We start from the raw sequence: 72,089 nt of genomic DNA on the forward strand, positions 1-72,089 counted from the left end.
AAAAATTTAAAAAAACCTACATGGATAACACGATGCGCAAGAAGTGCATTTGTGCGTAGTAGTAAAACCGAAATGAAAGAAACTCACCGTAAAGCGCTCCGTATGAGTAACTGAGGTTTTGTAAATCAGTAGGGCAGCGCAATCACCCCACCTAAATATCTCCATTAAAGTGCATTGCTGCGTAGTAGGGAAGCCGAATTTTTCTGGCTTGTTGCGTTGAAAAACCGGTTGAGGCAATTCCTACTCACTAGCAAACAATCATCAAAACTTCCGCACAATATTTACGTGAACAGCGGAGCGGAACTTGCCTGATTTTATATTGACGTCATTACGTGCTTGCCATTTCCTAAAGTGCCACTTTTAGATTACTATGGGAGATGTAGGTAAAGAGACCATACTATCCGCCGCACTCCTTAAACATATAAAACATGCAGTACTGCAAAAGTAAAAAAACTTTTGCGATACTGTCAATGTAGCGGTTCAGTTTTTGATACGGGTATATTCATTTCCTGCAGACAAGTTTTACGTGGTGGTACCGGTTTAAAGCGGAGACAGCAGTTACGCCAGAAATTGCGTGTATACTTTATTCCCCCGGTGTACAAATGTTCCTGTAGATGCTGGTGAATGACAACGATGAACTATGCCTAGTAGCCCTACTTAAAGAACACTGGTTGATGAAATTGAAACTTTCCGAGAGAATATGACTACTTAATTTGCTGGCTACGTCAACCAACTTGCTGACAACTCACCTAGTCGCTCAGGGTGTCGGCCATTGAGAATGGCGAGAGTTATATGGTGCTCCATGATTTTTTAACAAACAATGTCGGCAGCTAAGACAACAGCCACACGCACATACAAGAACCAGTTCCTATTAGAAGTGATGAAAACAAACGGATGTGCTTTCACAACTCAGGCGGCCTTATTCATTTCACGCTCTCACATCATAAAAGAAAGCTTTGGTGCAGGTAACTTTCTTTCAGAAACTTACTATGGGTGAGAGGTCAGTATCACTCGCGAACTTTGGTTTTGCAGTAAAGCGTAATTCGTTTATGTATCACAAAATATTCCGGCAACACAGCAGTGAGCAGCTTCGATGTAAAACAAGAAGTGGTGAATCCACGCTCTAAGGATTTATGCCAATAGAGACACAACAGTAAAAACATCTTGGTTATTACGTGAGAATGCCGTCGAAAGCTCAATCATATATATTTCGTTGAAAAAGTTCAATACCTGGGAAGTCTGTTTGCATCTTTATAACAAAACAAACGATGACATGTAACCCTCTTATCACCCAAGGCCATAAATTCTAATTTCTTTCTTGATAATTTCTTAAGGCAGTCAGAATCACAGTTTACAGAACAGCGAAAAATGGTATTGTAATTTACAAAATCCACCAATATGCGAACACAAATATATGTATTATGCAAACTCTTGCAAGTTCAGACTAGTGATACAAAGCAGAATGCCACTTACTTAAAGATATTCATCAATGAGCAACAAACAATAGTGCGCCGCGCACAAGCGGGGTCACTGGCGCACCCAGCTTTATTGAACAAGATGTTCCCGGCAGAACACGACCCCATCTGCCCGTTCTGCAAAAAGACGGAAGGCACCCTGCCGCACATACTGGCGGAGTGTACAGAGCTCAAGAATCCTCTACCTTCCTTCCCCCTTCCTCTTCCCCCCCTACCCGAGCGATGGGAGATCTTGATGTCCAGCCCCGACCTGTCGACGCAGCAAGAGCTCGCGTCCAGGGGCCAGGAGCTGTTGGACTCATATGGGACTCGTGAATAGGGTTCCACCCCGTCTGACGCCTGCGAGCGCCACCTGAAATGGGCTCAGCGAAAGTTGTTTCTCTCTCTCTCTCATCGATGAGGATTGAGAGTTTTCTCTGGGGGTGTCACTGCCCACATCATAAAACGTAGCTTTGTGTGATGCCCTGGCAATACGAGCTACATTTGGCCAGAATAAATCAATTTGGTACGATTAAGAAGTCTAGCGTGCAGAAGAGCTGACGATTGCCAGGAGGACACAGGCGCAACTACGGCATCAAAATATTGCTAATTCTAGCTTATCGGTATGTATATATATATATATATATATATATATATATATATATATATTGTAGAACAGAGACGTACGGGACGAGGGATTCCGTAAGGACACATATCAAAGTTGCAGTCCTTATTGCCAGTGCTGTTTGGCGTTTTAACAGTGTTTTATAGTGCCAAATGAGATATGATTGCTTTTTTTTTATGCAGGAATAAATAATTGAAAATTCAAGTCGAGAAAAAATGCGCCGTTTTTTCCGGAAGCGGGAATCGAACCCACAACCTCCGCATAACGCGTGCGGTGCTCTACCATTGAGCTAGTTCCGCGGCGACTCCCCTCTCGACTATACCGCGGGGTTTTGTATTTACGACTGCTCAGAGCCCGGTCAACTAGCGCCGCCCCTCGACCAACGCGGGAAGACGTAGAACGTCTTTTCCCAGCGGCCGCACGTAAGACGTGGTCGGACGTCGGGGATAGACAAAGGCATTTCAGACTGCTGAAGCCAGAACCCACGTAATGCATTTTGTAGAACAGAGACGTACGGGACGAGGGATTCCGTAAGGACACATATCAAAGTTGCAGTCCTTATTGCCAGTGCTGTTTGGCGTTTTAACAGTGTTTTATAGTGCCAAATGAGATATGATTGCTTTTTTTTTATGCAGGAATAAATAATTGAAAATTCAAGTCGAGAAAAAATGCGCCGTTTTTTCCGGAAGCGGGAATCGAACCCACAACCTCCGCATAACGCGTGCGGTGCTCTACCATTGAGCTAGTTCCGCGGCGACTCCCCTCTCGACTATACCGCGGGGTTTTGTATTTACGACTGCTCAGAGCCCGGTCAACTAGCGCCGCCCCTCGACCAACGCGGGAAGACGTAGAACGTCTTTTCCCAGCGGCCGCACGTAAGACGTGGTCGGACGTCGGGGATACACAAAGGCATTTCAGACTGCTGAAGCCAGAACCCACGTAATGCATTTTGTAGAACAGAGACGTACGGGACGAGGGATTCCGTAAGGACACATATCAAAGTTGCAGTCCTTATTGCCAGTGCTGTTTGGCGTTTTAACAGTGTTTTATAGTGCCAAATGAGATATGATTGCTTTTTTTTATGCAGGAATAAATAATTGAAAATTCAAGTCGAGAAAAAATGCGCCGTTTTTTCCGGAAGCGGGAATCAAACCCACAACCTCCGCATAACGCGTGCGGTGCTCTACCGTTGAGCTAGTTCAAGTCGAGAATTCAATTCGAGAAAATTTAAGTCGACTTGAATTTTGAATTATTTATTCCTGCATAAAAAAAAAGCAATGATATCTCATTTGGCACTATAAAACACTGTTAAAACGCCAAACAGCACTGGCAATAAGGACTGCAACTTTGATATGTGTCCTTACGGAATCCCTCGTCCCGTACGTCTCTGTTCTACAAAATGCATTACGAGGGTTCTGGCTTCAGTAGTCTGAAATGCCTTTGGCTATCCCCGACTTCCGACCACGTCTTACGTGCGGCCGCTGGGAAAAGACGTTCTACGTCTTCCCGCGTTGGTCGAGGGGCGGCGCTAGTTGACCGGGCTCTGAGCAGTCGTAAATACAAAACCCCGCGGTATAGTCGAGAGGGGAGTCGCCGTGGAACTAGCTCAATGGTAGAGTGCCGCACGCGTTATGCGGAGGTTGTGGGTTCGATTCCCGCTTCCGGAAAAAACGGCGCATTTTTTCTCGACTTGAATTTTCAATTATTTTTCCTGCATAAAAAAAGCAATCATATCTCATTTGGCACTATAAAACACTGTTAAAACGCCAAACAGCACTGGCAATAACGACTGCAACTTTGATATATATATATATATATATATATATATATATATATATATATATATAGACTGAAAAGATAAAAACTCACACAGAGCTCGAAAAAAATAAGGTTAGTAGAGACAGAGACAAACGAGAAAGACGTAGAAAATAAAAAAGAGTTTACTGACGTTTCAGGGAGAGGACTCCCTTTCTATATATATATATATATATGTACTTGCTTTGTGTGTGTGTGTCTGTGCATGCACATGAATGCGCGGTGCTAGCGGCGTCGATGCGAGAGAATCATTTGTGATAGGGCACGCATCACAAAACCCGATCTTTTACGCTCACCACCCGTATTTCAGCCAGGTACTTGCCTGGAACCGTCTTCAGCTTTCTCGGTGCTGGCACGAACGCGATCGGCCGAAGCATGGCTTGGCACCTGCTAAACTGCGCTGACAAACCCATCACCGTGCAAGCCAGAATTCAAAAAGAGGTGGACGAAGTCGTAGGACCAAACCGGCTGCCATCATGGCGCGATCACTACTCCATGCCGTTCACGATGGCCACAATCTTCGAGATGCATCGCTGGAGGCCCGTATTGCCGATGGGCCTGCCCAGGGGGTAAGTGCATATGTCTTATTTAACTATGTATAGAAACAACTAAAAATGTTATTGCCATCAAACTTCTAGATTGACGGCATCTATGTAAAAACAGTCTATTAAAGATTTTTGCAGACTTGAACCAGCGGACAAAAGCGGGAATACTAAAAGGCGAATCTTCTTCGTCAAATATGATAAGGTTTCCAAAAAGAAACTGACGCGAAAAGAGTAATGCTCGCAGCGCCAGAGAAGATACCTGCAGGCTTAGTCTCTGCTTTATTACCTTAGCCCCCTTTTTTGCATGAACGCGAGGTGCCACACTGAGTGCCCACTTCGTCCTCTTCCCTCATTCTTTGTCCCGGACGATGGCGTTTCCCGGGATGTGGGTTTCGAGTAGTAGACTCACTATTATCCCCGAGCCGCAATGTAGGCGCACCTTTTGGAAAGGCACACGCACTGAGCGTCTTCGTCGCTTGAGTGTGATCGGGAAGGCGTATTTTAAGAATACGTCGTTGCCCTTCTTGCCTCACAACACCTCAAGTACTCTACCCGGTTGCACTCAAGCGCCGATGAATTGTTGTCCCTCACAATTACCTTCCTCACCTTGCTTGTACCAAGCCATCATGTTGCTGTGTTACCACTTTTCCTTTTAGCGCGGAAATGCCTCGAACACGCTACGGGCCAGGTCGGCTAAATCAGAAACAAAACCAGACACGCTTTCCGGCATTACGCATCACCACATCGTCGTTTTTACGCCAGTGCTCAGAAGCAAATAAATGTACAAACGGTGCAACCTGCTGGTGATGGCATACGCAGCGGAAACTTGGCGCCTTGCAAAACCATTAGAAAGAAAACCTAGGCCGGCTCCCCGAACCATAGAAAGAATAATGTTCGAAATACCACTTAGGGACAAGAAACGAGCTTCCTGGATAAGAGAGCAAACTGGAGTAGCCTATACCATTGTTAAATAAAACAAAAGTAAAGAAAAAGTGGACTTGGGCTAGCCACGTAGTAAGAAACAGATACACTTCGGCTTGCCACGTACTTAGAAGAATCGACAGCCGTTGGACTACACGGATAACAGAGTGGATACCGAAACACGGGCCTAGAAGAAGGGGAAGGCAAATTACCCGATGGGGGGCGGAAGGAAATTTGGGGGCAAAGAATCGACTCGAGTGGCGCAAGACATTAGTGGTTGGAGGTTAATGAACAGGCGTTCGTCCTGCAGTTGACGGAATAGGCTGGTGTTGTTGATAATAATAATGTTGATTATATCCCGAACAAGAAAAGTATGATGCTGCGGCTTATGATGATGATGATTTCCGAATATTGTTGAATCTATTATCATGCCTTTTGACTTTTTCATTATTGCCGAATAGTGTTGTATCTATTATTTTGTTTTTTGACTTTGTCGATTTTGCTTTGAAATATAAAACTTCGCATATTTTTGTTTAAAGGTTTCTTTTGCAGAGTAGATTGATTGATTGATTGATTGATTGATTGATTGATTGATTGATTGATTGATTGATTGATTGATTGATTGATTGATTGATTGATTGATTGATTGATTGATTGATTGATTGATTGATTGATTGAAGGGTTTAACGCGCCGACGCCACACAGGCGATGAGGCGCGCCGTAGTGGAGTGCTCCGGATTAATTTTGACCACCTGGGGATCTTTAACGTGCACCGAAATCTCGTACACAGGGGCGTTTTTGCTTTTCAACTCCATCAGAAAAGCGGCCGCCACAGCCAGGAATCAAACCAGCGACCTCGTGCAGCGACCGCAACCCCGTAGCCACTGAGCCACCGCAGCGGGTTTGCCAGAGTTCGACTAATAGCTTCAGGTATATAAAGAAGTAAATGAAAGAAAGTTATAAAGAAATACTTTACTTTCCCACGTAACAGCCTTAAAAGTTAGGCGTACTTCCAAAGGGGAAGATGAACTCATTTTCTACCTTTTTTACGTATCGTTTCTCAGTATTGCATTGTTCCGCCGCTCATACCTGCAAACAGATCCTTCGTTCGCGTAATTTTACATCTTGACTGGATGCGGGATAGAATTTCAGTCTTGTGTTTAGATTAGCCACCATTTATTATTGAAACTCATGTCATCGCTTTTTTGAGAAGAGGCTGCTTTAACCAGTCAACCAGATTGTACGGTTTCAAAAAGTATATCAATGGGACGGAGTTTGTGCTAATAGCGATTCGTATGAGTACCGAACGGTTGGCTCTCGTTATTTCATAAAAGTTCGTTTTACCTCTGTTACTATTCGGTGTGCAAAACATACGCTTTCTGTGTTAGTGTACGTAGCGGAGGCTTGTTATCCAGTCCAGCGGAAAATATAACTTTTGCGTGTAGGTTTCTTGTGTCTGCTTTGTATGTTCTGTTTAGAGAATTTTTTTGCGGGACGTATACTATTTGCTATGCCTTGCATAATGTCATCGGCTGTAGAACAACTAACACTAAGCCTAAAATTTTAATTAAAGCGCAGGGACGAATGTCTGAGTTTACCAGTTTACGAAATATCTATGTTGCGTCCGTCTGACTCTTTATGTAGGTGCATTTCTGAGGCGTTTGAGAAACGACGTGTGCACGAACTGCCACCTCACCTTGCTTGTGCTACGTCATGCCTAAAATCAGCTTTCAGCCAATCAGGGCTGGCTCGAAACGGACACTGAAACGGACACAAAATGAACAAAACTGAGAATTCAGGCCCTTATGAAAGCGGACCTCGTTGAACGAGCTAGCTCAAATCTTACCGTTTTTGAGCCCGACAATATTTCAGTGCTTTTTACCCTTTCGGTTTAGCCATGGCGGCGATGGCATTATGATTGCTTATACGTTGTTTTTCAGACACAACACTCCTCACGTAGGAGAGCAATGGTGAGGACCATCTCTGTTGCCAAGGGTGACTGTGCAGCGCTAATGAGCCCAGAATATTGATTTTCATTTCTTTCGTCATTGCGGAAATGACGGCTTTCTCTACGTCCACGAAGATAGTTATGAAAGTCGAACGTAACAGCGGCAATAAAAATAGCTGTTTTCTAATCGTTCGTTAACCGTATCGCATGTTAGCACAGTGCACTACGATTTGGGCCATTACACCATTTGCTATAAAACCTGCCGGAGCTTCCACTTTCCCCATAATGCCTTAACATTATGAAATGCATACCGATAAAAATATTCACAAGCTGCAAGGTCCTTCGCAGCTGTCTCTGCCTACTCTTGTTCTTTTCTGTCGAAGGTTAAACATGGAAAGTCTTTTTTTATTCGCACCCGCGATGATGATTCAATTGATCAGAAGCTAACGTGCTTTTTTAAATAACTTTTTAGCGCTGAGGATGACATCAAAGTTAACGGCTACGTGATACCAAAGGGAGCAATTGTGATGCCCAACTTATGGGCCCTCAGTATGGATAAAGGTCTGTGGGATAACCCGGAACTGTTTTATCCCAACCGTTTTATGGACCCCGGCACCGGCAAGCTGAAACAGAAGCCAAAGTATTACATCCCGTTCTCCGTAGGTAAGAAAGCATCACTCCTGCTTCCTAATATTTAGTTTCTAAGCGATTTCGAACACCATTGTTTTGGTCGTTGCTCTGGTTTCTGGGCAACCGGAAGTGAAGACTGATTGATCTTTTGGTTTATTAGCTGATTGATTGATTAACTGCATTTAGTCCCACAGACGCGGGCATTCTTGAGGGTCCATGGCCCGTGTGAAGTGACTCCTTGGCACAACCGTATTCCTGAGGCTGACTCATTGTCTGGTTCTGTTCTCACCACAATATGTGCATTAGACTACGATACAACATATCTAAACTGTGAGAGCGCCTCCATTGCCGCAGAAATGAATCCGTGTCGGAGAAATGCAATCGGAATGCCGAAGTTTCTGGACTGTTTCCCTCAGAAGTTTAGTTCTGACTTTTGAGATATACTATCAATCGTACCCGGTAGAATCCTTGGTGTGCCAATAAACCAATGGGTATAATCTATATTGAAATATTTGTTATTTGTCATAACCAGTTTTTCACCGCGTAGGTGCTAAAAGTTTAGAGATTTCCGCCTACTCTGAATGCACGTACTAATACCGCAGGCGTGAGGGTATAGGAAAGGAGCTGAAGGGGTTCTTCCTAGAAAACAATCCTGAAACAAATTTCACCACGTTTATGGGCTCGATCTAATTATATAAATATCGCATTTGGGGGCGCAGATAACTACCTTTCAAATTCTTATAACATCCAATACGCTCCTAAAGCAGGCGTGCGGTTCCAGGAAACGCCACTCGCAGCGCTCTCGGGAAGATTGAATGGAATTGAAGAAACCTCAACAGTGTTCAGCATGCTACAACGGATGGGGAAGACTGCGAGGGGTGGGAGGGGTAGAGTATAGAAAGTAATTATAACAAATACCATAGACACCAAGGAAAGGCATGTGGTTCAGAATACGTCATGCGCTGCCTTAAAATATCTAATTAAACTTCGAGTGTATTTATCATGGGCTCTAACAAATAACATGGGCTCCAACGGGACCCCGATGGTTACGCAAAATCAGCGGCGCTCTTTCCCAATAGACGGCATGCAAACTGTGTGAAAGCGGAAAAATTGAATTCAATTCAACAAATCAGAAAAAGAGGACGACTCGAGCTAGTTTTTACTGCATGTTCTTGTATTGCGCCGGATGACAGGACAAGAAAAGGGCGAAAAGTGGGCGCGCCTTGGCGCAAACTACGTACTGTTTATTGTGTACCTAATTGGGGAGAATTATAAAAAGCGGTGCTCATTTTCGCGTACGAAGGAGGAAGGAAACGAATAAACAGAAATCGCAATAGACAAAAGACGTAACATGATATAAACACCATGTGTAAACTCGTTATGGCATTGGGGGGGTGGCTGAGTGCGAGTTTGTGTCCTTTCTCATTGCAGATTCTCTTGTTGTATGAATGTTTGTTCCTGTTTTCATAGGATAATTGGCGGCGTACTAATGCACCCGTCCGCTTTCTTAGGTATTTGGAAGGCCTCAATTATCTAGTGCGCAATCGTAAGTGAATCGGGCGTAAGAGTTTGTTTCTTCAGAAACATACCCTTGAAAGTTTTGTCACCGCCGTGAAAGACCCGCGAGGCACGCTGTAGTAGAGCTGTGCACGGGCCGAAAATTTGGGCCCCAGCCCAGCCCGGACCCGGTGCTTATCGCGTAGGCCCGGCCCGACCCGACGAAGAAGGCCGACGGGCCGGCCCGGCCCGGCCCGATACCTTAACCTTATGGCCCGGGCCCGGCCCGGCCCGGCCCGGCCCGGCTGCGTGTTTCCAGCCCAAATACCGTAGGGGCCCACGCCTGATTGGGGCACGTTTGGAAGCGGAAACTACCCAAAGGCGTTAAAACGCATCGTAAGGGAAATGATAACAGGCAAAACCAACATGAAACGGGCAAAACAACCCCAATTAAACATAACAATCATGCACATATCTCTACCGCAGGTGTCCTTCGCTCAGCTACATAGGAAAGACTTGAAACCGACATAAAGGTGACCGAACCGCCCAACCTAAAAAAAGATGAACCAAAAACCCGCCAACCACGGACAAATTTATGGTAATATTGAAAAATATTCAAGAAAAGTAGCCGAAATCGAAATGGCCCGAACCACTGAAAAGTAAAAACAAAGAGCTGGAGCTCACCTAAAGGGAACAAAACCACCCGGCATTTTGTGTAGAATTTCATAATGTGCCATAGATGAATTAAAACAAGCAATTAAAAATAGAATGTCACCTTGGGAATTTGAACCTGATTCTTGCGATTGCTATCCAGAAATGGAACCTGTATGCCAGGGGACCAGCCGGTTCATGTTTGTTTAAACAGGGTGTGTACTTGTTTTGTTGCTTCGTCCGTATACGTTTCCTTTTCTCAAGAGTATATAGGGCTGTCGGACTCACTCCCATCTATTTATCGAGACGCAAAGTACACGCGTGCATTGATGCACATTTTATCGTTGCTGCTTCACTACGTTCTATACCGACTCATATCGCTTATCTGTAAAGTATAAATCATATGAAGTGTTACTGTTTAGGCGGCTGTAGGCGCATTTAAACCACCCTACTCCCCTGTTGCGCTTTTCCTTTCGTCTTCGTCTGCCGGCACGACGCCCGAGGGCACAGGCTACCTCCTACCACCAGCTACTCTCGCCACGATTTTTTCCCGCCGAAACAAAGAGCAAAACTAAAGTTGAATTGTCCCCTCAGTCTTTGACAGCTTCACTTTTGTTGGGTCAAAGAAGAAAACGCAACTCTGAATAGGGCATTGCTACAGAAAACAGATGGAGACGCAGTTTTCTCTAGCAGAGTTTGCAGTTCAAAGTGTTCCATCTTCACATTTTTTTTCGCCCGAACTTAGAGGTGGAAACTAGTCACGCTAAACTGTCATTCGTTACACTTCCCTAGGCGGTGTGTCGCTGAGCCGCATGTGTTGCTCAGTTCTTCCCAAGACATGCAGTTGCAGATCTCTCACACTATCCGGCTTGCCATACGCCCACGTGTGCCTCAGGGCCTAACGATAAGTCCCGTGGAATGTAAAAAAAAACCTGACCCGTGCTTTTACCGCGTCAGCAACATGTAGTTTCTGTGATATCATAAAAAAAACGTAAGTATTGCTTTACTGTGCCGGGCCAGCCCGGGCCGTCAGGATGGCCCGGCCCGTCCGGAGCATTTACATTTCGGCCCGAGTCCGGCCCGGGCCCGGGTGAAAGGTAAGTCGGGTGACCCGAACCCGGCCCGTGGGCCGGGCCGGGCCGGGCCGGGCTCGGGCTTTTGGGTAAGCCCGAGCCCATGCACACCTTACCTGTAGTTCCTGAACAAACATTTTCTTCACCCATTTTGCTACGTGCCTTAACGAAACCCTGCAACACTTTTTAAACTTTTTTTTTGAATCCTCGATCCTTGCAGAAAGTAGCCAACCAACACATCAAGTACTGAGAATAAGGGGTCGCAAAGTACCTCAACCAAAAATTACTGCTTTATGTCCATCAGATAGTACGAAGCTTGCAGAACAGGTGTTTCTCTCTTTCCCAGTCTTGGCGCTCATCGAGCTGTTGAATTATGTCATAATAGAGGTTTATGGTTATCGGCCGGCTTTTTTTCAGTTGCAGCAATGAGGGTATTCTATAGCCACTTAAAATGAAAGCCACAGAAGCAAAGCAGAAACGAAAGGCGTATCTGCTGCGACGAGGGAGTTACGCAGTGCCGCTCCGTGCTGGCGATAGCTATAGTTTTCGCAGTCCTTCCAGACGCAACGGAAAGAGTGAAAGCGTTTATCCGAAGTATTGCAGTGGCCCTTTAAACAGATCTCGGAACTTAGTTCAGTGCCCTGCTCACCCTAAAATGTCTATATATTTTTCGGCTGAATTTAGTCTTTGACATTGTGTGGCCCTTGTCTTGCAAAGGGCAACACATCGAAGTTATTTGTTGTTACTATTGCGTCGCATTTTTTTCCGTACCTTCGCCTCTCCCCTCCCCCATCCCCCAGGAACGTGTAACGTCATGAATTAGCGTAAAAATAAATACTTTGCCAAATTAACACATTTCATTGGCGTAATTGCGTAGATATATTTTGTCGAACGGAGTCTATGAAAACCGAAGGTATACAGAATAGGAGCACAAAACATTGTGTAAATGGAAGTCACTGAACCTTTAATATGCATGCTATACATCTCCCACATAAACAAAAAGAACAAAAACGCCAGAAACACGAATGAAATCGCGAAAACGAACTAACCTTTTAACGCCCTGCGTTTGCGCTACGGAAGTAACACATTTACCCGCATTAAAATGCACAAGGAAATATTTCGTGACGTGGAGCTTTGCCACCCAAAATATACAAATATTGAGGGGACACGGTTCACTGGGAACATCGATGTTCAGGGCGACTGTATATTCCGAAACTTGAGCGGGGAATCCCGCGCGCCCACACCAAGATTATGACTATCTTTAGAGATGAGCACGAAGTGCTGGTGGGGCAGCTAGAGATGATAATAATGTACCGATGTAGAGGGAGCATCGCAAGCAGTCCTGAGTCCTCGAACCAAGGGTGGCTCCACCAACCTTCACCGCTGGGATGGCCCAGGGCGTTCACATTATTTAAAAAGTTCATAAAAGTGAACCAGTTAAATACAAAATATTTCATTTTTCTGACCTCACAATTCAAAAAAGAACGAACTACGCGCCGGCGAACTATGCCGGTGGGCAGAACTATGCCTGCCCAACGCGAAGAACTGTTGTCGTGTCGCATCGGGCCGTGGGACGTCCAGGTCTAGATGCGTCACCGGGACAACGCTCATGCCACCGGTGAGCGCCTGAAGAATGTCCGTGCGGGCTACCTCCCAACCCTTTACCACCCCTTCTCCCCCGACAATTGGCATACGGCGTTGCGCGCGTGCTAAGACGTGAGACCCACTGGCCGATTTTTCCCTTTGGAAGCATTTCATGCCGGACTGTCGAAAGTCCAGCAACACCAGGGGCCTTTTGAGGAGGAAACACGAAACATTAGCTCCTGTGTGTGAAATGTTTCCGGTCTACACCCATTTGTCCACGCAAGCTTTATGTAGAAACCACGGTAAATACAGCTTCGCTGTAAAACGCCGTAAAAAACGGCAAAACAGATACAGATTGTTAAAACAGACTAACGGTGTACCGCCTTGCATATACACAAAAATACATAACTAACGTAAGTACCAAACTCATTTTTGTTCACATCGTGAACGGACGAATTACTGGACGAACGTAATTTGGAAATAATAAAAATTCAAATGCAAAAAAATAAACATTTTATGCAAGCAAGGTAACAAAATAGACAATACAAAACTTTACGCCTCACAAAAAAACGAAGAAAATGCTTCAACAAACCCGGAAAAAAATACGGAAACAAAAAAAAATCGGAAAAACCGACAATTGGTTTACCGCCCTGCATTTGCTCGTATATAACTAACTTGCGCAAGTGACGCACTTAATCGTTATAATAACGTATAGGGAGGTGAGAGTTTGAACTAAATTACGAAAAAAACGGAACAAATCTGGAAATGAATATTTTGTAAAGTGAACCGACGGAATAAAAAATTTGAAATCTATACATTGCCCCCAAAAATAGGAAAGTTGTAAACGCAAATAAAAAAGAGCAAGAACACGCCAACCCGGCAACGCCCTGCTTTCCAACAAATGCGTTTGATGACGAAGTTACCAAATTTTAGTATTAGCACTGCGAAATGGGAATTAATTCACAGAACGTATTCTCAAAATTTAACAGCCGAAAAAAAATATAAAGTAGGCTTGACAAGTTTATGGTATTCTTCTAAATATGGTACCAAAAACGACGGAGGAAAATCACGAAGGCACGACAAAAATGTAAAAACATGCCAAGTGTTCGCTATGCATTGCATTTGCACAGAAGGACACTATTGCTGAGCTTAAGGTATTCAATAGCTGTTACACCAGATATGTAAATAGTGCACCAAAAGAAAAAAAATAGGAGTGGCTTAGCTCGGCTGTGCCAGGATATACATAGCGTGAGCTAAGGTTCTGCTGGTTATTCTTAGCTTTCCTGGTCGTCTATGATTAGCTTCATTATCATTATTACTGCTGCTTCAATGACACACACACATGGTATGCGCATTATGTGACACATGTATATTTATGAAGCGGCTCCGGCGCAGCGTCACCGATCGCCCCAGACCTAAGCTGGTTCCACAGGTGCACGCCGGTGTTGCTGCGACGCGCGAGCCATCGGTTCCACACCCGGTCACCCTTCGCATGATCAAGTAGACCGGGCCCCCACGTGCGGAACGGAGGTCGGCGATGACGCTGGGCGCGTGAGGTGTGTGAGAGACGACGGAAGCGAGCAATGTTCTGCGCGGCGTGTGACGTCACTGCTCCTCGCGTATGCGTAGCACGGCTCTCCAGGAGCCACGCGAAGCTGCTCAACCTCGGCCAGTGTAGCTCACGCTACAAAAAGGAAATCCGGTAGGCTCGTGAACCCGTGCACTCGGGGGGAGGAGGAGCCAGCGACGCTCTCCTCCTTAGTAGGAAGAGGGTTATCCTGCGCGCTTCCCCTCTCTCCCTACGGTAGCACCTCGTGACGTGCGCCAGACACTACTCGGAGGCCTCCTTCAGACACGCGGCCCACTCTTGTGATGCATGTCAGCCACTTTTAGACTTTGTCTCCAAAAGTCGGTCTTCCCCACAAGTGTGGGTAACGGGACCTGCCGTGGTCATTTTCTCATGCCTTGATTGCGTCAGTTCGTTATCTGGGATGCCACGTGAGTCTACAGCTATTCTCCACGCCTTTTGCTGGTGGGCCCGCGTCCGCGTTTTAACGGGCTGCGCCGTCTAAGGTCAGCGGACGAGCGTCGATGCCGACCGGTCCAGCCCAGAGGCTTGAAATACATAGCGGCCACAGTGAGCCTCCTTCCCCTATATTAGCGAGCTTCGTATCGGCACATATGCAGGCAGAAACTAACTGCCACCCGATTTGGGGCTGGGCAGACGCTGTCGGGTGTTTGCCCCAGGGGCTAGGTTCGTAGTGCAGTGTAGTGTTTTGTATCGTGGTTGTCGACGTAATAAACCCGCGTAATACAAGGGTTATCGCTTCCCTTTGGATTAACAGACGTACGCGCGGCGAGAGCCGTGGCTCGCTCGAACCAATGGTGGGTAGTTTCTCCGCAGTTTCGTGCCGCGCGAGAGTAGCGAGAATGACAACGGAAAGTTATTGTATTCCTAATGCTGAGGGGGGTACGCGAAGATGACCCTCGTTTTACAAAGGAGGAGAGCGTCGCTGGACGTGTTTGCCACCCCAAAACCTTTAAAAGCAAAGCAACCACACGTATTTGGCTACTCCTAACTAAATCTGGCTAGAACATCACAATGCTGACTGGCGGCGTTAGAGTGATGTAAGCTATGGTGCTGGCTGGGAAGTTGTCTGATTTTTTGCCCATTTACTTTTCAGGCAAGCGGATGTGCCCAGCGGAAGGGGTGGCACAAATGGAGATATTCCTGCTTCTGACAGCCATTCTCCAGCATTTCTCCGTTTGTCCGGCAGGTGATGCTGCAATCGACTTGAGCATGAATTGCCGCACCTTCAACTACCCTAAACCGCAGGAAATTATGTTTTGTCCTCGATACGGTTGTGAATCCCGTATCTAAAAATAGAGCAACGTCCCGCTAAGAAATGGTGGTAGCCCCAGCAACCACGGCTGTAATTGCGTCTTCACCTTGAATACAAGAGTTTTGCAGTAGTTCAAAGAGCTTTAAAACCCAACCTTCAAGTTGTCATCTTGGAGCAAATTATATTCGTTTACTTGAGGGTGCAAATATTACTCTTTACTAAGGTCATAACTCAAGCCCACGTCACAAGTCACGTTTTTACAAAGTACTAATTTTGTCTGAAACAAGCCTGACTACTCCAAGCAGAACGTTTACATTTTAAAGACAGTTTGAGGGGTTGAAATTTGGCGACCTGTTTCCACCCGCTTGCACTCTGCCCTGCGGTAGCATCAGCGTATTTTGAACACGACGAACTTGGAAAAGGAGGTATATGCAATGTTCCGGAAATTCAGCCTGCTGCCTTTGGGCAGAGAATATTATCAGGTATCTCGACGCACATACCGGCGACCGTAAAAGCTGGGAAGTATAAAATTTGGCATGGTCGTAAACGTATTCCTGAGTATCCCGACTTTTATAGTTCACTGTTTGTTTTTTTTTCTTAGTGAACCCGCCAGTTTATCTAACCTTTAATCGCCGCAGGGTTTACTTCGGCAACCAAAAAGGGTGCTTCCAGAGCACATCTCTCCCGTGAGAACCTTAGATGCCTCATAACACCAGAGAAGTGGCTGCAGTCGTAATTGTTGGAGTGAGAACTAATGAAACCTAAATAAGTAGCTTTTTTTTCAAAATAGGTGAAATCCACCTGAAGAGAATTGCAGTGACAAGCAAAAGTTCATGACAGGACCTAAGTGCAACGTTCTCAAAGCTATTACGTCAGATGTTGTACACGTAAGATTGGCGAAGTTAGCTTAAACAGCGTTGAATTTAGTCAGGTAATTTTCGTTTGTTTCTAAAATATCGATCAGGTCGATCAGACAGATTTCGAATAAAAGCTCGACAAGAAACCGTCGCTATGAAAGCAAAACAAACAAAGCACTCTGATAATTTGGGATGTAGACCAGGCTCTTCTGAGAAGCTGCCCATTGAGGTAGCCACTGCTCCAATTCGGCCCTCTACGGAAGTGAAGCAAGTATGAGCCTGCTGCGTGGTCAGTGTTCGGGGAACGGGGTGGCATGGACACACAGGAGGGGGGCGTTGCGGAGAGCTCTGACTGTCGAAAGACTGTGGCGCGAATTGCCGCCAGTCTGCGTGTCGGAGTTATTCGCTTCAGAGGATCGAGATCAAAGCAAAGAATAATACACACACAGACACACACAACCGTCAGAGCGCAGCCTTGAAATATCTCATAGTCATTGGCTTTCGCATTGAAATCACGTAAGTAATCTTCAGGTTCTTGAGACATCTTTGTTCTCAGTCTTGAAGCACCAGTCAACGCTTGTAACTCAAGGTTTACAACACATGTTTTATTGGTTATACACTGCCGGCTGCTGCCATGCTTATCAGCGACTTCAAGTAAGAGGAAAGAAAAACAGTTTACGTATAGCCCAACATGGCTCCCCGCTGCTTTTGGAGGCCTCGACACAACATAAAATCGTTATTTTTAATCGTGCACAAGTTTACGATATGTTCTCTAAAATAAATTACACCAAGATATTAGAGTAAAGAGAAACATTGGATGTGCGATATCCAATCCTAAACAATCCTCCCATAGGGTTAGCGATTATGAAATGAAATTATGCAATAGAGTACGATAGGGCAGGCGTGGCCTCGAAGGTTTCGCTATTCTTTTGGGACAGCTTAATATCTATTAGTGCGTAATGTTCTAAATGATAAAAGCACGAAGGGTCGCGGTAACATCTATGTTGGTTTGTGGTGGTAAAAGCAACTTTTTTATCTGAAGCGCAGATGACTGAGCCTTAATTAAGCAATTCTTGCCTTGCGGAAGGCATTCTCTGTCCAGGAGGCCCATTTCACGTCCGGTTAGTTACGCAGGGGATTTCAGCTCGAGCTGTTCAGCCAGGTCGCTGGTCAGTGAGGTCGCTCCTGCGCTCGTTTAATCTCGTTTTGGCGCATTTAAATGACAGTTCCCTGACTAAAATAGCCCTTAAAGTAGTTGCAGAGGGTAAACAAAATAGTATCCGCTATAACCAGCGAATTTATCGGTTTTGTGTGAGCGAGCTGCCGCGATCGTCGCCACGTGCGTCAACATCGCAAAGTCGGGTGGTCTAACTTGCTGACGATAATTATCGTTCTTTCCTCTTGCGCGCGCTCGAAAATGAAACAGTTCGCAAGTAGCATAGAACACAAAACTTTCCTCTCCTATAGCGAGAGGTGACTGCAAAAGGTTCAAAAGTTCAGCATTTCAAAACAGTGTAGCACAACCCAGCCTCTTCATCCGCAACGTCTGAATGTTTTGGAAAGGGCGGTGGGCTTCAGTCTCCATGTTTGTTAGTTTTCTCGATAACTGGTGAGTCCATCTTCTGGCCACATGCCCTTAAGTTTCCTGGAAGACAAGGCCAATAATAAGTTTCTTTCGACACACAGGTTTGCATCCCCACCATCGGAAGCGCAGATTCAGCAACTGCTATCATGCAGACTGAATTATTCTCAGCATTCTGTACAGCAAAATTTAAATCAAAAAGATGACAGAAACACGTTGTTTTTTCCAGAAAGCTATTGGTGGACATGTCAACTGTTTTTTTTTTGCTTGAAATAAAGCTACATGCATACCAGCAGCAACAACTCGACTTGATCACCAAGCGTGATTGATTCCAACTTTAAAAAAAAAACACAAATTATTGATTGACTGGTTATGGTGTTTAACGCGCCAACGCTACTCAGGCGATGAGGCACGTTGTAGTGGGAGGCTCCGGAATAATTTTGACCACCTGGGGATCGTTAACGTGCGCAGAAATGTCGAACACACCGGCGTTTTTGCTTTTCGCCTCCATCAGAAATGCTGCCGCCGCGCCCGGGAATCGAACCCGCGTCCTTGGGCTCCCCTGTTTGTATTGGCAGAGAACACGAAGCACAGGGCCCAATACGGAGAGCCTATTTTCAGGCGTCAATGGCACCTATGGCAACGGAGGGCACTGTAAAACCTGTTCTCGTTAGTGATGGGTAGAAGATCCGGACAGCCAACTTTGCAAGGCGAATAAAGTGCCAGGGAGTCCTGCATGACTCTGGGGTGGTTGAGGCGTGCTTATTTCCTTCAGCGCCAGTAAACTTGCCCTCCCAAAGGCGTGTGGAACAACATTATTTGCAAGTATTTTGTAAAAATTGCAATAAATTCTCACAGAAACAGGGCGCCTATCGCCCTACCTGCTGGGCCGTGCACCAACAGAACTCTGAGGGTTGGATTCAAGGCTGTGTGTTCTCCCGAGATTTCTTTTTTTTCTACATACAAAGTTGTGTTCTCTGCAGTTTGAACAGCAGAGTGAGCGAGTGGAATATACGGAGCTGTAAAATGACAGCAGGCTGACTAATTTTGCCAGCACGAGTTCTACAAGCGAAAATACTGCGGAGTGAATCCTAATAGTTCCTGTCTCTGCATCTCTTTGCGGCATTTATAACATATAAATAAATTTGATACAGACACTTCAGGCGTTGAAGTGGCGAAATGTTTTGTAAGATATCCAACAGCATAAAACTATTTCTTCTTGGACAGAAAAAACAAAAGATTATTGTCTCACACACTGAAAAGCTATGGATAATAGAGATACCATTTGCGTAAATAAAAGTTTGAAATTTACGAGCTGTAATTGAATTTTTTTCCCAAATAGTTTTACGGCTAATTGGGTGGATGGAACTAAATGCACCACTTGCTTACAAACACCCCAAGTCACAGCTTCAGGTGTTAAAAAAAAATTAACGAATACAAATATCTTATGGCTCCCATATGTTCGTTGAATGTTGGGCTAGCCCGACCTCCAAGTTAATTTTCGTCCAGATCATTTCTCATTGAGTGTTCCCTTTACTACGCGGTTTTCTAGTACTCCTTGCTGGAATGCACTTGAAAACCTTTAAAATAAATGACGAAAGGGCCGCCATAGGCCCAAAGTTGGCCATTTGGCCCTATCCAGAGGCTTTAAAGGGGGAATTTTATCTATCTCGTTGGAGCCCTGCATGAGTGAAATATCAGATGCGAAGAGAAAATAACACAATGCCCCTTGTAATATTGTACTGATCTTATAACACTAGTCATGAATTCAAAATATGTATTCAGTGTACATACCACCAGAGTATGTACTCATTCAATTTACTGACGTGAGTGCTTTCGCTATACACAAACATAAAATTAGTTGCTACTATTACTATTTATGGAGAATCACATTGTGATTAAAGCGCATGGCAAAGTTAGTTATTCTGGAGTAGACTTGTTTTTACAAGTTTAATCACATCAATTAAACTATCGTGCATTCTGACGTCGTATTCGCAAACAAAGCAGCCTCTTTTGGGGACTCAAAAAGCATCACCAGCTTTCAAACCAAACCAAGTACCTCCCGAGTAAGTTGTTCGAGTAAGTAATAAGAAGCACAAGAGAAGCTCTACCTGAATTTATGCTGGGCATCATTCAAATTTGCCTTGACCTGCCTTCTTGTACGTGAGTTGAACCAATTAAATCTCTCTTCGTTTACCAACACAAGGTGGAAAAATTACTGTAGAATGTTATAATTCCTTTTAATAAAATAACAGTGGCAACAAATATGCTTCACACAGTGGTACGGTAAAGAAGCGAACTCAATACCTGAGCGCGCTGGCATAGCCATCATGCCAGGGTTGTTAATATCTGCCGCAATTTGCGTGGGTGCCGCAGCTTCGTGTCGTGTCACTGTCCGGTGCTAACAGGTACCAGCTGCACAAATTTCCGAACAAGAGGGAGTGATCACGGCCACATTCTCATATCCTCTCCCAGGGCACCTCCGCTTAGAGCTGAATTGAGGGTAAAATGCACGGACTCGGAAGGCTACAGGGCGTCTGCAGACCTCAGAATCACAGCAGCAACTACAGACGAAGAATTCAAACTAGCTTTAACCAAACGCCTGCAAGAATCCTCCCTAACCCCGAAAAAACGTCACGACGGGACGTCCCACCACGACAACGAAATATTACAAGTCGTTCGAACCCGGACAGAACGAAAGGCCGGACGCACTAAGGCATTAGAAGGCGTTCGAGAGGCTCGAAGAGCGCTGCGGCAGGTGAGACACCACTTACACAAGTTGAGGAGGCAGCGGTGGCGGGATTTATGCATAAATCTAGAGATCCGCAAACCACCACCGCGCATTTCGCGCGTTGCTAAGGGAATGCGCAACAATGTTCAGCTGCTATACCCATTCAGAGGCCAGTCGTTTCACGAAGGCATGTCCCCGAAAGGGCGGCTGAATAATGCTGTACACTGCTATCCACAAGATCAGTACCTCCGATATACCGTAGACGTAGCCCCTCTGATACCCCCAGCTGCTTGCCCCGCCATTTACCTCCCCTTTTCCGTGCTAGAACTCAACGAAGCCATTTTCCGTGCCAGCTAACGTTTTTCGCCTGGTTAAGACGAAATCACCTATGAGGCCATTTCGCACCTGTCGAAGTATCTAAGCGCAGCGCAGGACGAGTGACAGAAACACAGAAGACGACACACAGAGCGCTATTTGTGTCGTCTTTTGTGTTCCTGTCCATCGTCGTGTGCTGCGCTTAGATACTTCACTATATACCAACTCGCCCGAACCAGTACTCTTATCATATGTCCCATCCCTCACGATTACATGTCCTAGAACACAACAATTCAATTTCGCTCGCTGGCAACGTACCTTGTGAATGGAAACTAGCGAAGCTGGTGTCCATCCTGGTGCCTGAAAAATCATAGATGAGGTATGATTCTTTCTGACTAAGAGCTTTACTAAGTTGGGTCGGTAAAATCATGGAAAAATTGATATTCAGGAGAATGGCCTCGTACCTTTACAGCAAAAACTTTATAATCCTCAGATGTACGGTTTTCGCGAGAATAGAGCAGCCATCGACGACCTAATTTCACTGGTTTCGTCTCTTGAAGACGAATTTCATAACGGATATATTCCCATTGCATTACTCTTGGATATCAAGTCGGCATTCGATTCAGTTTTTTATGATGCTATCCCAGCATCTTTTGCTGCTCTTGGCATCGGCTGAAAACGTCACGCGTAGATATAAAACTTCCTGCAGGGGTGAACCTCTTCATGTGCACTCCAGAATGCCCAACTTCCCACTACGCTATACAAACCAAAGTGTCTCAAGGTGCCGTCTTCAGCTCTCTCCTGTTCAAACTGCCACTCAACCACCTAAATCGAGTCCTCCCGCCTGGTGTACATGTCGCACTTGGAGTGCGGCGCGATCACGTCGCACCACACAACAAAGACTGCAGAAAGCTTTAGCGAAAAAATCTGCATACCTTCCACCCTTAAACCTGCATCTACCCTCCGAGAAAAGTGTTTCGATGGTTTTTATTCGCAAGCGCATGAAGCAGTATCCATTAGTCCTCGAAAGCCGTACCCTGAAAAAGGTACTTACTCAAAGATTCCTCGGAATTTTAGTAGGCAGTAATGCTTCCAGCACTCCGCAGGTGAAAAGGCTGTGTACGAGAATATCTGCAGTGTCAAAAATCCTCGGCTATCTTGCCGGTAGTCAATGTGGCAGTGACTGTCGCTCCATGGTACTCCACTGTAAAGCCTATGCGGACTGCGTACTGCGCTGCAGTCTCCCTGTCCTCCAAAAACTGCCACCCACAAGCAGAAAACAGCTGGATGCGGCTAAAACCAATTGCCTTCATATCTAGCGGCCTGGGATTTCCCAGGGAGTCGTCGTACATGGGTACTGTAGCTGAAGGTGGCTGTTTGCCCTTGGACGTCATGAGGCTCCAAGAAACCGTGCGGATACATCTGCAACACCGGATACACGCCAAAACCCATATATTAACGTGCATGATAGAAAATGGCAACGGAAGTTTCAGTCGAACATTCAAGACATCGCCTCTTTCCATTCCCTCACTCGCACAAAATTCAATGCCCTCTTATTTCCCGCCCTGGGCCATCTCGCCATTGCATATTAGACGCAACATATCCGGAATGTACTCTAAACACAATATGCCTCAATGCGGCTTGTTACAGTTCACACTAGGCCACATTACCCGGCTATACTCTGACACAAACAAATTTTTGCAGACGGCTCATATACGCTTGAGCGCAGGTTTTCTCGGATCTTTATTTCATACACTGGCCAGATGTTCTCTCATCACGTCGAGCGGGAAACGTCATCCATGACCGCCGAACCTCACGCCATCAAAGAAGCCATCCGGTACATTCTCCGCACAACCGCCGGGGCAATGAACCATCTTCACAGATTCCAAGGCAGCCCTCCGAAGCCTACAGCGCAGCGACTGCTTCAGCATTCACGACACTCCTCTTTTGAAATAACATACACGCACCATGTAGCCAAAGACACCGGGCACCAAGTGACATTTCGGTGGCTTTGAGGCCACCGTGGTGTTCCAGGGAACGTGAAGAAAGATGAAGCAGCTCGCCGTGGCCTTCAAATCCATAATACGAGGAAGGTATTCTTCTCTAAGCATGATGCCTCAGCTATGACGAAGGCACTTGTTTCAATGGAGCAGAACCGTCTCTGGTCTCTTCCAGAGCACCATTATGCCTTTTTGCACTAAATAGAGCCCGAGCAGAGGATTAAGTGCCAGAGCGGGATCCGCGCCCTCTGGAAGCTTCATATACCACCGATTACGCCTCAACGCAGCGCTTACGAAACCATACCTGTTTCGACTTACTGCATCGTCGAACCCGTCCTGTGATATCCGTGGATCGCCGGAAACCGTTGAACACATACTGATAGAGTGCCCGCATATATGCTCACAATGTGCGTTTGTGCAATGGATCCAGCACTTACGCCCGGTCCAATCAGTTCAAAGTACTCCTCGGTCCATGGCTTTCCCCTTCAGCTCAACAAAAAACACTAGTGGCCTTATTTGAATACCTGGGTGAGGTCGTCGTCCCTGAAATGATTTAAATTACTACTGTGATCGTGATGTTTTTCTAACTGCTCCCATGAAATGCACGCTGTCTGTATTTTTACTTTCCTTCTCTTGCTTGTGCCACAAAGCCTTTCCTATCCTCCCTACCATTCGCCGCCCCCGCCCCCCCCCCAGTCGGGTGGAATGTCGATGTTAATACAGTCGATTCCACTTATAACGATACCGTTTATAACAATATATTGGATATAGCGATGAACAGCTATTGCACCGTCAGCTTTTGAATGCTTTCCGTGGGAAAATAAACCGCTTATTACGATGCTCCAGTGCCGCGATATAGAATATAACGATTCAATGAGGTTACCGCCAGCACCGAAAATGCTAGGTGCTGTCGGCTCTCCACGCCAATCACGCCGACACCATGCGCCGCGATGCGCATCGAATCCCGTCCACCCCTCAGAAAACGAGTCAACTGCGCAGCTTATGGGGAAGCGAGAGGAGAAGGGGAACAGTTCTCCTTCCAAACACCCTTCCCATGCCGCCACTTTGGCCCCGTACCCGTACTTGCTGCTTTGAATTTGACTGGGTGCCTCTTCAACTACCTCCGTTTTTCCGCGGATCAGACGTCAGGGCCGGTGTGTTGGAAGCGTCTCAGTGCCTCACTGAAGAAGCGATGGTTGCGCCGATACGTGCTGCGAACAGCGGTGGCAGTGACAACTCTGACGACGCGGTTGCACAGCCCACTCGGGTGGTGTCTTCGCAGGAGGCCCAACGCATGATAGTCCCTCAGGGACTTCGTTTCCACCAAGGACCCTTCGCGCAGCTTGGTGAAGCACCTATAGATGCTCTTGAAAAACATGTGCTCCAGCTACATGGGCAGCAAACAAAGCTGACCGGGTATGGCTTCTTTTCCACCAATAGGTAGCAGTACAACCTTGCTTGCCTGCAAATAAAATGTTTTGAGCTGTGCTACGTCTTTTTATTTAGCAACCCGCATATAACAATCATAGGTTATAAATGGGATTTCCTTGGCACTTGAATATTGTTATAAGTGGACTAGGCTGTATTGAATTTAATCTTTCGCCGTTATTTTAAAAGCTTTCTCTCTCTCCCTCATACGTTTTTATTCAGATGGAAAAACGTTTTTCCACATTTTGGTTTTTAAAATGGCAGGCTTTTTGAAGTTTCTACCGTGCTTCACTCCAAAGGTGCACGTCATGAAGCTTCTGGATGCCCGCCGAGGCACCGAAAGAGTGCTGATTTCTCCCACCAGCGTTTTGGACAGCAGGTTCATTGATTTGCGCAAAGTCATGTTGGATGACGTTACCTTGGAAACTTAGACCGCAGTGGAGCGAAATGATTAACGCCAGCGCTACCATTAATCCTTGGAAACATGCTTCTGCTTAATACATCTGGGAATAGTTAAATCGCTGTGCAAAAGTTGAGTGAACGGGCCTGGCAAGATTTATATGTGCAAACGGTAAAAATTTGAAATTTTACTACACTGTCAAAAAAATAACATAATGGACCAAGTTCTCAGCGTTCTCCACGCCAATGTCTCTATGGGAATTGTTATGCCAAATTTATGGGAGAATGCCGCTCGGCACCATAAAGTGCATAATATTACGGTCCCCGTTGTAGTCCTCCAAGATCTTTTCAATTGGTTTCACTTCAATGGATACGATGTACAAACGGGAGTTTTTTGCGTGCATAAGAAACCTCGCTGGGGCATCCGCTACCAGCAAATTCGCTTTGGGCATCTTTTCTTTTCTTGTCAATGGCGACCTGTGTCAGAGTTCTTACTCTCCCCGAAACGGGAGCCAGTAGAGAAACTTCTCGAAACGGCATTCAAGCTAAGGCTATGGTCTTACCTCCAGTATCCTTCTGGTCTCGTCCAAAGTGACCACAGAACGACCTGCCACCCCCTGTGTGCGTGCATCTTGGTTTCTGGCGTCCTTCTCGCTTCCCGTGTACTTAAAGAATATACTGAGCATAACCCTCACATCTAGGTTTCGTTGCGAAGCAGACAACACGCTTGAAAAACTTTACGTAGAGCTCGATACTGAAAATATCGTTCCTTGCTGCATACCGGGCCTCATTTTCGACGCAATATTCCAAGAAACTACCTTGCGGGATTTGTACTTCAGCGTCACTAACGTGTTGGCCTCTCGCAGCTCAAAGATATGGAAAAAGGTAAGTGAATTTCGAAACAAAGGATAGCCTTTCCGGTTGCATAGAAAATGCTGCCAAAGGCAAGCATGTTCTTGTGCACTTCCAAGTGATGCATTGCTGGTACTTGGAAAGCTTCTACCATCAAAGAAATATTCTAGAAGGCCAGTTTTACCTCGCTTGCTGAGGCTGAAGCCGGTTATGCATGGTGCTTTTTTCGCCTGCGAAATCGGTGGAACGAACATTCGCACTTGCGAAGTTCGAAATGGTGGAGGTGGCGTCTACATGACCTGCGAACGTCGAGATTTCCGCATTTCAGAGGAACATTGTTTGCCGACCAAATTAACGTTCCTTCAAGCAAAGCTTTTTGTGATTTAGAAAAAGACGGTTTATTTTAATGTCTGGGGACGTTGTTTCAGATTGTTTTGCAGATAAATTTACTTGCGGTTTCGCATGACGATTTCCAGTTATATATGAATATACGCACACATAGGAGAGAAGACGCACACAGCAAGCAAGTATGGGTTCGCTTTTTGAGCGTGCCTAGCACACCTAGGTATACCTCGGACGTTTCATCGGATCGGGTTCATCCGTATTCTATACATGGGGCATTTTTTTCTGTTTCACCGACTGAGCATTCGTTGAAAACGGCGCGCGGCATCGTGTGGAGAACGCACGTGCGTTTGTTTTGGTACGGCCGCGCTTATGCCGCTCTTATAAAAGCAACGCCATCGGCTTTCCAAGCGTGGAGATGGTGATGCCGTGACGTTCACCTATAGCGGTGCTCCTATTGGCCGCAGGTCCGGCCCCTATACCCCGCACGAACAGCCTTCACGAGGACTGCTCGACCTTCCCAAACATTTGGCACTTCGCCGCAGCAATAAAAAAGGTCGTTTTGCCGCACGAGCGGCGCCGCATCTGCTAATTTGCAGGGAAATTCCCGCCATTTAGAACGGCCTTGAGGTGCGAGTGTGAAGCTCGAAGGGGTGCGTGGCAATATTACGTTCCCCTTTAAAATTGACCTCCTTTCTCCTTTTAGTTATTTTCTTCTGTCCGCTACAATTACTGGGAGCTTTGATCATGAGCCACTGTTCACCCTACATGTCGGCTTAACGATACGTAGACGTAATTTTGAGCCTTCCAATGATCTTAAGCAGCGCTACACGCATTGCACGTCAATATATCAGCGTTGATTCGCTGGATTACAGCAAAAGCATGACGTTAAATCTAATTACGGACGGGAACATACCAGAGTTTGCATCATTCAGCAAAGAAGACATTTCGCCGAAGCGTACTTTGGTACTGCAGTAATCGCTACGGCAATAATTAGCACGCTACAGTTACCCACGTGGGCCTCAGTATATGTCCCTAACAACGTTTCTTAGTTCGATGCCACAAGGCGTTCTCTAGATCCACCATGAGTTAATTAGGGCCGTCGAGCCGGCGTGGAGCGGCTATGAGTGCTTTTCTCGCATTCCGCAGGTCCTGCGTTCAATACCGATCTAGACGCCAGTGTACTCAATTTTCTTTTCACCATTACTACATTACTTGGGCCATGTTGCGGTATTGAACACATTGTCTGTGAAAACGAAGTTCAGGATATGTTGCGCCTCGGCGTCATCGAAAGATCAACTGCCGCATACAACGCACCCCTTCTGGCTATCCGGAAACCGGACAACACAATCCGAGTGTGCGTCGACTTTCGGGAGCTAAACAAGATACTCCGGGAGGACAGAGAGCCTATCCCACGAATTGACGTGTTGCTAGCACAAATCGGACCAAAGAAGGTTTTCTCAAAGTTTGACTTCACAAAAGGATATTGGCAAGTTCCGATGGCCGCAAACTCCCGTGAAAAGACTGCGTTTTCCTGTAGGTCGGGGTTATACCAGTTTAAATACATGCCATTTGGGTTGAAGACAGCACCAGCAGTTTACGCTCGCCTTATGAGGAAAGTCTTTGCGGGAGTTCCAAACACGTTTCACTATTTTGATGATGTTCTCGTCGCAACGGAAACATGGGAGGAGCACATCACCACTCTACGTGTTATATTTGAACGCATAAGAGAGGCAAAGCTCACCATCAAGCCGAAGAAGTCAGAAATAGGACATCAGACGGTGTCCTTTCTGGGGCACAAAATCGGTAACGGCAGGGTTGAACCAATGACCAAAACCCTGGATAAGATTCTTGCATCCAGACGGCCCCAGAACAAGAAGCAAATCAGATCATTCCTTGGACTCACCGGCTACTATCGCCAATTCATTCCCAATTACGCGGAGACGGCGAAACCGTTGACGGATCTCACACGCAAAACTGCCCAAAATGTAATTGTGTGGACAGAGCAGCACGAACGCGCCTTCTCCGTTTTAAAACAGAAGCTGTCGTCCGCTCCTATATTACAAGCACCAGATCTGCGCAAAGACTCTGTGCTGCGAACAGATGCGTCCGACAAGAGTATTGGGGCAGTTCTGTTACAAGAGGACAACGGAAACCTCCACCCCGTCTCCTATGCAAGTCGAACGCTTTCCCCGCGCGAGACCAAGTACTCCACCGTCGAACGTGAATGTTTAGCTCTGATTTGGGCTGTGAGGAAATACCACCTTTTCCTGTGTGGCCGAAAGTTTGTCCTCCAGACAGACCACCAGCCTCTACAATACATCCAGACAGCGACCTGAACAGTCGCGTCTTGAGGTGGAGTCTATTTCTCCAAGAGTACTCCTTCACGGTGCAATACATCAAAGGCTCGGATAACGTCGGAGCTGACTTCTTGAGCCGGGTGTAATCAAGTAGCGTTAGCAGCCGCTTGCTCACTCGATATCGTATCCCCTTGTTGCAAGCGTTAAGTACTGTGTACATAGTATTTTCATTCTTTTTCTCGTTTTTCTTACTTTTTCTTTTTTCCCTTTTCCTCCTCACCGCTTCCCGCCCACCGAAGACTCTGAAAGTGTGTGCGGCTCCGCCCCAGCAACTTTCTGAAGCCGGGGGTAGTGTGACGAGATGCCAAGTCAATCCCCCGTGCGCGGGTATGTGCCACGGTGTCATGCGCGCTGATGATGAGAAGGCAGGGAGAGTGCGAGAAGGGGGACGAAAACGGCGACATCGGCTCGAGCTCGGGGTCGCGCTTGGAATCGCGAAGAAACCCATTAACCGCGCCCGTGCTACCGCGCCGGGACGTCGACAGCTCTTGCCGGGGCTACGGGGCCATCGCCACAGCGCCGGATACCCGTGCCTGTCGCTGCACCGGGCATCCGCGCCTTGCGCCGGGTCGCCTGGTCGTCGGGCCAACCAGGAGGGGGCCGCAACCTCTTCGGGCAGACCACCCGTTGGATCCACCCCCACTACCTGTGCCTGCTGCCGCTTCTACCGTGCCTGGCGCTACTGGACCTCATCGGACGCTGCGCAGCAACGTGAGCACGTTCGGTTGGCATTAGGCGCTGACGCCGCACCCGACTAAGGTTACTGGACTAGCGCGACTAGGACTGACAAGGACTGCTGTCCTCTTTCCTTTCTCCCAGTCTTATTATTTGGTTTTTTTTTCTTTCGTTCCGCACACCACGTGTCTCACGTTCTGACAATACAACCACCGCATTCTTCATCCATGCCATGTCTCCGACCCTTATGACTTCTGGCACGTGTCTCGGCTAACCCGAACTTCATCACAGTCTGCCATCTCCCGGTTGCGGTGCCCCATTTCTGACCTGTGGAGTGGCCTGATGCCCTCGCACACAGAACGAGGTCGTTGCTGTTGACTGGTATGCATCAAGAGGAAGCTTAATGCAGCGGGTGTTGCGCTCCGTCGTCTTCGATCGATGAGGTTTTGTGCTCCTTTTATTCGTAGTGCGCATCTAACAGGACAAGCGAAACAGCTCTGCGTCTAGTTCCCGATAAGACAAGTTTTCTTTCGTGACGAGTCATGTATAGTTCAGAGTATATGCGCTGGTGCACGACACTGACGCGTTTTATACCTCGCAGGTGCTCCCGATGTGTCTGATAGCCAACGCAAACATTTTTGTCGTCACACAGGAGCAAGTATGAAAGAGAAAATGCCTCTGTGGTGAAGATAGAAGTACCACATACGTGTTACACTCAGCGAGATGTGGGGTACACAGAAATTGGGCCCAAGACGACGGAAGATTTTCAGAATAAAACGAAAATTACTCAGTATCGACTCGAGGCCTAAGCGATAACGGAACACTTTGCCGGAGTCTGATAGATTCGCGACTCGCGTTTCTTCTGCTGCAAAAAGCTGGTCACCACAAAACACGGACACTCTGCCCAAGAAAAAGCCTCCCTTACGGTCGCTACCGCCGGCAGCAACAACCGCGCTCAAAATTTAGGTATTTATACTTTCTTTATGTCAGGTGTTATAAGGGATGGTGTTGATATTAATGGATGATGGGTGTAAAGCGTGTATGTTGTAGCAGCGACCCAGTAATTACTTTTAGTACAGCAGCCATGCATGGAGTGCTGTGTTGTTATTAATTACGCGAAAGCAATAAATTCTCAGTTAAGTAAACATCTTGCCGCCGGCGTCGGCGTGTCTAAGAAATGACTCCGGCAGTGGCCAACGCAGCAGGCAGAATAAAAGTAAATTGGGTAGGTTTGGGTGTGGGATTGGAAACCGGAGCCTACGTAACGCAGGTGCAACAGGAGCCTCCTGCATTATGTCCGACCTTTTTTCTATGCAGCATAGGAGAAGACGCACAAATAAAACGGCAGTGCAAGGACGTAATTACAGGGTCAAGCAGACAAACGTACCGTCTAAGTAACGAGGCGAACTACCCTAAGGTTTGTTTCCTTTAATTGCCTGTTTTTGTAGCGCGAGCTACTCTACGCTACCTCGGACAGTCTTCGCAGCGTGAACAGTTTTGCCCTTGAGCGCTAGAAGCAAACACCTCGCCTTCCACTAGCGCCTGGCACACAGCAGAGGCCCTTTATCTTTCGCCTGTGCAATTGCACACCTATATTTTTGGAGAGCCGAATAGTAAACATCCCGCCTAACCAGACGCTCCGCGGGATCGCGGGAGCGCTGAAAGCTGCGCCGCAGCGACCGCACCTGCGATCGCTGCCGCGCTATGTCATCTGACCACCAAGGCTTGGCCTGCGGGTAGAGACGGGCGGTTTGTACGTTTTCCCTGCACAGCGTGCCATATAAGTCGTAAAAATGATCGACTATCACGTCTAACGACACCGGATCAGCAATTTCAGAGCGGGCTACCTGCGCAAACCAGCGGTTACGCGCAAGTGAAGCCATCACGCGGGAGCGCCCAGCCCGAGTCAACCACTTGCACGTCGGGAGGCGGTGAGAGCCAACCGAAAAAACAACATATCTATGGTCAGAGAGAGAGGGAGTCTCGCTTACCCTCCAACGGACAGAAAAATCCCTCCAGGCGCTGTAAAATAACGTTAAATCTATCCACGCCTCCGCGTAATCCGTTACAAACGTGGGCAACGAAGCCGGATCATTTGCCACGTCAAAATCATTAGCCACAAGAAACTGAGTTACAGCAGCCCCACGAGAATCCGTTACCTGCCCTCCCCACCTGGGACTCTTCGCATTAAAATCCCCAGCAATAATAACGTGCGAACAGTGATTCGCCATAATTAACTGCGAGCAGGGATCCAAGATGTCCGTTACAGGGAGCGAAGGGGCGGCGTATACGGCCACAAGCAAAAACGAGAACACCCGGGAAGAGAAGCGCACCGCCACAACATACTCCGATATGTGAATAGGAAAGGGGTCAAACGGAACAGATTGCACGAGAAGGAGAACCTTAGGATTATGGGGGTAAGCAAACGTCATCACCGAGTGGGGTAGTCCTGGAACATTACCAGCGCGCACGTACGGGTCACCAATTATAGCAAAATGAATGCTCTGGTTTTGGATAAAATCGATTAAATGGGAAGACGCCATTCGGGTGTGGTCCAGATTCGCTTGAATAAATTTTAATCCCTCAAGAGACATCAGTGACGTTTAAAAGTTCCTAAGAGGTGCTAGGCAGACGACTGCGGGTCACCGTAATCCGTCCGACGGCGCAGGCGTGCCACCCAAGCGGAAACCGACGTGCAGGTGGAAGCGCCGAAAAAGTGATTGTGAGGCCGCTTCCACATGCGACACTCATGACATACATAATTGGCATGTTCCGCCAGGGTGCACGCCGACGTAGCGTGATCACCCGCGCAGTTATTACAGATGTCGCGAGGAGCCTCGCAATGGTTCGTTGAATGCCCCAAAGAAGAGCACCTAAAACAAGTGGGCACGTAGAGGTTCTCCTCTAACGTGCAGGAGGTCCAGCCGATGTGAAGCCTTCCCTTACTCTTCAGCAAAGCAAACACCTCGGGGGACACCTCTACAACGTGAACCCTTGCGCCAAAGCGCTGGGTATACACCGTCCGGTGCTTAAATTCATCAGGGGGAATGGCCAAGTCATTCTGTGAATTAATTTGAGACAGCAGCATGGCTGGTACAATTGAGGGATCCACTCCCAAAATTTTCAGTTGAGGGTTACGTCGGGAAGGCTTCTGCACCACTAAGGCAGACCGCGTGACCGAATTAGACTTAATCGCCGTCTCCAGGTTATCAAGATATGCACTAACCTTAGAAACCACAGTTAAACCCGCACGTGAAGGCTTAAAAGTGACCGGCCCGACACCAATGGCACTAGGATTAAAAGAAGATTTAAGCAAAGCGACGATATCTTTGCCTGGAGAAGGCGAAGGGTTGGCTAGCCTGAGATGAAGAGCGTGATCAGGCCGACTATCCCCTACCCCCGACGGACGGCGAGCCGCAGCCGTCGGCGAAACCTGGCGGCCCGCCACGTCCGCAAAAGAGGGGGACCGCTCCACCGTAGGAGGTGGAGCGGCCCCGTTCCCCCCCGACAAACCAGCCCCTCTTAAATCGTCCACCTGTTGGCGAAGCTGAATTACTTGCCCCTCAGCCAAACTCTTCCCGGCGCTCAACGACATTACCAAACGTTGCATTTTAAAATAAACATCCATGACCTCGGACCGAACAGAGCAGGGCACCTTGTTGCGAGGATCGTTGATAATATTCGACAGCGACTGGCCTAAGGCCGAGCAGACAGCAGCGGGGGAATCTCCGTCCATGGGGGGATTGACGGGAGCATGCCCGTCCACGGGATTGACCGGGGGCGCTGAAGCGCCCCCTGAACCAGAGCACGAGGGATTGCCCCGAGCAGCCGCCTCCGCCTCATCCATTGCCGCAATAACTAAATTAGCATCTTCCGTTCCAAGAGAGCTACACGTAGGCGAATTAGAACGCACAGAAGAGCGCCCGGATGCCATATCGAGGTCTATACACAGTGCTAAGTTAAACTACGCAAGTCACAGTGCTGAGCTTCACTGACTTAGCCGCTCCACATACCCCCGCCGCTGGCAGAGGCACGAATGGTAGCAGCTAAGCCTAACTGACAGAAGGGCCCCCAAGGGCCAGAAATACGCGCTCTGCGCAACGGCCCCTGCTAGAACCCGAGCCTAGGGATGGTAAAAGGCTATCAGAAACCCAAAAAGCTGGCTAAACTGGAACGCGCTCACCAAATTCATGAAAATCAGGTAGAGCCGACGAAAAGGACCTCTTCTTCGCGTGAACGCTGATGATGATCGCTGGAACATTGAACATTATATGTCTGATTGTAGCGAAACTGCCCAATTTCACCAACGATTGCAAGATTTGCTTCACACTGACCTTACGCCCCTACTTTATCCCGCGCTATTGCGTAACCAGCGCGCACTAGATATAATTAAGGAGATGGTTGAATTCATTAATCTCTACATGCCCTCAACAGACTGACGTGATTGGACCGCCGTGTGCGGCCTGAGAGAGTTGCCCTTTTTGTCTGTCTGTTGGTATTCTGTGCTTTTGCTCTCGCTGTGCAGGTCCCGAGGCGCCCTGGTGTTCTGTTCTGGGCTCCAGCGCGGGACCCGGGAGTTTGAGTCGGCTGCAACAGTGAAAGGGCAACGGAAAATTAAATATGATAACAGGCTATAAAAGGCTATGCACAGACTATATACATACACATTTAGGTTACATACAGACTATTTACATACACACGCACTCACATGTACACACCCACGAACACAAGAGGGTTAACAGGGGGTGGATAGCCGGTGGGGTCTGGCTTCTACAGTTCATGGGCGGGTGTTGAGGCCTGACTCGTCAAGGTACGAGAGGTGCAGCCTGAAGGCCTCTCGGTGCAGCATGGAGGGTCCCCGAGGACGCAGGATGTCCTCTGTAGTGCTTGACGGTAACCCCAGCCGCCGGTACCCAGACACCAGTTTGTTCCGGGCACCAGCGTACGCAGGGCAGGAGCAGAGGACGTGATCTAATGTCTCGGGGTCGGGGCGGTGGGCACAGGTGGGTGTGGCCTTGCGACCCTGCCTGTGGAGGCGTGCTGCTGTGTTGTAGCAGCCGGTGCGGAGCCGGAGGAGGAGGGACCGCTCGGTTTGGCATATGCCTCTGGTGGGAAAAAGCAGCGGGGCCTCACCTGTGGCCACTCGTTTACAAGGGTGGCGGGCGGCCACCTCTCACCTGATGACGTCCCTCGCAACATTATAGCGCACCAGGGACGCGGAATCTGGGGCCATTGGGGAGTGGTGAGCTGCCTTGGCTAAATCGTCTACAGCCTCGTTCCCCGGTATACCAACGTGGGCAGGAAGCCTCTGCAGTCGGGGGTTGCAGCCTGCAGACGCGCAGCTTGGCAACTAGGGACATCTCGAGGTGGCCACCTCGTCACCGTGGTGCAGATGCCTCCCTCAGGCGAAGTAGCGCCGGCCGGGAGTCACAGAAGATGGTGGCCGCTGGTGGTGGATCTTGCCACAGCATGTCCGCGGCCAAGTGTAGGCCTGCAAGCTCGGCCGCTGTGGAGCTGGTGGGGAACGGCAGCCGGCATTGCCGATGGGCTCCTCTGGCCGGTGCAGTGCAGACAGCAGCACCTCGGCCCTCACTTGGAAGGACCAAGCCATCTGTGTAGACCAGTAGTTGTCCCGGCGGTTCTAAGTCTTAGGGCAGCAGCTTCTTGGCGAATCCCGACTTCTGGCAGTCTCGCTCGGGACTTAACTCCTGGCATCGTGATTGTGATGTCTAGGGGTACGACTGCCGGTGGCGGGGGGGTGGGGGGGGGGGAACAGAAGGCACGCTCTCTGAGGGACTTCAACATAGTCCTCAAATAGAGCGGCCATGCTGCTCATGCGGGATTGGCCTCTCGAGCGAAGCCTGGCCAGGAGGTGGTCACCTCCAGGTGCTCGGATCAGGCGTTCCACATGTCGCAGCGCTGTCTGCGTGGCGAGCAGCTGGATGGGCCAGCTTCCGGTTTCCGCCAGGGTGCTGGCCACTGGGGAGTCTCTTGGGAGGTCGACGCAGCGCCGAAGGACCTCTCGATGAGCCAGCTCCAGGGTCTTCCATTGGGCGTCCCTGAGGTTCACCAGGGGGAGTGTGTATAGAACACGCGATACAGCGCAGGCTCTGTAGATCCGGAGTGCCCACTGGTGCGAGCACGCTCTACCCTGTGCCACGAGCTGGTTGATACCCCTAACGGCGCGGGTCATTTGGTCCAGTGGTGCCCCAACGGCGGACCTCCATGAGAGGGTTTCGCTGATGGCCAAGCACGGCCGGGCTAGAGAGCGAGAGGCGCGCGCTTTCATACGGCCTCCGCAGCGGCGGCGATAACAAAGGGGAGGAGTCTCGACGTACAGTTCCGCCGCTCTCCGCACGGGGGCTACGCGAGCCAACCCTTGCATGGCACTTGCGCGCTTGCATTTGCAGGCTGCTTTCGACGCGCGTGCGGGCTGTTTTCGCAGCGTTTGTGCTTCTGTGATTTAACAGCAATCACATCGTCTTACTTTTCTTCGGTCTGAGAGAGGCTGAAGGCGTGAGTTTTCAGAAATTCATCGCAGTGCGCTGCATGTTGTTCAACATAGTAAAGTGAATTCAGTGTATATGCTTCGACCGGTGCCGTGATGGTGTACTGTTGTGTCCCGTACTGCAAATCGCGTGCCGGGGAAACGCCGGGGGTTTCGTTCCACCAGTTCCCTGTGGATCAAGAACTGTGTTCAAAATGGCAGCGGAACATTTCAAGGCAGAACCTCGTAATAAACGACAAGTCGCCATCGACTGTCGTATGCAGCAGGCACTTCCGTCAGATCGATTACGCTCCTGACTGCAGGATAAGAAAGCTGCTTCCCGGAGCCGTGCCAACTGTCTTTGAAGATTATCCCGCATACTTGGCGCCAAGTGCGAAGAAGCCCCGGAAAGAACCAGTCGTAAGACAATCTTTGCCCCCTCGCAAACCAACTAAGCGGAAGGCAGAGCCAGAGGAACTACCTGCGGATTTGGATGCTCCGGAGAGTTTCGACAAGCCGTCTGCAAATGTTTCCACCCAGACCACTAACAATGATGCACAGCGAGCAAGTCGGTACCTTTCTATGGTTTGAAGACTGCGTTCTCAAGTCGCCTATCACCGTTCTCAAAGTCAGAAGTCTCTGTCTCTGCTGAGAGCTGAACAAAAGGCAAGTGAGGCGTACCGTGCAAACAGGCACTTGGCTGCACTTGAGGAAATTGTGGCAGACGCTGAGCGAGGGGAAAAAACGGCCGTTTTCCTTCTACATCACATCGGAAGGTACGGGAAAAAGCATGACAGTTACCCTGAAGAGTTCATTCGAGAGTGCGTCATATGGCGTTTCATTTCGCCGAAAGGATATGACTACGCTCGCACGTCGGGCCTTTTAACCTTGCCTGCAAAGTGTACTCTACAGAGGTACATGGTCCATCCCCGACGACATCCGGAATGAGCGCCGCGATGAAGGAAAGGCTCGTTTCCGAGGCGTCGATGCTGAGCAGCAAGCAGCATATGGCCTCCTTGATAATCGATGAAGCAAGCATCAGACCCAAGTGCATCTATGACAGGAAGGCCGACGCTGTGTTTGGCCTTAAAGACAAGCCCGGCGGTGATACGCCCAGCAACTCGAAGGAAGTGCTCGCGAACAGAGTTTTGTGCTTTGTATTGCAAGGCGTGTCAAGCAAGTACAAAATTCCCTGTTCGTATTACTTCACAAAACAGCTGAGCGGCAGGGACCTGTTCACGTGGACAAAAGAGGTGATCGCTGCGGTGGAATTGTGTGGCTTCGTTGTGACCCGCATTGTGACTGAGAATTACTCAGCCAACGTCACCTTGTTTAAACACTTGGGGAGTGGCTCTCTGCAAACAGTCGTGAGGCACCCACACGATGACAGCCGCATCATTCTGCTCAGCTTCGATCCTTGCCACGTCCTGAAGCATGTGCGCAACCAGTTCCTGGAGCGACAGCTTACGGATGGCTCAGGTGTGATTAGTGGCACCTTCGTACAAGAGCTTTACGAGTACCAGAAGAATATGACAATCAAGCTTGCCAGGAATTTGACGAGGAAGCACGTCTACCCTACAAACCTGGAGAAGATGAATGTACTTCGTGCGGTTCAGATCTTCTCCCCACAGGTTTGTGCAGCACTGGAACACCTCGAAGAAAACTCCCGCAATGGCCGTGCACTCTCCGCATTTAGGCGAGCAAGTTCCACCGTGCACTTCATGAGGACAATGAAAGATTGGTTTGATATGCACGACACCTCTTTCGGGGGAACGGGGCAGAAGGCACCCATTGCAGACGTGGACGATGGCCGGCTGTTGTGGCTAGAAAATGACTTCACGTGCTATGTAAAGAAAGTACAAGCAAGCTCAGTCGCCTCTGGGAACGGCGCTTTCACCGGCGAAACGTTCGAGGCCCTGCTTTTCACTACAAAGTCAACAGTGAAAACAACTCGATACCTCCTAACCCAAGGCATCAACTACGTGCTAACAAGGAGGCTAAACAGCGACCCCATAGAAGCAGTATTCGGCAGAGTCAGGTACATGTGCGGTGGAAACGACATGCTCGACGCCCGGGCTGTGACGGCTGCTTTGGACCAAATTGTAAAATCCAAGTTCGCAAGGCCACCTGAAGTCGTGACGTGCGACACTGATTCTTGTTGGGCTGACAGCATGCCTGTGGGGCCAATAAGAAGTTCTGTCGGCACTATATCGTCCCAACAGCGTAGTCTTCCAGCAGGGGAGTTTAACCGTGATGACGTTTAACGGCTCGCCAACACAATCAGTGAACGCCAACAGACGCCTTGTTCGTAATCAGCGGCGCGAGCGCGCCATCAGACAGAACCGACAGACGCCCTGAAGGTGCTTAAAGCCTAAACAGCAGCGTCTATGTCTATAGACGCTAGACGTCAACGTTTGTGTTCTGATTTTTCCCTTCAATAAGTAACAGTCAGACGGGCGATAACATAACTATGTGAAGATATGCTTTGGCTCATACCACGGCAAGCACAATCGTTTGTTGCTGCAGCCTCGGTTGCTCTTCGTCCACAACAAACTGAATCGGCTGTACAGCTTTCTTCGAGGGCGTGCATGCAGGGATTCTATCTCCCTTTTTTGCGCAGGCCGCCGGGGGCGGTCGTGTAAAATCATTTTCGCTTGTCGCTGCCGTTCTGCCCACCAGTTTGCTGCTTCGGTCGCTTTCTAATAATCCCCACTTGTTACAAACTCAGAGGTTTTCTCACTCTTAGCAGTCGTTTTACACGACGGTTTTGATGCGCCTGACATGCCAGGAGTGACATGGCTTGTAGTATTAGCGCGACGTTGCTTGTCTGCAACACGGTGCCGGACAAACAAGCGTTATCAACGCCATAATTGTAACGGCACATTCCATTTCATTCGTGGCTACCGTGGCTTGCGCAGAAAAGGTCCGGTTGACTGCGATAGCTTTTCTTGAGTCAAATAAGGGAGCTTTGGCTCAATCAAGCAATGCGGCCTCGTCTGCAAGACCGGTTAGTGAGAAACAAGCGTTAGGACAGCCAGAATTTTAAAAATGCAGCATAAACTAGACACAAGCGACAATATTCGTTGACAACTTACGTAAGTATAGAGTCGTTTTAGACGGACCAGACCGCCTGCCGAGTTATTGGCGGGGGAGCAGCCCACTAAACGCGCACTGGTAGATGAGAAGAGTTACGCACGCAAGCAAGAGATTGCCAAATAGTATATCGCGGTGCGATAAAGAAAGAACCAAAGGCTATCATGAATTCATTCACCGAACACTACATGGAACTTTTTGGGAAGAAAGAGCCGCCAAAGGGTGGATTCGAGACGGAATTCTTAAAGTTTCTACCTCAACTGAACAATGACACCACGGAAAGACTACAAGTACAAATCAGTCAGGCAGAGATTGAGCTAGCGATAGACTAAATAAACGACGGAAAATCGCCTGGACCAGACGGATTGAACGCTCGTTTCTATAAAATGTTCAAAACCAAACTTTCGGGGTGGCTGCAAGTTGTCTTTGAAGGCAGTTTACAGATAGGCGTTCTGCCACCGTCTTTTTATCGAGCGCACACGGTCATCATACCAAAGAGCAAAGAGCTAGAACAACTGATAAAGGTGACGGGGTATCGCCCCATAACATTATTGAACATCGAGTATAAGGTGCTAATGAAAGTCTTGGCAAAACGAGTGCAGTCGGTAGTTCAAGAGTTGGTAGACCCACATCAAACGTGTGGCATAAAAGAAAGAAGTCTTTAAACGAACATTCACACGGCCCGGAGCGTTCTTGAGTGTTGCGATGCTGACGACCGGAATGTGGCAATGTTACAAATCGATATGGAAAAAGCGTTTGACAAAGTTAACCACAACATTCTTTTTACTGTTTTGGAACACGTGAAATTGGGCTCGGTAATAACAGAAGGAATCAGAGTAGCGTATAAGCATTGCACAACGAATCTCATAGTTAATAAGCAGTTATCAGAACGAATACAAGTTAAGTCGTCAGTCAGACAGGGTTGTACCATTTCCCCACTGTTGTTCGCGTTATACCTAGAACCACTGTGTGCAAAAATTATTCAGAGCGAGCAAATACGTGGATTCCGACTAGGTTCATGTGAGGTGAAGGTTTTGTCGTACGCGGATGATGTGGCCGTATTTTGTGCCGATCGGGAGAGTGTGGGTAATGTGCTATCGGTCACGAAGGAATTTTGCGAAACCACAGGCCGTAATGTAAATTTGAATAAATGCATAGGGACGTGGCACGGCGAATGGCAAAATACGCCCAGCGTGTTCGAAGAGGTCGAGTGGACAACCACGCCCCTAAGTATCTGGGAGTACCGCTCGATAGGTACCACAACAACACGCTTCACAACAACACAACAGCAGCTGTCCTGGGTCAGCCAGCAGCTGACCCAGGACAGCTGCTGGCTGTCCTGGGTCAGCTGCCTTCCAAAGGCAGCAGCCCTGGCAGTTTCAAAGGCTTTGCCAGGGCCTCCCTTGGCCAACCGACACTGCACCTGCTGTACCCAAGTACTGCCTGGCCTTTCGTTGGTGCTCCGTACGCTTTGCCGCCAGGAATGGTCATTCATCCATCATCTGGCCGCTTAGACCACCCGTTCAGAAGTCAGCGCATTTGCTCGACACATCGGTCCAGGCACTGCTGCCATATGGGTGCACCCACCGATTATGTACTTTCAGGTTAGTTATTGCATGTTGTGGAACCTGCCATGATGTATGCCTGTTAGCAGTGCTGTGGCCTCTGATTATATGAAACATTTTCATGGGGCAGTGCTGTGCGTTTGGAGCGTGTCATTTCTTAGCGGAGATATTGAAGAGAATCTGGGGCCGATGACTAAAGGGCAAGAAGAGAAATTGAACTGACTTTGAAGCAAGTATTCGTATGTAATCAAGCCAAGCAAACATTTAGGATCTTTCGGTATGTTTTTGAACTTGCAATACAAGCTGGTGTGGAACTACTTTCCATTATAAGTAAGCTAACAATTTTATCTTTTTCAGATCATACTGGTATTGATCATACTATACCAAAAAGTACATACCGCAGTCTGTAGAATTCCAACAGCGCTTTTTTTGCTGTCTCTCATGACAGGCACTATTCTCAATGATTGGAAGATAGTAGAGGTAGCACCAATCTTTAAATCAGGAGACGGTGCTTCGCCATTAAATTTCCTTAACAAGCACCATATGCAAGGTCGGGGAGCAATTCATCCCCTCTCAGGTCGCTAATTATTTATAAAAGCACAATATCACATTCGAATATCACTACGGTTTTCACAAGGGTTACTTGAGAAACACAACTTCCAGGATTTGTTCACGATCTACATTGATCCGTTGGCACAGGCTTACAAACTGCGGTAGTTTTTCTCGATTTTTCTAAAGCATTCAATCGCATTGCACACCACAGACTACTTCTCAAACTTCACCCTAATGTCCTCACTTGAGCGAAAGATTTTCATTCTTCTCAAATGCAGTTTACTTCTCCTAATAACTATATACTTCTTTTGCTCGTGCCACTTTGCTGTCACCCCAGGCAGGTTGCTTGGTCCTGTCTATCTTCCATGGTGCATATCCTCCCGTGTAGGTCTATTTGCAGATGATGTTGTAATTTATCACACAATTTCTTTCAACTGCTACCGTCAATGCTTTCAATCTGATCTTAACACAATTAACTCGTGGTGCTGCAAATGGCTAATGTCGCTTATTTCTAAAATAAAGTGCATGCCTTTAACGGTGGCAAGTCTCGAATTGTAAATACTTCATTAACAACAGCCTGATTACCTCTTGAGACAAAGGTGTTTTGGTAGGCCGGTAGGGGAGGGGGATTGCATGGTGGATTTCAAAAGGTAGATCGATTCGGAAAATAAGACGTGTGATTAATATTTTCATTTGCACTCCAAAGCTCGCTTTATTTCATATGTTTAACCGACTGCAGTGGCTAGGGTGGTGTGCTGTGGAGGCGAATGTCGGTTAGATACCGCTTGGTGTGGCCGCTTTTCAGATGGAGGCAACACGTAAAGACGCCCACGTTTTGAGATTTCGGTGCGCACAAAGATACCCAGGTGGTCAAAATTAATGCGAAGCCTTCCCCTACAGTGCTCCCCATATCCTAAGTGTAGCTTTGGCGTGTTAAACCACCGTTTTTTTTCATGTTTTTGGAATATTACCTGCTGCTGTAGCAGGTGCAACATAAAGGTGAAATTATACATAATGTTTCCAAAAGCTAAATATAAAGGCCATATTGAAGTGCGTTTATGGGTCTATCTCATAGCAGTATTGAAAGGTTATATACTCTGGTTATATACACCGCCGAGCACAGCAGCTAGCGGTCAGTCACCGTCACCACCAGCACGCTGCATGTCGTCACTCGGCTGGAGGGTACCCCTACCCTCCCAGGTTCACGAACGCGGGGCTAAATCGTGACAATAGGAGAGCTTGAACTCAACCCACTTGCCCGCAATGAGTTTTCAAAGCCCTCCACCAGCTGAAGGTACTGAAGTGAGTTGTAAGCATTGCCTGAAACCCATAGCAGATGAGGTTAAATATAGAGCATAGTTTACGTTATGAGTCTTTCTGTCCCATTTACATGTTTTGAACGAAAAAAGTGCCATTTAAAGGTGACACATCCTTTCTTGCCGATTTCTGATGCCTGATTGTTCAGTTTGTGGGGATAAGTTTAGCAGATTGCTCACATGTCTAACCTGTATTTGTGCTTGAGCAGTCAAACGCTGATGTTAGCAGTGAAGTAGGTGAAAATAGTAGTTTGATTGTAGTTGTGTGCAGATTACCTACATTGTGTTAATTCGTAGAAAAGCAAAATTGAGGTAACCCTGCTAATTGTTCTGCATTGCAGCATTTTATTATGCGAACGTTAAGGAGTTCAGCTGCTTGTTAAAGGTGAAATGAACAGTGGTACAAAAAGAAGAGCATCTACTAAACAGAAATATCTTCACAATCGCAGGATGCCAACGGTCCGCCAACGTGTGTCCTGCATCGTTTCTGCCGGCTGGAGCGGCTGATGGAGCATTTTCCAGCTTCTCAAAGTTTGTCGTCAAGCGCTCCTCCAAGTGAAAGATGCCGCAGAGGGATCTTTTGTTTTAATGCCACAATTTCACGTGCTCAGCAGCTAATTTACTCGTAAGGCTTTTTAAATATTCATCACCCAAGAGGGCATGTTACCTTCGTCTTTGGTGGACTGTGTCTGCAATAAGGTTATTTGTGACAGAAACAAGTGGACGACCACGTCGTGAGAGTCATTGAAGCCTTGTTGATTGTGCATGCTTCTGAAATGACATTTTCATTTGACTGAATACTTTCCAAATATGGTGACTTGTGAACAAATTATGGTAAAAGTCATGATTAGTTGTACTACAATGCAGGAAGGGAATGCCAACATACGTTTTAAGTGCCTCTGATATTTCAGATCGTTGGCTGGTGAGCAAGAAAACAAAACTGAAAATTTTTTAACGTAAAATCGAATATTTGTTGTCACTAGTGCATGACCATAGTAAAAGCTATCTAGTCACCAAATTTCGAATTAGACACGAAATGCCTAGAAAAATAGCGAAATAAACTAGACAGCTCGCTACAATAAACCAATTCGTAAAATTCCTCAATGTCTATAAAGTGATGATTCAGGCGGGTTAGTTAAGGTGTCAGTGGGTTTACACACCAGACTTTCAGGGAAGCACATGAGCTCTCAATATTAACATGTTTTAAGTGAAGACCGTCTTCCTTCATTAAGCTGCTTTGCACATTGATGCCAGTCGGATATATGTAGTCCTGAATTTTTGTTATGATCAATCTCTGTATGGGAACCATATATTTTTATATAATGTCGCTGTGTATTTCTGAAACTGTATCTACTCAACAATTCCAATTTGTTGTCGTCAGGTTTTTTCAACTAATTAGTAGCTTTTTCTTAACAATTATGGTATGTTTTGTGTGCCTAAAGGAATGCCTCATTGCATGTTTGGCTTATGTAGTGTTGAAAGCGGACATTTTGCTTCAAAGTGGAATGTCGGGCTAGCAACATGGTACTTCGCGTGCGGCTCACTTTCATTCATGCCATTATTTTTTATACTATCATTTAAAATTAAAGCCAACCAATTTGCTGTCGTTTTAATTTTGTCACCTACTTTATACTTTTTTTTCAACTTTCTGTAAGGATTGACTATTCATATTTTTATGATACCAAGGCGTTCGACTGGGCTAGCTGGTACATGTTTGAATGGATGAAAAACCAAAGGAAAACCTAGGACACAGAAGGGAACGACGGGACAAACTTGTGCCGTCATTCTCTTTAAACTGTTTCCTGTGTTTACCACTGTTTTTTTCAGCATTCAAACATTTTTTATGAGTTTGTTGAACAGTGATTAGATTAGGTGCTCAAACAATTTTTGGCTGCAAAGGCTTCCTGTAGCATTTATATAAGTGCTCTCTGCTCTTTTTTTGAGCCAATACCCCATCACCAGTCTTCATGAGGTGGTCTTTTGTAGAAATGAAGTTGAAATAAATCTTTGTTTGCATTCCTTTACATGTTTTGAAAGAATTTCTTGTTCGTTCTTGTTTCTCTCAACCCTGCTTCAGAATCCTGCATAAGGCATTTCCTCTGTTATATTTTTTCAGAAGCAGGAAGGGTGCTCATCCTCGGTTCTTGCTGAAGCAGCAGTATCCATACTTCACACGTGAGCTCTGAACACACAGTAATTATGGTATGAAACATTCTACCAGTATAAGCTTGCTTTGTAGAGGTCATTGTAGATTTCAAAGTTCCTGACAGTGTAGTCCAATGTCTGGTGTAATGCGCAATGTCTCCAACTTGTAAAAATTAATTTTGTGGCTATAATGTTTGAGATTGTTTTAAAATGCACGTCAACTAATATTAAGAATCACTGTTTGAATTGGCAGCCATTTTTCTGGTGGATACAGAAGTGAAAAAGGGCACGTGTAGAGGTTTTAGGGTACCTTAAATGTCCCAAATTTGCTAAAGCTAAGCCAGAGCCCTCCCTGCGGTGCACTTCATATCCCATGTGCAGTTGTGCCTAAAAAGAGCTAAAAATTTATGATCAATTTAGATTTACTTTAATGTTTTTAAATGCAAATATTCTCAGTTTAAGCTGCCATATTTAGAGTAAAATATTTTGTAACAATTGTATAGCTATCAAAGGTTTACAGAAAAGCTTTTTGCTTTTGGTTATGCACCTTCTTATATAAAGAAAAATTTTATTAAGAAAGGCAGAAGAAACCCAAATATGGAAATTAGCAAACCCTAAAGCTGCGGATAGACTGAATGTTTTGTAGAGAATCTTTTGCTGATTTCAGTTCTAGTCAACTCTAAAAAGTCTATAGACGCAGAATGCTTGCCGTGAGGCACCTCATATTACTAGCCAAAACTAATGGGCCCTGGCTGTTGGCTTTTCACTTGCAACAGTGACGAATGACCCCACATCCACCGGCAGGGACATAATGCAAAGCACCATGTACAAGCTAGCCTCATGATAAAATAATGTTTTAGGAACAATGACATTACATTTCAACCATGGGCTTCTCCAGGGAACTTGTATGCATTGTTCTGTGATGTTTGCAGTTCTTGTTATTGCAATGTGGGGTCATTTAGTCTAAATGTATGCTACATTAAGGGGACCGCGAAAGGGATAAACTAGCCCATCCCTGGAGGGTGAAAAACCATGCCTCCTTCTCCTGGCTGGATTCACAAAGGGTGCTCCTGCGGCAACAGATTCCAAGCACCCTAAATGGTGTAAAATAGTCAGTTTTTAGGGTGCTCCTGCGGCGACAAGCTGAAGCACCCTTTTGGGCGTAAAAATTTTTAGTGTGTGTGCAGTGAAGCTCGAAGGATGTGCGCTGCAGTTCAGCAAAATGAACATAAAATTGAATTTTTAACACCGTTTCGAATAACCAACAACCTCTAATGATACATAAAACTTCTGTACTGAGATTTGGCTGGAATATTAGACTTTATAAATAGATGTTTCAAAAATCGGCGGGCCAAAAAGTTCAAGTAAATTATCAGCTGACATTGAGTTTCAATGGAATGTCTCATAGAACGGAGCTTGGAAAGCACGAATGTTTCATACCGTAATTGTGTGTCATACTGTGCCATATGTGGCTGCACACCTGCAGCGCCATTTGTGAACCGAGGATGATGCACCCTTTTTGTACCCCTTTAGGTGGGTGCTTTTGCAGGAAAAGCTCCTACAGATTGGGGTGCTAAGTAAGCACCCTATGATATTTTGGGCAGAAAAGGGTCCTCCTGCGGCGACAGAATCCAAGCACCCTAAAGGGTTTAAAATATTGTGTTATGAGGGTGCTCCTGCGGCGACAAGCTGAACGCACCCTTTTGGGAGTAAAATATTTAGTGTGTGGTTACGTCGAGCTCCGCAAGATGGCGGTACTTGTCCGTGCTATGCGCATGATATGGTTTGGACATTCCAAGCTCTAGCCCGCCGAACGCAAAGTAATGCCTTGACTCCAATGCGAGTGCTTTTAATAACAACTTTGATGACACCACTGTTGAGAATCGGTTAAAACGGAGCAGGCGACGCACGTCGGTGTTATATTTTTCTTCGGCGTGCGGCCGCAGTGGCACGAGCCGCGCCATGTCCGTGGCGCGATCAGCCATGTTCGTGGCTATTTCGGTGTTGCCAAACGAAGAAATTGACAGCTAAACTTTTCAATGAATACCGGCTATAGGATGGGTCAAAGATAAATGTTCTTTATAGTTCAGACTGCTGTGTCCACCTTATTGCATTCGGAGGGAAGGAAGTTCATAATTGCTTGTATCTTGATATTTGGTATGTGCTTGGCAGTAAAGTTTTAAGGGAAGTTGCCAAAATGTTTATTAATAGACACCTCAATCATAGTTTATGGTTGTGAATTAGTTTTAGTCTCAGGATTCATGCACAGAATTTTGCAAACATTCTTGTTTTTTTTTTATGTTGCGACATTTACTGTCGATTGTAAAAGTTTGTTTGGAAAGCGTGGTTTCATTCGGCTTGAGTCTCAAGATTTTTGACACAAAAGAAATTGTGCAATATATGGTAAATTGAGCTTATAAATGTGGTTGTCTGCCTTTTAAAAAGTTGTGACGATAAATACCAATACAAGTTCTCTACGGGTGCACATCACATGGGATATTGTTTTTGGAAGCTACCACCAGAAAACATGATTGCAATTGTAGTGGGGGTCCAGTTCTGTCTAGTTGTACCACTTGAATGCTAATGTGTAGTAAGCACACTGATAACAGTTTTCAGTGGTCCCTCTAGTGCACCAATGTTGTGATCGTCACGTGCATGAAATTGTGAAGTTCTATTATTTCTTCTTTTTTGGTTCAGACTACTACGTTTTTTTTGTGTGTGTCATGTCAAGTTAACTGATATTTCAAGATATCCGAGTTTGACGCCGCGAGGGATCACTGTATATATAACTTAAAATTGTGCCATTAGTCATAAATTGCATTTCATTTACTTACAGAGCCTCCAGACATACACCTGTCGCCATGAATTGCATTAGGACACCATGGTGATAGGTCGCAAGCCTGCAAGGCCCTGGTGATGACACGCGCAGCACCATGGTACTGCGCATGCCATCACCTTTAAAAAACGGTGTGAGGATGCTCAACACCCTTTATTTAGGGTGTTGAGCGTCCTCAACACCCTTTTTTAAGGGTGTTGAGCATCCTCAACACCCTTTTTAAAGGTGTTGAGCTCAACACCCTTTTTTTGTTCTTACACCCTTTTTTCGTCCGTACACCCTTTCCTTGCGAAAACACCTTTTAAGGGTGTTAGCCATGGAGCAAGGTTTTTACACCCTTTCCGGCCAAAAAGGGTGTAAAGAAGTTTAGTGTGTACGCTTTACTGACTAAACCATGGTTTTTTTCTGTTTGTGTGTATTCAGCGATTTTTACACTGCCATTGCCTTTGCACACTAGCGGCTTATGAACGATTTTCCTCTGTTCATAGAGTACTATAAATCACACTCAACTTTTTTACACCCTTTTAGCCAAAAACGGTGTAGCATAAGTGGAAAAAGGGTGTTGGGAGGCCATTACACCCTTTTTCGTAAATCTCAACACCCTTTTCCTAGCTCTACACCCTTTTAATGTGAAAAAAAGGGTGGTGATCAACTTCAACACCCTTGCTTTTTCTTAGGGTGTTGAAATGGTATGTAAAAGGTGTTCAGCTGTTCATTGAATAAGGCCATGCATGTTTGAATGCCTAATAGCAGTTAAAAAAGAAGACATCCCCTCATATACTCCTCTAATGGCAAGAAATTGTTGAACGCAAAAAAAAATTGCTCGTATGCAATGGTCGCTCGTTTCCATATGCGGTGCACCTCATGCCCCAAGTTTAGCTTTGGCACGCGAAACACCAATTTGAACTTTCAAAATTAAAAAGACTGTAGTCGTGTGGCCAAAAGGGTGTTTACCCACTGGAACACGCTTGGCTTCCTGAAGGGTGTAGAAACGGTGTGAAACAGGTGTTCAGTTGCAAAAAAGAACAGCGGAGCTGGGGGTAGACCTAGTTTTGTTATGTTTGCTAAGCTTTGCAATGTTCTTGCTAAGCTAGGATGACCGCTGAGGGGTGAGGCCAAGTTTAACCGGATTTTACAAGGATGTTCCAGTGTGTGTCCCCCTCCCCTTGGCAAGGAATCGAAAGGGGAAACAAGGTAGGTCGACCCCCAGCTATGCTGTTTCTCCAGCCTTGCACCACTATTGCAAGCTGCGCCAATTTTTTTGCCTTTTAGAATGCAAAAAAGACAAGTACCTTTGAAATGATACAGTAATAAGTGCGCATACGCATACGCCCCTTGTGGAACCATGGGGTAGATGCGACGCATAGGGGGTTTCCGTTGCGTTTCCGTTATGTTAGCGCGTCCATTGTTGTTGTTTGTCCATATTTTACGCAGCCTGTTCACCCCCGATGCGTCGCATCTACCCCATGGTTCCCTTCGCGGGAAGATGGTGTAAATTTTATCGGGGTGGCCGGTGCTTGTTACGGTTGCGCCGACCATCCCGATAGCAGGCCTGTTAGTCTCCATTCAAATCATCGGTTGTCATCGGAGGATGTCATCGGCGGAGCGGCGGCGGAATGACTTAACGGAGCGGCGCAGTTACCGCGTTTATATGCAGCGAAATGAGAGAGAGAGCAGCGCATAGCAGCGCATGCGCATGTGTTAACCGAGCGCAAGCTGCGCGCATGCTGCGCGCTAACCCGCACCTACGCACAGCTGGCATGGCGACGGAGCGAGCGCCGGCGAGCGCTAACACGCAGATGGCGCTGCGGTGAGAGCGGCGCTAGCGCGCAGCTGGTGCGGCTAGGAGAATGGGGGAGGGATGCGGACTACGCCGGACGACGCCGGAGGGACAAGGCGAGTGAAAGAGATGTGTCGCATCTAATACCCTATCTGCGGTGATGCACCCTTTAGAGGTGCCGCAGTTCTTTTTCTACGTATTTTTTCCTAACGCCACAGAAACTATGTCAAGCTTTATTAAAGAGCTTCACTGGTAATAATTTATGCCAATTCGTATTTTTTTCAACATCGTGAGGTACAAAACACCCCCGCTTTTAGAAAATGTTCAGTCCACCCAAGTAAACACGTACAAAATGCCTCCAGAGGTCTCTTCACCTTTTTTCTTAGTTGGCGGTCTTTTCTAAGACCCTTTTTTTACGTTCTTTTTCTTTACGCCCTTTTTCTTAGTTTCGAACACCCTAATTTGTAGCTTTACACCCTTCTGAGATAAAAGGGCGTTGAACAAGTGAACACCCTTTTTGAAGGGTGTTGATGTGGTGGGGAAGATTGGTTTGGTATTTATTAAAATTATATAAGTTATGCAACACAAAAACTACCTCGTAACTAAAAGGTTTTGCAAACCTGCGTGTTGATTTGTATGTTCTCATAGTAAAATTCATACTTCCAGAATTAGCGTTAAGATATCAGTTTTTTGGGACATGCACACCTACTCGATCCGGGGTCTTTCCCGTGCTGGATATAAAAGCAAGAACAGCAAATGTATTACTAAGTAAGTATGCACTCCCTGTACCCCTTGTATCCCGTTGGTTTTATTGCTCCATTCATTTGTGTTCCAACTGTAACTTGTGCGTATTGACTGTTTGAGTTAAAAAAAATCACCTTAAAAAAATGGTGAGGCTGAACACCCTTTTTTTAAGGTGTTGAGCTCAACACCCTTTTTTCATTCGTACGCCCTTTTTTTGCCAAAACACCTTTTAAGGTTGTTAGCCATGGTACAACCTTTTTACACCCTTTTCGGCCAAAAAGGGTGTAAAAACGTTTAGTGTGATGGACATATTAAGAATCCCTGGGCGATAATGTGACCATTTCTTGTTTAAAGTAGACATCCTCGTTCCAGCACTCGTCGTTGGCTGGTTAACAGCGACAGGGGGAGGCTACGAGGCTGTGCCATGGCCTAGGCCAAGTGTCGCAACCTGCGGCCAGCGTGGCATGCATTATCCATGGCACGTCATCGGACCACCCCTCACGTTTTTTTCTTCGTATCTGAAGGCCGACATAGCAGCTTTGGCCTCAAATGGGGTTAGACGGGAACAAAGTAAAGATGGCTTCCAGTTGGTATCTTCCTGCATTTTTACACTTACCCGAACTGCCTGTGTTGTTCGGCGAAAAATCCACCGATTATTTTTTTCTTTTCCAAGCAACCCAGCCTCCCCCGATTTTCCGTCCGCCCCCGCCGTGTCGGTTTCGCGCCACTCGGCCCTCCGCCTCAAATGGGTGCCGACCGCTGGCGTGGGTGAGGTACACTGATTGTGCAAACAATTTCATTTCAAGAGCCGCGCATATATGAGTTATGGTTTTCACGAATCTATTTCAGCTGCTGTGGCAGCAGGTCCCCCCTAGCCAAGTGTCGGAATGCCTGTATTAGCTCGCTCCCTCGGGAATAAAGTATCCAAGCACCCCTCGTAACTCTACAACCTATGGCGAAAAGTTCTTCGTCGCTGGAGTGGAACTGGGGAGCGACACTTTTCACTGTGACCTCGAGTGAAGAGCGGCCATGTGCGAGCTCGGTGCGTGCCGGCGCAAAGAGAGCTGGCTCCTTCTAGGCTTGTAGTAAAATAAAACTGCCTCGGACGAACAAAATGTTTCTTGTTCTTGGCTCTGGGCAAAAAAGGCTTCGCATCGGTCGGCTGGTCCTAGCACCGCAAAAAAAGAAGCAGGAAGAGAACAGCCCCATACAACCACCGGCAAACATTACTACACTCGAAAACGTACAAAAGAGGGCTGTGCGATAAATATTTAACCAATTTGCCCGCACTTCAGCTACCGATCTTTTAAAACGAGCCCAGTTACCGTCCTTAGCACACAGGAATGTCTTGTCTCGGCGGTCGTTTTTCTACCAAATAATCAAGGGGCATTAAAAAATAAATATTGCAGATGTGATTGCATTTTCAGCAGGTTACGCGACCAGGCAAACACACGAACTAAGAGTCACGCCCGGGCAAACGTACTAACGGTTACCAGTATTGCTCCTTTCCTGGAACCATGCATTTCCGATTGGGATAAAGTTAAGAATATACAAGTTCAACAGCCATTTTTAAATTTGTTGGAGTCCCACCTTAAATAGCCTTGTATAACCAATAATATGTCGTTTATTGGTTATGTGTAATATTTTTTTCAGCACATTTTTCGACCCGAGCAGAAACAAAACTCACCTGCAAAAATCCCCATCAGGGGTTGCGCTATTCATAAGTAACTAAGTTAATATATAACATACGAGAAATGTGGGGGTCAACTTCAGATCGAGTCGGAAGAACATCGTGTGCTCGTTAATTGTCGATACCCTCCTTCTCTTCTACAAGCTGGGCATCGCGTGTAACAGGTGTATAGCGGGTCCAAACAATTCACCGAACGCGCTTTAGTTGGGCCATTATCGCGCCGAAACTGCACTTGGGTTTTGAGTTGAGCCGTAGTGGAGGGCTCTTCCGGGGTAATTTAGACCACTTGGTCATTTTTAACTAAGTGCGCCAAAATCTCGACAGGCGGGTGTTTTCTCTTTTCGCCTCCACCAGAAAAGCAGCCACCACGGCCGGTATCGAAGCCGCGTCCTTAGGTTCAGCGCACAACGCCTTAGCCACTTCCTGAGCTCCGTTTTGCAGAGCATCTTTTCGCTGACCGGCGTTTAATCGAAGCCGCCTAATCAAAATGTCTACACCTACTCTCTGTAGCAAAAGTTTTAGTAGTTGTAACTTCCTTCTCTGTTTCTGTTTTACAAAATTTTCTGCAATTGCGAGGGCACCGTAGAGTCCCCTCTCGTTCTCTCTTTATTCGCAAATGTATTTTCGTTACTCCTTCAGTAAGGCAGCATGGGGTTGAGTTCCTCCGTTGTCGCTCGGCGCCCCGGTTTCTTGGAAACCCCCGCCAGTCCTGCGCGCGTTCTAGCATAGGGATTCTGTCTTTGGTCCATAGATGCAGCGCGCGAGGACCAAAACTGATTGCCCAGCATGACGGAGGGACTCATCGTTCGCGGATGGAAATGTTCCTGGAGGCCGCCCTTGGGTTCTTGTACGTTTTAACAGAAGAGCTGCTTAAACCTTTACTTCCGCCGAGGAGCATTACTACAATGCGCAGCACAGACGAGCGCACGGGAGCCTTCCCCTCGTGAGGAGCACCCGACGTCGTCCAGGCTTGCCCGTGGGCTTACGCCGTGTGAGGAGTTTGCAAAAAAGTTGCAGACATTTACGTTTGTATACTAAAATTAAAGCGTGATAGCAATACTTCGACTCCCACGAAGCGTTTTCGTACGCACTGGCTGCATCTCCAACCCATGCTTCACGATCGGAAATAGGAGGGCTAGCAACGAGGATTTTTAAATCGCTGTGGCTCAGAAAGACAAAGGCTGTCTGGGCTTCTGTTGCTTAAAAGGTGAGCGTGAAAGGTTCCGGAGGTAAAGGGTTGGTCAGTTTTAGCGGGGAGGCATCAGTGATGGGTTTCGCAATGTTATTTCGGTAATGTCTAGGCCGAGCTGAACAATTGTGCTTTTTGCGAAGAGAGAGAGAGAGAGAGACAGAGTGAAGATCTTTCTTCAGCAAGAAATAGTTGGCGTTTAGGAAAACGTTGTAAAGGGATGGGAGATAGCTCAAGTCTGGAACCTGAAGTCTAGCGCACCTAATGCAGCAGCATCTTCCCTTGTCCATTCAATCATCTCGCGCTGATCTTGAGGTAGCGCGCTGGTCAGCTCTCTTTCGTGTTTCAAAGAAGTGGAATATGTAATGTTCAAGTTGTTCTCCCCTGACCATACCCTTGTACATAGCTATGTTGCGTGCAAGAGGGCGAATGTTTCCCGCTTTTAGCAGAGTGTTAAGTTAATGTCAGGTGTTCCCATTCAACTACTGAACGCACATGGGTTCACAGGTACTTGCGTTGGTTTTTCTTCCACGGAGGTTGTCATTCTTCGGCGTTGAGACCTCGTTGTAGCCAGGGGAAAGATCGGGTTCCTAGGTATCGGATGAGGATTCGTTCTTCACGGTTTTCGAGAAGGGCAATGTGGTAATCGTGGTCGCAAGAAGCCCGATTCGTGAGTTTTTGTGCCTTTTGGTCGGTGCCTTGTTCTCTTCTAGATCCTTGACGGGGTGTTCATGTGACATTGTTAACTTTTTGCATTGTGAATGGGAATAGCTTATTAAAGCACTTAGGTATTCTGCCTGCAGAAAACACTATAATGACCTTCCAGAGTATATAAAGATGTTTACGCTTCTTTTCGATACTTCCGCTAGTTGAATTGCCGAGAGGATGTCTCCAACTTCTATTTCTTTATTTTTGTATGTAGGAAGGACATGAAGTGACAAAGATTGAAAAAGTAGTCAACTACAGCAGTTTGCGTCCTCGTGCTTTCCTACATCCCGGAGTCGGCGTATACCCCATGAATCTGGAACGTTGCCCGAATGAACTTTGTACTGCCATATCGCCTCTTTTGTGAGGCTGGATCCAAATTTTTGGTAGAGGAGAGCTTTTATGTAGGGTTGGTGGGTCGGCGCCACGTCTATCACGGCGTGCGGCAGTTTCTTTTCGAAGGGGGTAGGGGAGCGGAGTGCCTGTCTTCTGCAGCATGGTCCCTTCAGATTTTGGTTTTCCGGCCGGTCACTTCATGCGAAGAGAGTGGTTTCTCCTATTTCTTGAAATACGTTAGGAAGACACAAACTGAAGACATATTCATCGCCATTATCAGACATCCTATTCAGTACGACTGCAGGGGGAATGCCTGTCTCATTGACCTTCACCCGCTCCTGTCCTGAGCTTCCCGAGTCCATTATTTGCTCCATCGGGTTAATGGCCTTCCCCTTCTTCTAGACCTGTGTATTCATGTGCATTCTGTTGCCGTGGTGGTCCACCATTTTATAGTTCATCTCACGGTCAAGATTGCGAGCTTGAGAACAGCATTATATGCTGTACTAATCATAGCGTTTCTTTCACTTTCTTGTCTTCGGGTAAATCTGTGGTGCTGTAGGCCTTGAAATTTCCGGATGATTATCTGTGGCTGCATGTGTGTTATAGTTTGTTCTGTTTTTCTTGTTCTTATTTTGGTTGAGCGTTTTATATCGTGAGCGATGGGTTAAAGGTTTTCGTTTTTTTTGGCGATTGTGAGTTTGGCACTACCGCATGTCTCTATAGCCACGCCGAACATTCTCCCGTGGCTGTTCTCTGGCAGAACATCCGCACCCAGTTTTAGAGTGATTTTCAACTTAGCATCGTGGCGCAATCTGTCGTTTGCTAAACCGAACTTGCAGCAGAGATATAACCGTTGGAATAGTATAAATTATTTTGAGAACTTATGCGATTAGAGCGTTTCTTTCACTTTCTTGTCTTCGGGTAAATCTGTGGTGCTGTAGGCCTTGAAATTTCCGGATGATCATCTGTGGCTGCATGTGTGTTATAGTTTGTTCTGTTTTTCTTGTTCTTATCTTGGTTGAGCGTTTTATATCGTGAGCGATGGGTTAAAGGTTTTCGTTTTTTTTGGCGATTGTGAGTTTGGCACTACCGCATGTCTCTATAGCCACGCCCAACATTCTCCCGTGGCTGTTCTCTGGCAGAACATCCGCACCCAGTTTTAGAGTGATTTTCAACTTAGCATCGTGGCGCAATCTGTCGTTTGCTAAACCGAACTTGCAGCAGAGATATAACCGTTGGAATAGTATAAATTATTTTGAGAACTTATGCGATTAGTCGCTATTTAGGAGGCTTTATTTTAGTTCTTTTCCGCTTATAATCAAAGCCTTCTGTAGTTCCCGAGAGACCGGCATAATCATTTGCCCCTGTTTTAGTTAGGCCACCCAGTGTTGGTACTGGCATAATCTTCGGTGGAAAACACGCCGCAGTGGCTCACTGGGCAAGCCCTTGCGCTGCTATTCCCGAGGTCTCGGGTTTGATTCCCGGCTGCGGTAGCCATTTTCTTGATGGAAGCAGAAAATAAGAATGCCTGTGTCGAGATTTTGGTGCATGTTGAAAATCCTAAGACGGTCGAAGTTATTCCGTAGACGTCCACATTGGCGCACCTCGTAACCCGAGTGCATCTTCGGTGCATGAATTACAGAAAATTTATATTTTTTGATCTTCTGGTGGAAACACGCTTTGGTGTGATAGCGTAAGTTGCGGGTATGGATGGCGACCATATCTTCCGAGCATACTACCGTCGACTGGGCGTAGAACAAACTACACCGCGCTGGCGCGGCACCTGCTGAAAACACATGTCCTTTCTTTCGTTTCCACCGTAGTATAATTGTCCTCCTTTCCACAGGACAGCTGCCGATGCGTGACATTACAGATTCAGCGGAGCCCTCTAATGGCCCTAGCAGGAGGGGCAAGTGAAGAATACAAAGGTCACTACTCGGTATCAGCAGCAACAACAACAACAAAAAAAACGCAACACTACCTCGAAACAACATAAAACAAAACAGCACATGAACAATATACATCATAAAACCGATCAGAATGCAATATCAATCGTACCAACACACTGATACACCATCACTGTATTGCATCAATACCATCGGTTCAACATGACAAGTGCTGCTCCAATGCTCTAGCAAAATTGTCAGGTGCTAGAATTGACTCAGGAAGTAAATTCCAGTCTTCTATGGTACGCGGGAAAAGGCTATTTTTAAATGAACTACTCCTTGCGAAAATAGGCTCTAGAGCACGCTCTCGTGTGTGACGCGTTCTTCTCGTGGTTAAGGGCTTAAGGAATGTAGGTATAGGCAACGAAACTTTCTTGGTCAGTATATTGTGAAGAAACAGTAGACGGTTTAGTTTCGTTCTTGTTTCTAGAGTCGGGATATTATTGTTGGTCATGAGCTGCGAAGGGGAGTCTTGTCGTCTGTATTTGCCATAAATGAAACGAACGCATTTTCTTTGGAGCATCTCAAGTTGGTTGACATCTTTTTTAGTTTGCGGGTCCCACACAACAGACGCATATTCAAGTTTTGACCGGATGAAAGTCTGATAGGCTAAGAGCTTAACATTACACGGAGAATGCTTAAGCTTTCGCCTTAACAAACATAGCTTTTTAAAGGCTGATGCGCATATGTCGGAAATATGTTGGGACCACGTCAAATTTTGAGTAAAAGTGACGCCTAAATACTTATAAGATAAAACTTCTGAAATTGCGAAGCCATGAAGGTGGTACTGGAAAACACTGGGATACGTTTTACGCGTTATTCTTAAAAAGACTGTTTTTTGCGAGTTAATTTCCATATCCCAATTTTTGCACCATTGTTCAACACTGTCAATAGCTTCCTGTAGTATAGCCTGATCACTTGCAGAACGAACGTTCATAAACAAAACACAATCATCAGCGAACAATTTCAAAGAAACCTGACCAGAAACCACTTCAGTCAAATCATTGATGTAAATTAGAAAAAGAAGGGACCCCAGCACACTGCGCTGAGGCACTCCAGATGAGACAGACAGAGCATCAGAAACGCATTCCCCAACATCAACAAATTGCATCCTATTTTTTAAGTATTCATGAACCCAGTTAACCAATACGCGGGAAGACCGATCGCCGTAAGCTTAGCTTGCTATGGGACACCTTGTCAAACGCTTTACAAAGGTCAAGGAACACAACATCTACTTGCCCAGCGTTGTCAAGTACCTTAGAAAATTCATGAACAACTGTTACCAATTGAGTGACAGTAGAGAGACCTTTCCGAAAGCCATGTTGGAGGCAAGATAAGACGTTATTTTCGGCTAAAAAGTTTTGAATGTAACCGGCTACTATATGCTCCAATAGCTTGCAATAAGCGCACGTAATGGATACCGGACGATAATTGGACACTTTTAACTTGTCTCCTTTCTTATAAACTGGCTTTATCCGCGCCCATTTCCATACTTCGGGAATTTGACTAGATAACAAAGAAGCCTGAAAAAATCCTAGTTAAGAACTCGGGTAGCTGTAGCGCAAAGCGTCGTAAAAAGGCATTAAGAATGACATCTGGCCCAGGGCTTTTTCTGATGTTAAGCTTACGAAGCATGGTTAACACTCCAGAGACGGGAATTTCTGGGACTGTGGTAATGTCAAAATCGTAAACAAGGTTCGTCGGAGTAGAAGCAAGAGTAAATACACTTAGAAAATACTGATTGAATTGTCGCGCTATTTGTTCACCCTCCGTAATAACAACGTCGTTCTTTTTAATTTTTTCAACCTTTTTCTTTTTCTCCTTAAGATGTTGCCAAAATCTAGAAGGATCGCTCCTTATAAACCCAGGGAGTGTTAAATTAAAATAATGTGTCTTTGCTGCACTAACCATGTCAACTAGAGATTGCTTTAACACCCGAAACATCTGCGTGTTTGTACGATGTTGGCTTCTGAGTCGCTTCAACTTCAGTTTTATATGCAAAATTTCACGACTAATCCAAGGATTTTTTCGATTCGACGTCTTTTTTCTTGAGGGGACAAAATTTGTCACACAATATTTGATTGAAGTTTCAAATCTTGTCCACAAACAGGGTACGTTTTCACTAACTGGTTTACCTAATTCAATCTCTAGGTAGTCTATAATAGACACATCGTCAGCACGGTCGAAGTCTTTAACAGTAGAAGCAGACAGCGAAGTTCGACTTTGCACACTGCTCAAGTCGCAACAAAAATACAAGAGGCGATGATCCGATATACCAGTTTCAACAGTGAGCTCACCATTCGAAAATTCTTGACTGGTAAAAAACAAGTCAAGAATACTATTCTCACGGGTTGGGTCACGAACTAATTGGGTAAGGTTGAAAGCAAAAAGAATATTCAGAATGTCATTATTCGGCTGATATTGTTCATATAAAGGTCTTTGCCAATTTATTGTGGGCAAGGTAAAATCACCAGTGACTATAATATTGCGGTCACGATAAGGAAGCAGATAATCATACACTTGGGTAAGAAATGAATCAACTGCATCAGGAGGACGATAAACAGCACAGAGCAAAAATGAATGACCATTTAAAGAAACATTTAAAAATAAACTGTCATGATCCGGAATTTGATCAGTCATTGTCGCCGTTATAACATCCTTCACGACGACGGCTACTCCGCCACCCCTTGATCCTCGATCTGCTCTGAACAGGTTGTAGCCAGGTGGCAAAATTTCATCGTCAGTTATATCAGCGTGCAACCATGATTCAGTAATGACAACAAAATCTGGGTCATAAGAAAGAAGGAGTGCCTCTAATTTATCAATCTTGTTTACTATACTTCTGGCGTTCAGTGATATTATACGCAAGCACTGACCATTAATCAGCGATTGCTATGCAGTCGGTTCAGCGTTTATCTTATGCGAAGCGATGCGCGATTTAGTTCCATCGTCCCACACATAATATCTTTTATCAACACACAGTTTATCGCTGACAAGGAAAACCTTCTTTCCACCGTTTCTTTCTGCCTTGGCACTTTCCCAAAGTAATTTTCGCTTTCTCAGCGTTTCGGAAGAATAGTCATTATCTACCATAATATCTGTTCCCTTCAGTTTTAACTTATTGCTAAGCACAGCTTGCTTCTAAAAGTAATCCTGAAAATACAAAATGACAGGACGGTTCTGGGACGATTTACCCAGGCGATGGATACGGCCAACGGATTTGCAGTCAATGCGGAGCTTATCCTTAAACACTTCCTAGATAACTTCGTGCCGCAGTTGCTCTTCCGTTTCGCCAGGTGCTTCCGGAAGGCCGAATACAATTAAATTTGACCTTCGGCTCCTATCTTCAAGTTCGACTATTTTTTCTAGACACTGTTTCAGAGCATCATGAAAGCTGATAACATCGCCACCAAGAGATACGAAAGAATTCATTTTGACAGTCAGCTCCCTGACATTGTCCTCAAGGTTAATTAACTTTACGTTGAAGTCTTCTACCGCCTTCTCAGTTTTGTAAAGCCTATCTTTAACTTCAGCCAAGCCGCCCCGTATAGCCTGCTGGCCTGCTGAAGCATTTCTTCAACAGTGGGGCCTGGATTAAGTCAATGTCGCCGCAAAGCAACACTTTGCAAGCATGAAAGCAGTCACAGACAATTGCCATCAACGTACGTGGGCTCGGCACAACAACAAGACGTCTTTCATCGCTCCTATAGCAATAAACATGGCTAACCTGCAACAAGAAGACAGGCCTCATGTTGAGCATCCCGGTAAGCCGTTGCGCTGCTATTCCCGAGGTCGCGGGTTTGATTCCCGGCTGCGGTAGCCGTTTTCTTGATGGAAGCAGAAATAAGAATGCCTGTGTCTAGATTTTGGTGCATGTTGAAGATCCTAAAACGGTAGAAGTTATTCCGTGGACTGCCACATTGGCGCACCTCGTAGCCCGAGTGCATCTTCGGTGCATGAATTACAGAAAATTTATATTTTTTGATCTTCAGGTGGAAACACGCTTTGGTGTGATAGCGTAAGTTGCGGGTATGGATGGCGACCGTATCTTCCGAGCATACTACCGTCGACTGGGCGTAGAAGAAACTACACCGCGCTTGCGCGGCACCTGCTGAAAACACATGTCCTTTCTTTCGTCTCCGCCGTAGTATCATTGTCCTCCTTTCCACAGGTCAGCTGCCGATGCGCGACATTACAGATTCAGCGGAGTCCTCTAATCTTGCATAGTCAGTCGTAGGTACCAGGTTGTACCGGTGACGTATTTCCGTGGAAGCCTGATTAGCACGGCTGATAGTGGACGGCTAGGAGCTACGGATAAATCAAAAAATGAACATAATAACGCTAGCGCGTTGAACTGACCAACAAAACTACCGAGCGCACGTGAGCGTGTGCCTCGTGAGAAGCGCCCGGCGTCGGTCACCTCGACTTTCAAGAACACTCTGCTCAGCTTTCGTGGTGACATCTCTCGCGTGCTCTTCTACTCGCCAGTTCACGTGCGTTCGCGCCTCACGTGGGAAACACAGAATAGCGCCGCTACAGACGCCGAGTTCACGAAGCCAGTTCCCGTGGGTTCTAGTGCGCTTTAACACAGTCCACTTTGGGAGAGATTTAAAAGCCTCCGCACAAAATGATCCGGGCCTGCAGTCACGGAGAACTTCCAGGGGCAAGTTTGGAAATCCCTGCGAGGTGCAACAGCCGGGTCTCCGACAAAGGGAGAGGGGCTGTGAACTCTGCTGTTTCTCCAGCCTTGTACCACTAGTGCAAGCTGCGACAATTTTGTGTTTTGTTTTCGGCCCATACCTTGTGACCTTGTCTGAAGCTGCGATCACCTGCGGCGGCCAGGGAACTTTCACGCGCCCTTGCTTTAAGGCGACAGAACACCGGGCATTTCGCTAGCCGCGCCGGGACTCCAACACCTTTTTTGGGCATAGTATGTTGCGATGCCCTTGAGGGCGTTTGGGTTTAATAAGGCGAAAGCCATATGTGCCTTATAATGCGGAAAACAGCGCCATCCTTGTTATTGCATGGCGGCCGCTGTTAGAGGTGAAAAAAATGCATGCGATCAGAGTACATTGCACCAACCGCCTCCACAGTAGAAGCCCGATGATGCAACCACTACGCTATGCGCACTTTTGTTTCTTTATTGCATGGGAGTATACGCTCAAACATGACAGTACGAGGACACTACATAGCAAGCAAACGAGAGAATGTGTCGTGTTAGCACAATCACAAATCCGTCAAAAATCAGGCAAACACACACAAGCATTCCAAAAAGAAAACCAGAAAACCAGTCAGGTGGTTGTCGAAATAATTATAGACTATGTGCAAATGCGAACACTTTCTCGGAAATAAGACTTTGTTGATCTAGGTGGCTCAGCATGCCTATCACATAAGTGACATCGCCACAGAAATTACAAATGAACCATAACAAACTCGTCATAGCGTACCTCGTCAGGATACCTGAATGGCAAAAATCGGATTGACAAAGGCGGGATATCAATATCTTTTCCTAGAGTTGGCTGCGAACTGCTCTGAAAACAGCATCTCTGCAATATACAAAACTGTGATGAAATGTGTCTGGTCTACAAAAGAGGCAGCAATCCGTCGACCAAGCTATAAACAGAAACTGGTCTTTCATCCGAGTTTTAACAGGGAACGTACCACTGTGTAGTTTAAAAAATGTTTTAACACCTACGGGAACACACATTTTACACACTCTATTGAGGACGTCCTGGTATGGACACTGGAGGTACGAGACACAATATAAAGGCATGGGAAAATGCCCCGAAACCAGGGCAGGGATAATACACTCGCGCGAAGCATAAAACATGTACTTACGGCTAAACCAAGCCAAGTCAAGCCAACAATGCGATGCGTGATCGTTCTGCACTCCTTCAGTTTTAGGGGTTTTCCCTCGTATCTGCCTTTGAAGTGCGGCCCAGCTTGCTGTGATCCTCTCCAGAAACCCCTGTCACCTCATCGACCGCTCAGTGACGACGCCCGAGGCGCTTATGCGGGCCTCCGACCAGCCTTGCATCATTGTTGCCGAGTAGGCCTAGCGTCCGCCGCCACCGCCGGTCCTAGAGCTAGGCGCACCGTAGTTGCTATGGTAACACCGGGGTTACGCTGGCTCTGCATAAACCCGACGCTGGAATGCGGCAGCATGGAGATTAAAATGACTGCCGTTCGGCATATTCCTGCGCCGGATCGAATGGAGGGACAACCAACTACCGTAATGGGTAATGCGGCTCCGGGTAGCTCTGAGGTGAGCATTTGAACAACCATTGGGACTGCCTGCTACATCAACTAAGGACAATTTGTGCGTAAACGTGACACTGCATCTGCAGTGCGTGTGGTGGCGCCCGTGGTATCACCGCTTTACAAAGTTCCGATGAAATCACCGGAGTGCTTCAGCGTCATGACTCTACCCAAAATGGTCCTTCAAGACACTCTGGATTCCTGCCTCAAAATCAATGGATTTCAATGTTTCGCAATTCACCGTCCCACTAACACCATGTCCTTGTGGGTGCGTTCGCCAGCGGATGTTGACCGCCTTCGCGGCTTGAAGAAAATCCCTCTGCCTGCCCGTACTGCAGTGGGGGTACAAGTGTACCTGATTTCGGGCTCGGACCTTCGCAGGAAGGTAGTTTTTGGCGTCGACCCAGATTACAAGCCAGAAACCCTCGCGGCTACGCTCGCATGCACGTCTCACAATATTTTGCAAGCCCGATACATGGGTCACGGCCGAACATGCCTAGTTACCCTTTAGGGCCCGGCATCTGCTCCAGCTCGCATAACATATTTCGGTGGTATCCTGGGATTCCGCCCGTAGAAATCAGGCGTGCCCTATTGCTACCGATGTTTTCGGCCCGGCCATATGCGTTCCTCCTGCCCGAAGCCTGAACAAGACACTAAAAACTCGCTAGAAGCTCTTAAATATAAATGTGGCATATGCAAAAAGGACGACAACGATGTTGCGTCCAAGGAGTGTCCCGTTTAGTGCAAGGCTAATGAAGCTCTTCGCCAGAAAACCCGTGACCGCAAATCCAGAGAGAAAAACGTGTCCGCTGGTGGGGTTGCGACGTCTAACCGATACGCGGTTTTGACACCCACCGATCAGGAGACGTTTCTTTCGCTAAGCCTTCAGACTGAGCCCGAAGTTACCCTTACGTATAAGGAAGTACTCAATCGGAGAAATACACATCGGAATCATAAAAAACAGCTGCATGAGCCAGCACTGCAAGCTTCTGGGGAGCTGGAAGAAGTTGAGAAGCGTTTCAACATGCTTCAGAAAGATATCCGGCGTCTTCGCCAACGAATAACTTTTCTCACCCTCTCGCCTCAACAGTCAGCGACTGCTGATAATCGTTCTTCTGCTCCTGCTACACCTGCCTCACTTGCGCCAACGCCGCCTTCCAAGCTACCCCGATCAACCTCCCCAATTTCGTGGAGCACCAACTCCAACATCTGTCCCCGGTTTCGCTGGCACACCTTCCATCGATGCGATGATTCCGAGGGACTACAAGTGTGTGATTCAGTGGAACTGCAGAGGACTCTCAAGCAAGGTGGGGGAGCTTCGCTACCGTATACTTATCGGAAGGCTCCCAGCTTGGGACTCGGTCCTTCAAGAAACGTATTCTCTTCTGAATCTGCTGGATTGAACGCCTATGCCTCACCTAGTATTCCGGATCGTCGGTGTACTGCTGTATCTGAGCCGACCGGCAAGCCCGCAGTCTCTGTCGCCAACTGTTACCCCCAGACTCAGGTTAACCTATACCCATGGCACAATGACTGGCAGGAAGTAGTGGGCGTGTTAGTGAGCCTGCGCCAGACTAAGGTAATAGTCGTGTCCTGCTACGTGCGGCCGCACAGTGGGAGATCTCCGGCGTTGCGACTAGGTTGGATTCAGCTTCTCCTACGTGCGTACCCACAGTACACTGTGCTGGTAAGCGGAGATTTCAATGCACCACATCCGACATGGTGATATTCCTACTCTAGCTCCAGAGGAGCGATAGCGTTGGACGCATTCACCGATCCGCATTTCGCCCTCCTCAATCCAGTATACACCCAAACCCGTCGACAGGAGCATCCACGCACCCCTTCATACTCCCCTGCCCTTTTGAAGTGGCTTGGGGCGCGGGCTGTGTCTTGGGACCGGGAACCGGACTGCTGGGGAAATAGCCACTATCCCATTCGCCTCGGTTTAGCTGCGCATATAAAGTGCCCAATCAGACGCCAGTGGTGTGTCACAGACTAGGACTTGTTTCAGATGGGCCTGAATACGTTCGCCTGTGAGGAAACCTCGGATCCGTTCCGTGTGCTATGTGCCGCCCCTCGGTACGCCACGCGCACTTCATTGGGTAGAAGAGAACAAGCCTGCGCCAGACCTATATCTTCTAAACCTGTGGGCAGCTCGACGTCGAGCAGAACTGGCGGCCTGAAAACAGCCAATAAATCCGGATTTGCACACTTACTGGCAGCGCCTCAGTCCAGCCGCGCACCGTCATAAAAAATCACTATCCCTTCAATGGTAGTTGGACAAATGTGCCTCACTAGGCCAATCTTCTACCAGCGCGTCCGTCTGGCGTACGTTTCGTCGTATGGAGTGTGGTGGCCGCCCCCAAGACCCGGCAGCCACGGCATGCCTTCCCTCTGAACTTACGCAGAGCCAGTTTGCTCCAGAAGTGACCAAGCAGTTCTTCCCGTATTACGACCAAGCTCCTGCAGCCTTTGTCACCTTACCTACTCTTCCACTAGAGGATGGGTAGCGCCCAAGCCAGGAAGACCTTGACGGGACACAGGCGTCTTTCACCATGGGTGAGTTCCTTTCAGCTATTGACAAGGCGCCGCACAGCGTACAGCACCGGGCCCAGACGGTGTATCATATGAAGTGTTTACGAACATAGATATGGTCCCGGTCTGCAGTGGTTACTCGACTGGCTTAACACAATCTGGGCGTCTGGCGACATTACACTCACCTTGAAATACGCCGACGTGGTACCTATCTCGAAATCTGGGAAACCCCCCGACCAGTTGAGTAACCTCCGTCCTATCGCACTGACATCCACCCTTTGCAAGCTACTCGAACGAATGCTCGCCATACTGGTGGCTGGAACGATCGTTCCTGGTGGCTGGAACGATACGGATGGTATCACCCGGCTCAGTTTGGGTTTCGTCCTCACCTGGAAAGACAAGGTGCCCTGGAATATGGGTCATCCATGGTGATTCTAGGTGGCAGGTCACGTAAGAACCGGACGATCTTGGGCATGGACGTTGAAAAGGCGTATAATAACGTGAACCACTCTGCTATAATCGGTATACTACAGAGACTCCGCCTTCCACCAGCAATATGCCACTTTTTGAAGTCCTTCCTTCACAAGCGCTCATTCTCTATACGCATAGGCATGGAACGCGTAGAGCACTTTGTTTGGGAGCGCGGCTTGCCTCAGGGCTGTATATTGTCTCCTGTGCTGTTGAACGTCGCCCTATTACCCTTGGCGTGGCAGCTGGACAGCATACCGGACACGTTCTTCCTCGTCTGTGAAGACGATACCACTGTGTGGTCAGTGCATGACAAGTTGTCTAACAACCAGGTCTACAGGCTGCCATGGTCATTACCTCACAGTTGTGTTCACTTGTTGGCCTGAAGCTGTCTCCATCAAAAACTACTTCAATGTCTATCGAAAAACTCAAAAGGTAAACAACGGCTGTCGCAGACACCGATATCCCTGTTTCTGAAAGGTGAACCCCTAGCCGCCACCTATCATATGGGTATACTGGGGATGGAAATCAGTGCACCTGGGTCGGCATCCTCATGGGTCCGCTCCACTCGACAAAAGCCCACCAGTATGCTGCACTTGTATCACCGAATCGGCCAGTAGCCCGGGGGTGCCCGCTCTCGAGTCATGCGTACGCTAGTGTGTGCTATTCTTAAAAATTCTTAGAAACGCCGAACACCTCTCTAGCATCATTCTTAGCCATATTTTCCAGCAGTCCCTCTCAACAGGTTCCGTTCCCCAAGATTGGAAAACAGGAAAAGTTGTACCTGTCCCCAAGAAAGCCTCAGATAACGCCTTTCGTCCAATCTCTCTTACATGTGTTTGCTCTAAAATAATGAAACATCATTTACACGCACATAGCTAGCTTTCTTAAATCCGCGAAGTACTTTCATCCCAATCAACATGGCTTCCAAAAAGGTCTCTCCTGCGATACTCAATTGGCACTCTTCCTAAGTGACATAAATTCTAAATTAGACATTAACGTCCCCGTCGATGCTATTTTCATAGATTTCGAGAAGGCCTTCGACAAAGTTCCTCACAAGCGTTTGCTATATAAACTTTCACATTTAAACCTTGATGAACATGTATTTGTATGGCTTTCAAACCTTTTAACTAACCGACAGCAGTTCGTCTACGCTAACAACAGTTCTTCCTCCTTATCTCCTGTCATCTCAGGTGTTCCTCAAGGGACGGTCCTCGGGCCCTTACTTTTTCTCATATACATCTGCGACCTACAAGGTAATATTTCTTCAAGCATTCGGTTGTTCGCGGACGACTGCGTCATTTATCGCCCATTATCGATCCCACTGATAACGTAGCACTCCAGCAAGACCTAAGGAAGATAGATGAATGGTACAACAAATGGCTCATGGTTCTAAACGTTCATAAAACATCCATCATTTCATTCCACAGGCGTCGCTCCTATTCCACGTACAAATATTTCTTAAGTGGCTCCGCTATATCTCCTGTCTCGTCCACTAAATATCTAGGTCTTCTTATTTCTCATGAACTTACATGGACATCCCACATAAATCGCATTACCAGTGACGCGAATCGCACGCTGGTCTTCCTCCGACGTAACATAAACCTGGCTCCGTCCAGAGTTAAATTATTGGCCTACAAAACGCTTGTTCGCCCTAAGCTAGAATTCGCGTGTGCACTCTGGGACTTTCCGCAATCTAACTCATGTACCATCCTTGAATCCGTCCAGAACCGTGCGGCCAGATTCATCTTTTTCGATTATTCATACCACACCAGCGTAACACATCTTAAACGTAAAGCTAAATTGCCAAGTCTCAAAACACCACGTACAGTAGCACGATTTTGCCTCTTCCACAAATTCTACAACTCGTTATCATGCGAAAGCCTCAGTTCACCACCCATCGAATCGCCTCAACCACTCAAAAGCAGTATACCCACCTCACGCACGCACGACCGCCTATCTAAATTCATTTCCTGTTTTGACAGCCATCGAATGGAATAGCCTTCCAGAAAGTGTCGTCACCCAAACAAACCCGACTCAGTTCAAAGCTGCCGTAGAAAAACTTCTGGACTGATTATTTTTGTGTCGTGTATGCGATTATCTTTAGTGGTGTTATCTACTTCTTTGGTTGGCATTTTATGCTTTTTATCAACAGAGCGTGCTTGATACCCTCTGCTTTCGTGATACGCTTGTTCGGTAGTATTTTTTTCTGTTTGTTGTTCGGTTGTTGTGTAATTTTCGTACTTCAACACCCCTCATGTAAAACCCCACCCATTGGGGTCTTTGAGGCATCTGTAAATAAATAAATATCTTCCAGCCTCGACTATTTTACCAAGGGCAGTTTCAACATCTTACCTTGCGCTACTGGGATCAATTAGAAACTGCAAATGGAGAAGCAATGTAAGTTATCACCGTACTCCCTCGCATGACCTCAATACCGACCCTTCAAGCCGAGCCGCAACTGAATACGCTGGATAAAAGTGTACACCCGCGTAGATGGGCAAGTCTTTAAAAATTTCAATCAACTCCCGCCGTGGCAGCACTTGCCCACTACTATGATCGTGCTTCGCCTCTGCCAACTTGCTCAGCGGAACCACCTCAATGGCAGCGACCTCAGGCTACGGACAACCAGCCTCTAGGGTGCATAAAAAGCATTCACCTTCAAGTGAACCAGGCCAACCCACCGCTTGCTCTTGACTCGCCAGAGGGCCTCCAAGCGCATGCTGAAGCAGGGCTAGTCGACGGCATCCTCGACACAAGCCTTGTCTGCCCCACGATGCCATCCATCCTCCAGACATGCGCGTATTTCATGGAGGCGCTACTTCCGTCTGTGTTGGCGGACCTGGTTGCCATTCGTGACGGCCTGATCGCTTTAGCTTCTGAGCTCAGCGCTGCCCCACCGCCGTGCTTGGTATTATACACGGATTCCACCCAGGCTTCTTTTGAGCTCCAGTGGGTAAACAGTACACTAGGTGTTACATGTGAGGTGCACCAGCAACTGCAACCATTCCCGTGCCATGTGGTGTGTTCTAGACCCGCCGCATCACGACCATACATGCTCTCGCTGACTCGGCCGCTCATCCGCAGCAAGTGGTGTACCCGCTCTCGTTTCTGCAGCTGTCACTGGAGGACACCCTACTCAAAAAAAGATATTCTCCGGCGCTCCACGCGTGCCCTTCTCCTTCCGCGTGGGTCTGACGTTCCAAGCACCTTAACCCGCCCTGAAGAGGTCTTGCTCGGGAGAATTCGACTGGGCGTCGCACTGACGCCTGCTATGCAAGCAACGTATACCTCTAATCTTGTGGATCCCACCCCTCCTGCCCCTACTTCCCTGGCCCTGTTGCTGAGGCGACATTGGAACACTTCCTCTCGACTTGTCCAGGGCTCCAACCAGCCCATGCTCGACACATGGGGGCCCCAGGACATCGCCCAGAGCGCCCTCCCGATATTCATCGGTGGATGCACGGCCCCCTTTAAAAGAAACTCTTGGAGTTCATTTCCGAAACTGGACTCTACAGTTTCCTGTAGTGCCCCGCATTATTGTGTTTTTTCTTTCTTTCCTTTTGTGTCGTACTTCCCCCCTGTATTGTCCATTGTTTCCTTGTTACTTATTCCCTGTGGCAAAATGACGCAATAAAAACAGGCTAAACCGAGCACGTAAGAAGCGAACCGGGTCAACGACTTCTTTGAGAAAACCCCGCGGAATTTAGACTGCTTCCACAGGCACGAAAGATGAAAAACATTTTAGGGAGAAAACTTGCAAGACGGGAAATACGAATATACAAAGAGAAAAGCACATTAAAGTCGGGAAACCCATTCAGACACGTCTATATAGTGCTTTTAGCACCATTTAGGCCAAAAATCGCCAAGTGCAGAAAGAGAGGCAGTCATGTGGGGAAGATACAGCGCACCACTGCGAACAACCAGAAGCTCCAAACACAAGAAAGCTAAGCTCAGTGAGCAGCCTGCGCTGAAAACACGGAGGAGAAGCCAAGTATCCGGCACAGTAGGCACTTTTCTGAAGTTTTCTGTTGGAAAACACTTCCGCAAAAGCATCCTTTCCAAACGATCTTGCCAACCGGTCTCAAACAGCCTGCGCGCCATGAGGTCTATTTCGTGGCGGAGGTAGTAGTCTTTTCTCATTACAAAACCAATTGGAATCATCAGGAGTGTTTCCTGGCCTTCTACAATATACCCTTGCTGGTACCACGGTACTTGGGTGTACCAGCAATGCATTCTTCCAAATCCCACAAAAACATGTGTCCCCTTCGCTGCCTTCTCCATGCAGCCGGTGAGCGTGTCCCTGGTTTTTATATTCGTATACACTTTTTGGATTTGTTGAGCGGCCGCCGCCATCCCGTCAAGGACACTGCAATGCTGCTCACACCGTCCAGCTTTTTTTAACAATTTGTCGAAATATAACCCCGGCACGCAGCAAGGAACCAGCTGCCCGGTATTAAGCTTTGGGTAAAGTTTTTCGAGTGTGTTGTCTGCTTCCCAACCATGCCCGAATGTGACGCTAGCGATTAAAAGACTTTGCAAAGACACGGCCAGCGAAAAGCATGCCAGAAACCAAGTTGCAAGCACAAGACGGGCTGCGCTTCTCTGCGTGTTCAATGGCGAAGAGAAAAGAAGTATGCTAGCCGTAAGCGCCGTGATCTTGTCTTGAATACCCGCTCGAGAAGGTCTTGTTCCGGTTTGCAGGTCCGCGAGAGTGAGCACTCCGACACAGGCCGCCATTGAAATTGCAAGAAAAGATGCCCAATTCGGAAGAGAATGCACGTAGTGAACGGCTGCGTGTGTTTTCTTCTGCACGTAATAAACGCCTGTTAAGGTAGTGAATGGAGTAACGTGGAGAACTTCGAAACGCTCTTCGGTAATTGCAGTGTGCGTCGCAATTACATGGACTTTATCGTGGTGAACGCTATCTTCCAAGGAATTGTCCGGACCACGAACGATAGAGAAATTGGCATTGACAACTTTAAGTGCTTGTTGTAGAAGGCTATTATTAAAGATTAAACTCGGAATATCTGTTGTTAAGCTTGCTTCAAAGTATCCTATTATAACGTCGTGTTTTGACAATGCAGAAAAGTTTCTAACTTTTTCTGATTCTGTATGTAGGCGTTTCCACGCCCGCTCACTCATGCTTCGAACAATGAATGAACTGTTCTGTTCAATAGTCGCCACAAAGCTTAAGCCGTAGTGTGTGTCAAAGGACTTACGGTAGGGCTGGTGTTTATCGTCTTCCTCCAGTGCGATCCACGTTACCAAGGGCACATCATTCCATGTGGCTTTTGACAGATTACCTCTCGTTAGTTCCAAAGCTGAACGGTTATAAATCACTCCACTTTCGATGCCACGACGAGAATTGGCGTCAAGAAGCTCCTTTACATGAATCCCGGATGTGGAACACGAGAGAAACGTCGCAGGAATTGCCATTTTCATAAGCGCTTTACGCGGGAACCTTTGTCTATCGAAACAAAAGAAGTAGAGATTAAAGGTAGGGCTGTTTAAAATTTCCAGGATTTCGGGTAACGTGATTGTGCCTAGAGAATTACTTAAATTCGCAAATATTATTATCGGTAGAATGGCCCAAATGGGGCCAGCGTTTCCCAAACGTGACATAAAAAAACGAAATATTGTCCACCTTCTCGAATGTTCCTATAGGAGCATTATCCAGCTGAAAAAGCCAGTGTCACCACCCGTGGGCAGGCACCGCTGCTGCCAGACTGCCTGCTTACCGCTTTGCACGTACCTGAAACAGAATACAAAACGCGTGTTACGGAATTATATTCCTGTGGATTCAGCATGTGTCAGTGTGAAATTTCAATTGCGTAGGCATGACTTAAAAGCAAAATATTCCTTAGCGGCATATTAACAAAATTGTTTTGATACATCAAAGGCAATGACAAAGATGCTGTAAGTCAAAAAATAAAACCGGAATTAACAAGTGGAACAAGAACATATTGCTAGTGAATAGAGGCATCCTCTTGGCAGCAAAAGTACGGTGACAAAACGACTAAATAACACCGGCGACGACACACCGGCGACAGTAACGGGTCACCGACTCCTTGGGCGTCTCCGACTTGGCAGTCCGCATTGTCAAACCATGACGACGGCGACACAAGCTGGGCGATCCAAATTCGGCGTAGTGCGAGAGGATCGCCGACGGAAGACGCCACTCCGACAAAACCGGTCGGCCGACCGGTTCGCACACGGGTGCTGAAGAATCGTCAAAGAAGCAAAAACTGCCCCCGACAAGATTTATGCCGTAATAAATTGCAGATGAAGTGTTACTTCCTCTGCTGTAATAAATTTATTACAGTCCAGGAAGACAAGAAACCCGAAGGCTAGGGCTAATGCGGTCCCTATTTTGGCTTACGGCGCTTCGACGCCTTCGCAGTTCCCTGCAGCTGCAAACTGCATATGCGTGTGCGACTGGCGCGCCTATAGAAAATGCAAGGTCAGCTTAAAGCAGGTGAAGAGGTGCCGAAGGTGACGTAGGCAATAACTCAATATCACCAGAAATAATTCAGCGTAAAGCGAAAAACTGGGGTAACTAGATAAGATACAGAGTACCGTCACTGAGCCTCGCAAGTAAGCATCTGCGGCCATTTGTTGCTTAACAGCGTTGCCAGATTGCCGCTTCTGCGGTCTGACTGACTGACCTCACCACTAACTTAGACAAGGTCATTTCCAAACAACACTGCCGAAGGCGCAGCAACACGGCATCTTCGGACACACTTCTGCAGCCGAAATGCTGCGAAGCGCGTTATGTCTGTCTGACTCGCAATCGGAACGACTGGGCTTAGCCGCAGAGCAGGGGAAACAAGCCGGGACTGCCATATTTGACCAACAGAAAACGCATAAACAAAATGGCGCCCCCCATTAACCATCGCGGTGTAAACAAATGTCACGCGCTGCGAAGTCACCAATGATCACGCCGGCGGCATAACACAATCGGGGAAAAATGGCAGCATCTCCACTCCGTGGATGAGGGCGAGGATGCGGAGTACGGGGACTTGAAATGTCATCCAAGTTGCGCCCCAAGTGACACCCGATTTGGGCCCCGACCATCATTGGATTTAAGCCGTGAGTTGCACTTTGGTTATTCCCTAAATGAAACGGCAACTCACGGTTCAAATTGAATTTCGCTTGATTTTCGCTTAATGGTGGCGTGCGCACGGATGGACGCGGACGGACATTGGGAGGTCCTAAGGTACTCCGCACCGTCACAGGCGAGGGAGTAAGCCGTTTGACTCTCGGGTACTAACTCACGGTCGTAGCCCAAATGGGTAAGACGACCGACACTAACTC

At 47.1% G+C, this 72,089-nt stretch overlaps 1 protein-coding gene across 1 annotated transcript; it reads left to right on the plus strand.

Annotated features, from left to right (window-relative positions):
* Window positions 1–4,269: 4,269 nt before the first annotated feature.
* LOC144146541 (cytochrome P450 2U1-like) lies at window positions 4,270–33,726 on the plus strand. The gene is made up of 4 exons (XM_077678483.1): window positions 4,270–4,463; window positions 7,781–7,971; window positions 15,428–15,520; window positions 33,653–33,726. The coding sequence occupies exons 1-4, from the start codon at window positions 4,270–4,272 to the stop codon at window positions 33,724–33,726; spliced, it is 552 nt and encodes a 183-aa protein (XP_077534609.1).
* The last annotated feature ends 38,363 nt before the right edge of the window (window positions 33,727–72,089 follow it).

The sequence above is a fragment of the Haemaphysalis longicornis genome, unplaced genomic scaffold, assembly GCF_048455015.1.
Source record: "Haemaphysalis longicornis isolate Haplotype H1 unplaced genomic scaffold, Haemaphysalis longicornis Haplotype H1 scaffold_7, whole genome shotgun sequence".
NCBI lineage: Eukaryota > Metazoa > Arthropoda > Arachnida > Ixodida > Ixodidae > Haemaphysalis > Haemaphysalis longicornis.

Excerpts from the sequence above, each read along its gene's own strand:
- LOC144146541 (XM_077678483.1), top strand. The coding sequence starts at position 4,270 with ATGGCTTGGCACCTGCTAAACTGCGCTGACAAACCCATCACCGTGCAA. Across the intron at positions 7,972-15,427 it reads TTACATCCCGTTCTCCGTAG|GCAAGCGGATGTGCCCAGCG; the intron begins GTAAGAAAGCAT and ends TTTACTTTTCAG. Across the intron at positions 15,521-33,652 it reads TTTCTCCGTTTGTCCGGCAG|GTCCCGAGGCGCCCTGGTGT; the intron begins GTGATGCTGCAA and ends CTCGCTGTGCAG.